This window comes from Punica granatum, chromosome 2, assembly GCF_007655135.1.
Source record: "Punica granatum isolate Tunisia-2019 chromosome 2, ASM765513v2, whole genome shotgun sequence".
Classification (NCBI taxonomy): domain Eukaryota; kingdom Viridiplantae; phylum Streptophyta; class Magnoliopsida; order Myrtales; family Lythraceae; genus Punica; species Punica granatum.
Window position 1 is genome coordinate 34,836,091 of NC_045128.1, and position 69,909 is coordinate 34,905,999.

The 69,909-nt window shown below is 39.8% G+C and overlaps 8 protein-coding genes and 1 non-coding gene across 12 annotated transcripts in view; 3 read left to right on the top strand and 6 right to left on the bottom strand.

Annotated features, from left to right (window-relative positions):
• The first annotated feature begins 1,219 nt into the window (after nt 1–1,219).
• On the top strand, nt 1,220–1,636 carry LOC116193904. Its single transcript, XM_031522647.1, has 2 exons — nt 1,220–1,362; nt 1,420–1,636. Exons 1-2 carry the CDS (start codon nt 1,220–1,222, stop codon nt 1,634–1,636), a joined length of 360 nt encoding a protein of 119 aa, XP_031378507.1.
• A 478-nt stretch (nt 1,637–2,114) lies between these two features.
• TRNAC-GCA lies at nt 2,115–2,186 on the top strand. Its single transcript has one exon. It is a non-coding gene; the product is annotated as a tRNA-Cys (tRNA).
• Nucleotides 2,187–2,816: 630 nt separating this feature from the next.
• Nucleotides 2,817–6,656, bottom strand: LOC116196340. 2 transcript variants are annotated; one of them, XM_031526012.1, is made up of 9 exons: nt 6,529–6,656; nt 6,271–6,360; nt 5,380–5,566; nt 4,804–4,853; nt 4,517–4,583; nt 3,937–4,412; nt 3,606–3,830; nt 3,464–3,520; nt 2,817–3,166 (listed from the first exon to the last, which is right to left on the bottom strand). In XM_031526012.1, the coding sequence occupies exons 2-9, from the start codon at nt 6,277–6,279 to the stop codon at nt 3,032–3,034; spliced, it is 1,206 nt and encodes a 401-aa protein (XP_031381872.1). In that variant the 5' UTR covers nt 6,280–6,360; nt 6,529–6,656; the 3' UTR covers nt 2,817–3,031. The 2 variants fall into 2 exon arrangements, with proteins under 2 accessions (XP_031381872.1, XP_031381873.1); XM_031526013.1 differs by having other exon boundaries at nt 5,380–5,578; nt 6,529–6,651.
• A 3,323-nt stretch (nt 6,657–9,979) lies between these two features.
• Nucleotides 9,980–17,967, bottom strand: LOC116196927 (putative white-brown complex homolog protein 30). 2 transcript variants are annotated; one of them, XM_031526884.1, is made up of 14 exons: nt 17,365–17,965; nt 17,050–17,126; nt 16,348–16,623; nt 15,910–15,973; nt 15,676–15,822; nt 15,483–15,517; nt 15,294–15,367; nt 14,161–15,086; nt 13,406–13,702; nt 12,420–12,902; nt 11,828–11,976; nt 11,457–11,746; nt 10,921–11,054; nt 9,980–10,663 (listed from the first exon to the last, which is right to left on the bottom strand). In XM_031526884.1, exons 1-14 carry the CDS (start codon nt 17,580–17,582, stop codon nt 10,507–10,509), a joined length of 3,327 nt encoding a protein of 1,108 aa, XP_031382744.1. In that variant the 5' UTR covers nt 17,583–17,965; the 3' UTR covers nt 9,980–10,506. The 2 variants fall into 2 exon arrangements, with proteins under 2 accessions (XP_031382744.1, XP_031382745.1); XM_031526885.1 differs by having other exon boundaries at nt 10,522–10,838; nt 17,365–17,967.
• A 2,511-nt stretch (nt 17,968–20,478) lies between these two features.
• LOC116196612 (serine/threonine-protein kinase PCRK1) lies at nt 20,479–24,074 on the top strand. Its single transcript, XM_031526424.1, has 5 exons — nt 20,479–20,813; nt 21,461–21,891; nt 22,408–22,668; nt 22,757–22,879; nt 23,258–24,074. Exons 2-5 carry the CDS (start codon nt 21,505–21,507, stop codon nt 23,759–23,761), a joined length of 1,275 nt encoding a protein of 424 aa, XP_031382284.1. The 5' UTR covers nt 20,479–20,813; nt 21,461–21,504; the 3' UTR covers nt 23,762–24,074.
• A 293-nt stretch (nt 24,075–24,367) lies between these two features.
• LOC116196613 (transcription factor PCF1-like) lies at nt 24,368–25,409 on the bottom strand. The gene has a single exon (XM_031526425.1). It carries the CDS (start codon nt 25,306–25,308, stop codon nt 24,628–24,630), a length of 681 nt encoding a protein of 226 aa, XP_031382285.1. The 5' UTR covers nt 25,309–25,409; the 3' UTR covers nt 24,368–24,627.
• An 11,660-nt stretch (nt 25,410–37,069) lies between these two features.
• Nucleotides 37,070–40,568, bottom strand: LOC116197936 (RNA polymerase sigma factor sigF, chloroplastic). Of its 2 annotated transcripts, none has more exons than XM_031528217.1 (9): nt 40,240–40,568; nt 39,706–39,857; nt 39,461–39,558; nt 39,148–39,321; nt 38,769–39,039; nt 38,454–38,684; nt 38,195–38,335; nt 37,917–38,117; nt 37,070–37,725 (listed from the first exon to the last, which is right to left on the bottom strand). In XM_031528217.1, the coding sequence occupies exons 1-9, from the start codon at nt 40,343–40,345 to the stop codon at nt 37,438–37,440; spliced, it is 1,662 nt and encodes a 553-aa protein (XP_031384077.1). In that variant the 5' UTR covers nt 40,346–40,568; the 3' UTR covers nt 37,070–37,437. The 2 variants fall into 2 exon arrangements, with proteins under 2 accessions (XP_031384077.1, XP_031384078.1); XM_031528218.1 differs by having other exon boundaries at nt 37,285–37,725; nt 39,467–39,558.
• An 18,084-nt stretch (nt 40,569–58,652) lies between these two features.
• LOC116196002 (cell division cycle protein 48 homolog) lies at nt 58,653–63,976 on the bottom strand. Its single transcript, XM_031525493.1, has 9 exons — nt 63,817–63,976; nt 63,544–63,709; nt 62,819–63,047; nt 61,641–62,407; nt 61,331–61,552; nt 61,159–61,230; nt 60,784–61,065; nt 59,836–60,195; nt 58,653–59,266 (listed from the first exon to the last, which is right to left on the bottom strand). Exons 1-9 carry the CDS (start codon nt 63,849–63,851, stop codon nt 58,976–58,978), a joined length of 2,424 nt encoding a protein of 807 aa, XP_031381353.1. The 5' UTR covers nt 63,852–63,976; the 3' UTR covers nt 58,653–58,975.
• Nucleotides 63,977–69,391: 5,415 nt separating this feature from the next.
• LOC116197268 overlaps nt 69,392–69,909 on the bottom strand; it is a 1,330-nt gene continuing 812 nt past the window's right edge. The window contains exon 2 of the mRNA XM_031527356.1: nt 69,392–69,901. Coding sequence (XP_031383216.1) covers nt 69,635–69,901 — 267 coding nt within the window. The 3' untranslated portion in view covers nt 69,392–69,634. The remainder of the gene's footprint in view (nt 69,902–69,909) is intronic.

Consider the following 69,909-nt stretch of genomic DNA (forward strand, 5'->3'; position numbering starts at 1 on the left):
ATGAGAGGAATGAGGTGAGTTACCCGGAGGGCACCACCACAGATAACCACCACAACATACCAAGAGAAAGCTTCCATGACTGGGGTGGTGATGGTGGTACTAACCCCAACGAAAATGGAAGAGGCTAGTTCCTATATATTTACATTTGTGTGCATCTTTATGATACTATAATACATATTCTACACATATATATGTGTATATATGTATATGTGTATGTGTGTGGAGAGACAAATAAATGTTTTATGTAGTGCAATATGTAATAACATAATAGATGTCTGCATAGAAGGCTACACCTTATATATATTGTAAATGTGATGCAAGTACCATCTGAAAACATCAGATGTTCATGAACGAGTAACCGCTGCATGATTATGAAATATATTATATGCTGAGCTTGGTTTTTGGGTCATGTCATGCTAATATGTTACGATGTTATATATATGTGTGTATGTGTATAAATTTTAGCGAAAGATGCATCCCGAAAACAATTAATAAGCTCGCATGCCTACCGACAAAGGGAGGTCGTAAAAATATATACCAAGGCCATATTACACAGCCAGCCAGCCAGGGATACGATGCGGGTTGGTAGTTGGATTCTGGACTGCAAGATATATAGATATAATTGACAATTTGCCAGCATATGATTTCGAAGTGCAACATAGATAGATGCATTCTTTCATTCATGAATCCGCTGGGTTGCACACACCGTGTGCTTTGCTAAATCCATATAAGATGGGATTTTTACTGGAGCGGGCGACAAGGTCGGACAAAATTCTAATCCAGTAGCGATGTGCGCCATGCATTCAATATGCTTAAGCCGGAGCTGCGAATGTAATGTAATCTTGTGAGCGTTATGCTTCACATTCTCGCAAAGCCATCGATATCGAACATTCTAATGAAAATGATGCGAGTAGTCTTGTTTGATCTTATATAAAAGCAAAAGAGCTGTATTTCGACACATGCGTATAAATGTATATGATGAACGTGCCTGCCTCTCCATCTATTTCGTTCAGAAGACTTGGCAGCCACTGCCCATGCATCCCACAAACAGAAGGGAAAAAGAAAAATAAAAACCTCAATTTTCCACAATTTCACTTACTAATTAGTAACTGCACCGAAGTCTTCCTCCTCTCCTGAATTTCTGCAAACTTCATCGAATCAACCACCCAGCACTGGCCGCTGCCATCATCCTCGTTACTTTTCCTTCGCCTTGATCGCCATGTCGTCGGACTCATTCTTCCGGCAGCTTGCGACCCGCCATCCGGTGCTCCTCCACGCGGCCACCTGGACCCTACTCCTGGTGCTGACAGTGTTGGCCTCGTCGCTCGCTCCCGAGGCCGCATTCACGGCTGCCATCTCTCGGTCGCTGCCCTCATCAAGGAACTCGTGTGGGTGCTCTGCGAGTTCCAACGGCTGGAGTCTGCACGGGGGCTTCATCAGGATCCCGCTCGAAGTCCCAGGAGAGATCCTGTGCGTGCCGGAGAGCATGGTGGGGACGTCCGACTTCGATTTCCTGCTCCCGACAGTTTTCGCCGCCATCGCCGTGTTCGGGTCAGCATGCTTGCTCAGGTCTCTGGGCTTGTGGGAAGAGATCGTGCCACAAGCCAGAGAGGCCACCGGAGGGGCATTTGTATAAGACATTTTACTGATGTTGGATGCAAACTTTAAACCTGCAATTTTACATTGTGATTTTGTTCCTGTTATGTTGCAATGTTGCCTCGTCGGAATCCTCTGAGACAAACCACAACATGTGTGTGTTTATTCACGTTAGATCATTCATGTCAGTTTTGTATCATCTTCTATGATCTTTAACCATCTCTAGGGTGTCGGTGATACTGTTTACAACACTCTAGACGAGGTTATTTTGAATCGTCGGAATGCCGGTTTATCAACGAAACATTTGCTTTGATGTAGTTACTTATATAGTGTATACCCTTACCTGATAATCAAGAGATTATAGATACCCAGCGTGATTATTCGCGTCTCTTTTTTAACTATTAGGATTCATATTTCATTCTATTAAGTTCATGGACCTTCTTAAGAAGAACTGAAAAAAAGTAATAAGCTAACTAGATGATTTATATATTTATCGAGGCAACTCAAACAACATCCAAGGGTCCATAGCTCAGTGGTAGAGCATTTGACTGCAGATCAAGAGGTCACCGGTTCGAACCCGGTTGGGCCCTTTCTTTTTCTATTTTTTTTCCTAATTTGTTGAAATTTATTGGAAAATTAATCTATATATCCTCCATGAGTGATTCATCCCATTGGTAATATTTAAATGTTTAATTCCCTCAAATTCGGTCTTGCACTCACCTAACCAAACCTTTCTCCCACAAAGAAAGGAACATAAATATAAAAGGTGGATTGGATTAATATGAAATAGAATTAGGTGTTGTGTAATTAAAAAAAAATTAGGTATGTTACATACATTTTATCATTTAATTGTATTATACATTTTATGTTGAAAATATTGCTTAATCTTGAGTTGAAAGCTCATCCCACTGAGAAAAAGTGATCAAACCCATATTGCTATTTTCATTGATGGCTGCAAATGAGTGCCTTAAGAATTAGGGTTCCCCATATCCACCATGAAACCTCCGTGGCTGTCCACTTGCACAGGCTTTTTCAAGTGCATTGCTCGGTGTAGAGACCACATCGAATTTTCTAAAATAACTCGACTATCAAGTTTTTTCGAGTCGATTCAATTCCAAATTTGCTTATGCAGCAAGAACTGAAAGTCATTCTCGGAGGCGATTCTTCAGCCAGACACGAATTTCAGACCACTGGCTATCGAAAGAGAGAGTCGAGAGAAGTTATGCATGAGCATGGCAGCATCACAGAAGGAAATTGCTCTGTACACTTAAAATCTGTCTGGGTGTTTCTTCGGGATCTTAGGTTACTTCCCACCTTTTGCCTCATTCGGCATAGTTTTCGGAGGATATCCAAAACTAATGGTTTTCTTACAGTTACAGTTCGAAGCAAAGTTTCTAGTTGCTACTGTAACTAATGAGCCTTGGATCTTTTCAGTTCAGCTATTCCTAGCAAAGAAGGAAGACCTGGTCTTGGTCTTCCTCGGGTACGGATGAAGCGCTGCCAGTTCACGGACTCGGCGCAGCAGAGACTTGGGCAATGGACGGCCTGCGCTTTTTTCCTTCTGCTCAGCCTACAGATCACGGATCAGTAATGTTAATTGAATAATGAATATGTAAAACAAAGAAGCTGTATAAATAACTAATCCTCCAATCAATGAGAACAATCTAGATGGTAATATTAGCTGTATAAGCAACTCATCGAGAGGCAAGATGCGGAAGAATTTACTGATGCCACCTTAGTAAGAAGAAAATTTCAATATCTCGGTTTTCGTTTCCCTTGTGATGGACCTACAGCTATTGAAATTGATATCTTACATTGTCGATTAACCCGTATTAGCATATCACGATAATAAAGATAAGATGCAGACCTCTCCCTTCTCGGGTTTCTGTGCATAACTAGCCCTGAGAAGATTTCTCCATTTATCCTGCAGAACAATTACCTTGTCATAGTAAGTTTTGAAGAGGTATAGAAGCTAATGCTTTCGCACTGTTCACAAAAAACATGAGTACCCTCAGATCTATTGGAGTTCTGTAAGCAGTTGCTGCAAAAGAAAGCCTTTTTATATCTGTCCAGTGTCCGACTCCGAATTCACAGATCCCATCAACCAATTTTGTCACTTCTCCAACAGTCCACATTCTTTGATGCTTCCTCCTATCCACACTCTTCGTCGATTTCTTCCCCAAGATTATATTTTCAGATTCAGATGCCGAAGAATCATCTTCTAATTCAGGTTCCTAACATACAGGAGGATTCTCAAAAAATCGTATAAACACTGTAAAAGTAGACTCTCGAACTGATAGACATACACAAGAGCCCAAAGAGGAAAAGAAGAATCCTTACCACAAGACCTGTACGTTTTTTCTTAGGTTGTCTCCACAGGGGAGGTTTATCCTTACCAACAGCACTAGCTTGTTTATGTCCATCTCTGGAGTTTGCTTTTGACGATTCTTCAATGTACCTCTGTGGAGGCTTCCGCTGTCTCTTTTCTCTGGCATTCACAGCAATTCTGCTCCCTTCAGCAGCACCCTTCTCATCCTCGTCTGAAGGTTCTGGAACTAAACAGCCAACATCTTTCTCCAACTCATCGACCTTGCCTAAATCAAACGAACATGCACATCTGCCTCTTCTCCTACATGTTTCATCTTTACATTTCATGTCTGGAGTAGTAGTTACTGTGGATGTTTCAGATGTTCCAACAGCGCCATTGCTACTTCCGCTATGATCCGGAGAATGGCTGTCTGAAATCGAATCACCAAAATGAAGTCCACCACATGGACCACGGCCCAAGGCAGAAACTTCTTCAGCCAAATCAATATCTGTATATCAGAAACACTCATTATGTAAGATTATTACCATGCAGTGTAAGACCTCAAAGCAATAAGAGGATTTGATTAACGTAAAAAATAATCTTCGCATGAACCTGAGAGGCCATTTGCAAAATCAAGGTCTTCCACTTCATCAATTTCATCAAGAATTCCATCAAGAGCCTGTTAGAAAATCTAACAGATCAATAATTCCAAAAAAAAGTAAAAGAAAAAAGAAGCAAGAACAAAGGATTGCCGAAAGCACAAAATCAATACGAGCAAAGTAGCTTATATCATGAAAGTATCAACTTCGTATTATAAACAAACAGAAAATCTGTAGGTGGAAAGTAGGACTACGAGGAAAAGAAAAGAATAAAAAGGAGAAGATGAAAGGAATACATACTCCAAGGTTTAGTTCATCTTCTCCTTGAGTAATGTACGGAGCCATCCCACCTTGCACACAGTTCCAGAAAAGTACAGTGGTTAGAATGATCGGCAAAGCAGCACGTAACAAGACAACTTAGAGTTATTAGCTTGGGATAAAAAAAACTAACCCTTCACTCCAAAATATGCAACACTATCTCCTGAATTCTCTACCTGTTGACTAGTAAGTTTTTCAAAAAACTACGCTTCTGATCCTGACTATATGAAAACGTTTCTATGCACATTAAAAATGTTTCAAATAAAATTTTAACTGCTACCACATGCGGCACCTAATAGCATAATGCCATTCTATAAAGCAAAATCCATCAGTGCATACTTCAATGCACAACAGTTCATCAGAGAAAGTTACGACAACAGTACAAACTTGGACTTGGATATTCCCTGACCATGAGAGATGTAAGAATTGTAAGTTAACATTGCCAGAAGAATTGCTTCCGAGGTACGAAGAAATCGGTAATAATGTAAGATTGACAACACTTGGAATCTGCAGTAGCGATAACAAGAATGGTGGTAGGAAAGAATCATCGTGACTTACCACCTTCGGTTCTCAAACCATACTTAGCTTCACAGGCGGAGTTTTCAATTCCTGAGCACTTGGTACTCTCCTTGTTGAAAGATAAAACATCGTCGACTGAAGGGCAGTCATTCTTCGGTTCTTTGAGCAAGTGATAAACCTCAGTTGCTGCTTCTAGAGCAGGAAGAAATGGTTCGTTTGCTTTTACCTACAACAAGCACTAAGCATGAATTTTTACTAAGAGAGACAGATCCCAGTCGCAAAGCGCAAATGAGTTTCACTGCCAAGACTATCACCAAAAACAGCAGCGCATGTTTGGGAAAACCATCAATGAATCACAGATTCTTTATCTCTATGTTCCCAATAACGCGCCAATGCCCTGATGAGGACACTTCACGATAAATGGAATTAAGAAAGCAAATTTCCATGAAAAATCATGAGGGTACATGAGCATTTAATTGATTAGAAAAGGACTGAAGTTTTAGTCTCAAGAAAATGTAAATTTTCCTAAGTAAAGACGTAAATACATCCAACCAGACGATACGGATAGTAAATGCAATACAGCACAGAAAATGCAAAATAATTAATCAAACCATCGAACAGGCTCTAAAGTTCAACCCACTTCCCCAACCAAATTCTCAACTAAAAGTTTAAAACAAAAAAAAAAAAACCAAATAATAGTAGAAATCAGAGCTTGGGCACCGTGTCGAAAAATGTACGGGGAACTCCATTTCCGGTCTTTTACACGACAATACCATGAAAAGGGGGAGAAGAAATGAAAACCCCAACAAGCAAAAGGAAGAATTATGCTCGATCGGGCAAAGGACACCTATGGAAAGGATATAAAACGTGGATTGAACACGAAAATGAGCACCGGAGGTAAAATTAAGAGATGGCAAGAGCGGGGACAACCTCGTTCATGGGTGGAGCAACCTCGATCAGCTCGATTCCGCCGATCTGCGGAGGGCTGAGCTTCAGCAGCAGCTAATCATGTGAACAAGGCTGTCCAGATCAACAGAACAGTAAAAATCTCCAGAAACAGAGTGCGCAGAGAGAGAGAGAGAGAGAGAGAGAGAGAGAGCCCACTAGTGGTGAGTAGAGTGAGGCGATGGAGAGGTGATAGAGAGAGAGAGAGAGGACGAAAAGCAAGAAAAGGCAGAGAAATTTGACCTCTGGGCAGAAGATTTGTCAGATAAATTCGGGCGAATGTCCGATGCTGGAAAGCCCAGACCCGCCAAAAAGCGCCACGAAATCAAGAATGCGATGTGAGAGAGAGACAGACAGAGAGAGAGAGAGATGGACGGATAGCTCTCTCCATCGTCTGTCCCATTTTATTCGAAGGAATCGATAACATATAATTTTCGAACGTGATTTAGTACAATGACACGAGTTGTCGATCACTTCTTTAGATTAGAAGTCGTCCACTGCATATCTGAACTAGAGGTTCCCAATTTTATGGTTTTCTCGTGAGATTTCCGTGCCACTTTTATCTTTTTTTTTTCTCGACCTTTGACTAAATACAATTTATGTGTCATTAACAATTTCTGTTTTTCTTTTTGTTAAGGGAAGATGTAATAAGCAAATAAATAAATAAATAAAGAGTTAAATCCAATTTGTCCTTTATGAAGTGCGTTTGAATCTACCTCTAATCTTCAAATTTTTGAAGCAGCCTTATTAGGAAATAAGCAAAGCGAGCACTCAATCAAATTCTGACCGAAAGAGGACACGTTTTTTATGTACCGCATGTTTATATCGGTCCTCATCACAACGACCCTTATAAGAGTCGTGTCATCCATAATCCGATCCTAGACCCTTCATTGCGTTGTGCAACATCTGCAAAATATTTTCGATAGAGAGATGTGATGATTTTCCTTAAGAAATCATGGAAACAGTGATGATCTAAAATGTAACGAGCTGACCCTCCCACAAGAAAGAAGAACGTGCCCTCTGACGTTTAACATTCAATTCCAATGGATCCAAATCCAGATTTTACCTTAGCCAAGTACTTAGGGGGATTTTCCGAGCTTCGGAAGTAGACCAGGTACGGGAAAAAAATTGAATATATCTTTCTTTACCGCCCTATGACAATCACAATATTCACTCATATTTATGTGTTATTAATAATTTCCTTCTTTAAAAAAAACTATAGATTTGATCCTTTAAATTTAAATATTTTTTATTTTAGTCTTTTTTTATTTTTTTATCGTTTAAATGATATACTTTTGAATATTTTTATATTTCGGTCATTTTCATTTCTCTTGATTCATCTTCATCTAATACCTTCAATTGCTTTTTAATTTCCATCATTTTATCAAATTTTTTATTAGAGAAGATTTTAACTTTGATCATTAAACTTTTAAAGTTATTCTTTTATCCTAATTCCTCTTTTGATTTAATTTTTTCTTAATATTAAATGTTTTGCTTTTTATACTTCTACCCTCAAATTTCTATAAAAATACACACACGAAATTTTCGAAATTTATAAAATATTTGTTATTTTAATTTCAAAAATAAAATTAAATCCATCAAAATAATAAAAGAAAAATCATGAAGAGAATGAGCACGGGCGAGTGTTTCTATTGCAAACTGTCAAGATTGTCTGTGGCCTAAAGGCTAACTCCTGCTCATTCTTTCGAGTAGGTTCACTATTTTTTGTTTATTATTTTGATATACTTTGTTTTGTTTCCAAAAATTAAAATAATAATATTTTTAATTTTCAAAAATGTCTTGTAGGTATTTTTATGGGAATTTGATGGGTAGAAATATAAGAAACAAAGTGTTTAATATTAAGAAAAGTTGAACACAAAAAAGAATTAGGTCTAAAAAATAACTTTAAAACATTGAGAACCAAAATTAAAATCTTTTCTAAAAAAATTTTGATAAAACAACAAAAATTAAAAAAGTAACTAAGGGTATTGGATGAAATAAATCAAGAAAATGAAAAATAACTGAAATAGAAAAGTATTCAAAATATATAATTTAAATGATAAATTTTTTTTTAAAAAAAAGACTAAAATAGAAAAGCATTCGGATTTAAAGTATCAAATATGTAGTTTATTCACTCTTTTTTAGCGGAAAATGTAATAGTAAATAAATAAATAATGAATCAAATGTGATGTAAATAGTTAATTAAATAATGATGATGATGAAAATAGGAAAAGGTGGGTCAGTAGAGTACTAAAAACATAAACAAAGGTGCCGTTGATGTCCAGATCGACGTCGGACACGTGGTCCACATTCATGCATGGGATGACTCCTCGATTCTCCAGCCAGCAGCCCCCCTCGTGACTGCTGGTTACGCCATGCACCCGGTTCATGTCAGATCCATCCGCCGCGGGACCATGTGGTCCCCTCGTTCCTGTGGGACCCGCCCGGCCGTGCTTTCCGACGTGCCTGCTCCGGGTTGACGGTGCTCTCTCCACCTCGTGATCCAGCTGACGCCACCCCTGGCCCTGCCTCCCCTTTATTGGCCGACGAAAATTTCTCTCACTTTTCGCTAATACTGAATTAGTCAAGCAAGATCGAGCTATTAGTCAGGCAAGATCGAAAATTTTTTAATTTTTTTTTGAAGTAGTTTATTGTTTATTTCTCTTTAGCAAGTCTTAAATCTTATGAATAAATGAAGAAATTTCATCATCGATAGAGTTTCTGCAGTTAGCGGTTCGAACTTGATTCATTGAGATTTACCATGCTTTCGTACATCAAGATGCAAGTTCGGATTAATGGGCAGTCCTTTGTCTTTGCAGTTTCCGATTGAGCCACCCTTTCAGAGGGCAATCAATCACCAAGCCGCTAGTAGTTGATACTTAAATGGGGGTTAGATGATTGGCGCTCTTCAAATTGAACGTGACAACTCTAACCTAAGGAGAATTGAAATGACATAACTATTAGAGCAAGCAACCCAGGTCGTTGTCACCGAATTATCACGTCTTGAAAGTTGCGGAAGAAGTCGATTTATGCTCGAGAATTTAGAAGGAATATACATAGAAACGGATCAAGAAATTTTGTCTATGGAGGCGAATCTAAAAAAATAACTTTGTATCGTAAAATCAAGGAATGACGAAATACGATAATATCTAATAGAAATTATGTAACTTTTTTTTAAGTCAAGAGGGCGACAGTCACCCAGGGCACCCCCAAATCCGTCCCTAAAATATACGTGAAATGTGAAATAGAGACGGTGATGGTAAGTTCATAAATTTCACTGACATACCCTCATGGTTCTTGATTAATCTTTCAGTTCAACATCCATGAACTAATATTGCAATGCGATTCATAATTCCACATAGAGGAATTAAGCAGCAGACCACAAATTATATAATAAATTAAGTCCCACAACTTATTAACTCAAACTTTAAAATTAAAGAAGAGCCCAATCACTAATGAAAATTTTACAGAAATATTGCACGCGTTGATTCTTTTTTTTTTTTTTTTTTTTTTAAGACTCTTCTTGTCCTGCTTCCTTTAGGCGATTTCGACAATTAATTGTCCCTAGAAATTTTAATTTAAATGCACCCATTCTGTATAAAGATTCCATTTCATGCTCATCTATAAAAAAATGGTGCGTGCATGCAGTTGTTTATTGACTTGAAGTGTTTGTATTGAGAATAAGTGTGGAATCTATGGAGAAGGGTATTGATTGCAAAATTTTCCTATAAAACGTACCAAACTTTGGTTTCTTAATCAACGAGGATTAAATAAAATCAGCAATTATTGAGCCATCGCTATCAAAACCTACTAAAACATATCTACCATAATACAGCAGCCCCCACTCGATCAAACTTTGAGAATCAGATAAAAAAAAAAAAACTGTTTGAAGAACATACTTAGCACAAGAGGAAAATCCCGAACATTTGACGTGCAAGCTTCCCTTTCCATCGACCACTTCCAATCGAATTCTGCTCTGAATCTGTGAGTGTTTTGTGTCTCAAAAAAAGGGCCACGCAGGGCAAGACGCTGTCAGGAGCCTGTACAAAACTGATAGCGCCCGAGGCAAGTTGGTCGATTCTTGTATCCGCCAACTAGCAATTATATACAGGAGGAACCGTACCGAGCAGAGCAGAGGAAGTGATGTTTTCCTTGGTTTTATGCTTTCCGTTCAGCGAGGAAAACATAGAAAAAAAAAATGAAAATCAGGCCCAGCTCGACTCACTTCTTCTGTTTGGTCATCAGGCACACGAAAGCTATGCAACGACTTAATACACCCATGAGGGTCAGAATTATCAGACACAGCGTCCAATCATTGAGATCATAGCCATTCTCCATTAGTGACTGACAGCGAGTGATAAGCCACACTCCTGAGTACCTGAAGACACGAAGAATGTAACTTCAGTATGGTTCCAGGAAGTAAATACTTGCTAACTGTTATGTCCTACAAATTCTGACATCACTCGTTTATACGAGTAATGACATAACTCCAGCAGCATGAGATGAGATATTCAGTTACATGGTTATACTGTACTCAAGAACCAATGCAGAATCTGCATATGATGGAAAATTTAAAACACGGTTAGAAGCCTTACGAAAATTTAAAACAACAAAGGGAAATTATAGAAAATGGACCTCTCGGTATTTGCAATGATGAAAGCTTCCAAAGCCCATTTAGGATAGCATAGATCTGCAAGATGAGCCACAAGATTGTTTTCTCTATCCTGCGTTGCAATGAGAGTCATCACTACTGGAAGAAGAACTGACCACTGCAAGGGAAGGAAAATTGACGCTTAGGTGTGATTCACAAAGTCATGGACTACATATGAGACCAAGAGCAGAAATAGCAAAAACAAAAAAAACCCATAAATCTGAGTCCATGACGACAGTTGTGCTGGACAAAAAGAACACTACTTAGCTTGCACTTTTAGGAGACAAGTTCGTAATGTTGCATTATCAGTCCACACTGGGCCCGTAAGAACCGCTTGATATGCTGGAATGGGAATGGAATGCTATTGCTTGACTTTATAATTTGTATGTTGTTCCATTATATTCTCATGCCATTCCTTCCTATCAAACGGGGCCACCAGTGTTTGGATAAACACAATAGCATGCATTCATCCTACAGTTTAAGCTTCTAGATCAGATGAAAATGACATTATTAGGCATACCAGTTGAGCGGGACCAGGTTCCAAGTAAATTGCAAGTACGTATGCGATGCCAGTCACGCAGTAAACAAGGCAGAGTAGAACAACATAGTTGTCGGTGAAGGAGGACCGAGGGTTGCTAAAGAAGTAGAACATGGAGAGATAGACCAGCGGCTTCACAATCGTATTGAAATGGTCAAGTGTGTCTTTGGAGAGGAAATAAGCAAGGCTGCTTATGCCTGCCGCGCTCTCTCTACAGTATTCTAGTCTGTCTAAAGTAAACGATCTCAAAGCTGCAATTTTGCAAAGCAGTGCTGCAAAACAGAAACAAGAAATGAAAAAGAAGAATGTAGAAGTATAAGGACTAATCTCAAAAGACGAGAAACTTGACTTACACACAGCGATTACAGTATAAGTGTACCCCAAGACCCCGAATGTTTCATCGTTCACTTTGGCAAGAGTACCTAAGCAGGCTCCAGCAAGTAAGAGAATAAGATAATCCACTGCTTGAATCTTAGCTTCTCGTAGTCGCTGCTTACCAACCCTGAAAATTGATGATCTCTCGGTTAAAGCACGGGAAAGTTAAACTAACTTTATCAAAGTGATTGATTCACAGTTTGTTGCCACCAAAGAAGCAGAATGACATAAATTTTGGCCGGGGGTATAAATGAGAGCCCACTTTATATACTATAAGACAAGCAATTATTAACTTCTCGTGAAGTGCAATTAAGCACATTCTTTTTCTCTATTTTCCCCATTCCTCGAGGAAAATGGAAAAATCTAAAGGTGGAACGTTTTACCAAAAACAGAGACCCTACATTGTCCAACATCATCAGATAAAAGCCATATATAAGAAGATTTGTTCAACTTTTTCAATAGCATGTTCAGTTTCCATCAACAAAACATGCAGCTTTTGACTACTTTTTCTCAATCGTGAATTTGGAGAATCAGGAAAGTGTGCTTCAATTTAATTTCTCGTGCACGTACCTTCCAAGGTAATATCTATACTGCCGAAGCACCCCTGGAGTTATCCTGTCCGACAAGTCCTTAGAAGACATGAAATTGTGTTGTATGTGGTCCTGCTTCACCTTCACATTGGACACCATGTCCTGCCATAGATCTCCTGCGAATGACTGATCTATGGCTGTGCCATCAGGCGCACCTGTCTTGTTCAAGCCTGAGGTTGAAGGGGCAGCAAGTCCATCAATAAGTTTCAGCATGTCAGGTGGGACAGGGTACCCATTGTGGAGCATCCATCTCACAGGAAGCTGTTCAATGGTGAGACCTTCTGGCGGTTTAACAATCCCCTCTAAGATGTCAATGAAGTGATCTGGAGGGTTCACACGCTCCGGAACATCGATACCAAGAGTGGAAAAGTATTCCTCCACTTTCTTAACAGATCCATGGTATGCTATCAGACCGCCTTTTGCAAGGAGAATTAAGTCGTCGAACATCTTGAATAGCGAATAGCTATTCAAATAAATTCAATCATCAGTTTCCATATGAATATAATATGTAAAAGAAAAGCGACAACTCTTTAGCTATGCGGAATGGAATTGTTAACTTCAGTCTGATATAATCTTAAAAAAAAAGAAACAAAGAAGAAGAAGAAGAAGAAGAAGAAGAAGAAGAAGAAGAGAGAGAGAGAGAGAGAACTGTGCTTTATTCAAAGTTCCAACATTAAGTAGCTAATACCAGAACGCCGAAGTCCTGTTCTAGACTGGACCAGCGAGACCAGCAGTCAGGTCTGCTTTCAAAGGTTAAGTATCTAAAACCAAATTTACAATTTCGAGAAGCTTGACCTATAAATGCTGCAGGTTGCGCAGAACCATAATTATTTCCAGTTACAAAAAAGTCTCTTCCACTTTCCCAACAATATTTCTAAGCACTTCACTCTTGAATATTAAATTGTGCACAAAAGCAATGGATAAATTAAAATCAGTTTAACTGAAATGGAGATGCCGAAAGCGCACCTTGGTTGGTGAACGACCATGCAAATGTTCACTCCTTCAAGAGCTTCGCGTCGTAGTGCTCTAAGAAGTAACAGGGATGAGGAGCTATCTAATCCCGATGTTGGCTCATCTAATATCAGCAATGAAGGTTCCATGACCATCTCTAGCCCAACGTTTACACGTTTCCTCTGACCTCCTGAAATTCCTCGCTTCTCCACTGTCCCTACCAGAGAATCTCTCACTGCCTGCAGTCCTAGGGACTCTATAACTCTTTCAATGATCAAGACTTTGTCGGCTTTCGGCAAGTCAGCGGCTAGCCTACACTAGTCACCACGACCATTGTAAATAAACAACTGTTAGAAAAGTTTAAAGTCACTTTTGCATTGCCCGATAATCATAAGAGAAAACATCTAGCTTAAGGTAGTTTTACAATTGTGCATCAACAAGAATCAAACAGCTCCAGATGAATGAAACCATTATTCATGTGAAGAAAAAGTTAGCAAGAGACTTTGTAGTAATACAAAGGACAATAAGCTAGATTCTGTGCTAGACCGATCTGAGATATTCTTTTCGAGCAGGCCAAGCACATGTTTGATTCTAGTGGGCTCCGTTGCAATTAATGTTGGACCAAGTAATTAAGGGTTACTATTGACCATGTTTATGACATGACAACTAGTTTACTATTAAAGAAAAAGGAGGGTCTCAAGAGAATAATGCAGTAATTACTTCATGACAGAGAAGCTTCGAGCATTTCAGAATAGAGGAACCACATGTACCTGCACCTTGCACTGAACCGTAAGTTCTCCTCAACGGTCAAGTTCCCATGAACTATATCATCCTGTGGAACAAATCCAATAATCTTCTTGTACGACAGGATGGACTCGTCCTTCCCATTGATGAGAATCATACCCGAGATACTACACCCAGTGGCTTTTCCTGCAAGTGCAGAGAGAAACGTAGTCTTCCCGGCACCAGATGGGCCCATGACTGCAGAAACCCGCCCTGGGCTGATTTTCCCTGTCACACTCCTAAGCAAATGCTTGTTCTTCCCTTTGAGGGTGAGCGTCAGGTCCTTGAAAGCTACCTCGATAACAGGCCTCTTCCGGGTCTCATCATCAGTGGCCATGGAAATCACTCCCGAGAAGGTCAGGTTCTTGTTTTGCTGCTGCATAGCCTTCTCCTTCTCGATTTGTCCATAGGCGTACTTGAAAATTTGACTCTTCGTGTGCAGCTGCTTTCCCTTCAGCATCTGCTGCTTCTTTATGTGCTTATCGCCAATATTCAAATGAAACCCCTCCTCGCTGTTCGGGTCATCATCGATTTCCTTAATCATCTTTGTGAGGTTGCTTGGTTCCTTGCCCTTGCCCTTTGGTGGTAGCTCAGAATTTTTGGTCAAATTCGAGAAAGCAGATCCCAGTGACGAGGTTTCTGATGCATTTTTCGATTGGCCGAAGATCTTCAACTGATGCTCGGGCTGCTTCATTGATTTTCTGCGGGAAAATGTTCGGGAAAATTGCTGTTGGAGTCCAAAAGCATGTTTTTTTGCAACATCCTTAGCAGATTTCCATCTTTCTCGAGCCTGAGCAGTTTCTCTAGCATGCCTTGCTGCAGCTTCCCTTGATTTGGCTTTCCTCTTTTCACGAGTAGTCAGGACTTGATCTGAACAGTTGTATATGATGATCAATAGTGTACTTACGCCCACCTGTCAGTATAATTTAAAAATAAATACACTCGGAGAAGCTAGAGAGGACTCATGCAGCGCGTGGATCTAAAAGAACAAATGCGGAACATAGTTTATCAATGTATTTATTCAAAAAGAGATCCTTACTAAAGCAAAATTATCTCATTTAAATTCTCAAAAAAAAAAAAATCTCATTTAGTGGATTAGTGGAATCAATGCTATACTTACAATAAGCATAATCCCATAGGCATGAATATTTTGAGTGGCAGTGCCCTTGGAACATGTTGACAACTTGAAGCAAGCTGTGCAAAGATCAATCAGATTAAGATCCTAATTTTATGCATAAACAAAGTGAAAGATATTTGTATTTTCAATTTTCATCAACTGAAAAGGAAAAAACTATAATGAACAACTTACGTCTTTCAGAAATGAACCCCTTCCTGCAGTAGTGTCTGAAATCACATTAAATAGACAATCATCAGAGACAAGAAAGCATTGCTTGCTACAGATAAACCAAAGCCAGCTCAAAGTTCATGGCATCGGACAATTTAGATTCTTAAAAACAAAACTGATAATGTAAATGACTTAGTTTTAGGATTAAAATTAATACCCACTACTGCAAGCAATTTTCTCTGTGGTAGTTGGACAGTATGATCCCGCAGAACAAAATAACTCGCTGCTATTTGTAGCATCTGCCCAGATATCAGCCCCACCACAGCCATGATTTTGCTGACCAGGTGGTATCTGATAGCCATATCTATATTTTTCACCTATTTCATCAGTTCATAATTTTGGTACAATTAGATAACTTGGAAAGAACATGTTTGAAATACAGCAAACTTACGGATCACACGTTCCAGTCGTCTTGTTTAGCTTTGCGAGAGGACAGTAAGAACCTAGAGGACATGCTTCGCAACAGTTAAAAAAAAAGGGTCAAGAAAAAAATACTTGTCAATGAAACCTGAAATCTTGTAAGTCAACTATAAGCCCAGATTTGGCATGAAGGAATTAATATAAATTCTTTGGAATGTATGACCACACAAAACATGAGCTTTAAACATGATGACTCTGATCCATCTCCTCATTATAACGCAGGCTTGCCGTGAAAGCACATGTCTGATGCATTTTAGGCCTTGGTTGATACAAAGCAAAAGAAATGAAACGGACTGGAATCACCACATAAGATCATCTAATCTTGTGACTCTTTCTTTCTGCTTTTTGTAATTAGAGTAGCACCCCTGTTGAACTGGCAAAAATCTTAGAAGAATCGGCATATACTTACGTATCATACAAGTGATACCCGGGGGGCAGAAGAAGCCCTCGCAACAGGGTTGGCAGTCCTCGATCCTCAATGGCATATTTTTCATTTCATTAATATCGACCTTATCCCCCTCTGCGACACTGCAACCCCACCCCGGTTCACACCCAGGAACCCAGGAAGTCAAATTGCAGTTCTTGTTGGGTTTCAAGTAGTTGGTAGTGGAAGAGTGCCGTTCAAAGAAGTTGGTGAAGTAGAACTTGATTTCCACTGCAGTACATATTCTGCCTGCAAGGGTTCCTGTTCATTTCATAACCTCGTTATGACCAGAAGGAAGAAGAGGTATATTCTTCTAATCAAACTCAACAAAGTTCAAGCAAAAACAAAGCTGTGTTCCATGCCGAGAAGGTACATCCGTGTAAACTTCTCATACACAGAGAGTCGTCCACAATGCGAAGAAAAATGTGAGGCCACACAGAGTTCGAATAAGTATTTTCTCAGTCTAGAACTGGTCGTACAAGGCTATGATAGAATCGAATCCTTGAATATCACCATTGCCTACATAAATAACTAGTTCAAAAGACGTTATCAAATACAATGTAATGTTCCAAGATGCATGAAAATCTGAGATTTTCATTCACGCTCTACATTATAGACCCAATACACAAATCTAGACCACGGGATCATGTGCAGGCATTGCAAAACTAAAACTGCTGAAGCTCACACCATTGCTATTCTTGACACAAGAAGTCAAAAAATCCAGCTTCCCCTCGAAGTCGAATGCGCCATTCCACTCCCTTTCCCTGAAATCAAAAGTTCAAGTTCAATAAACAACAGGAGGAAAATGAAAGCAATTCAATTGAATGCCATCGTAGGAAAAACAGAAAATGCCACTTCGATAAGTTTCAGAAATCAGGAATAAGTTTGCACTTTCCCAAGCCAAGAAGCTGACAGCTTTCTCAGCAGCAACAAGACAAGCTCAAAGGGTCCCAGAACTTTTCGACTGCGATAAACAAGTAAGAGAAAATCTAAATTACTCACACATCCTTAATGCAGAACCCCAGACTCCGCTTAATGTCTGGGGTGAACACGGTGCGGAGATTGGAGAGCCGGCTGTAGATGACATCCGTCGCTAGAGGCAGCGTCCCGCCGTCTTTGTTAGCACATCTTACCTGCCCCAGAAACAGGGCACCGACAAGGAGAAGCAAACATGGCAAGACCCAGCAAGCGTTTCTGCTCCCTCCCCCTCTCATTCCCATCTCTTCGGGCACATGTAACCGGAGGAGTTTCAGAGACTAACATCAAAAGGGTTGCCGGGCGACCGACCAATGTGGGTGATGGGATTGTTTCCGCGGAGCAGCAGTGGCGATTTTGGGTGCCAAAACGCGGCCAGGTTGTGGACAATGGCATTATTAGTCAAAAAGGGTTTTCTCCTTTCGGGTTGAAATTTTTGGGGAAGGAGAAGTTCAAGGGACGCCCTTGTTTTTCGATGAAGAGGTGGCGGGTAGCAATGCACGGCCTGCCTGATTTGAAGGAATAGAGAGGGATGAGCTGAGAGGGAAGGAGGAAGAGGAGAGACAGAGCTCACATAACCCAAAAAGAAAAGAATTTCGTTGAATTGAGCTGACGCCTTACAATCGTGTCCTGAGAAAACATGAAACGGCCCAAAAAATCTTGCATTCTAAAAAAACGTTCACTTTGGTATATTCATGTGTCGGAAAACTGTCTGAAAATGTAAAATTATATGCATTTCCTGGAAAAGTGAACAACTTTCTTCATAGTTCAAACCATGCATTCCTTACCAAAGATCAAAGAACCTTAAACCCGTAAAATCATCACTCGTGTTGATCCAGCACGACCGTCTTCTTCTTCTTTTCTTTTCTTTTTTTAGATTCACATGAACTTAGAGTGGCAATTCAAAAGTTGTCCAGTCTCGTCTTTTGGACCTATTTAATTATTATTCCCAAGAAAAAGGAAAAAAAAAACAGTTAATATGCGTTCTTGCCCTTGAAGCTAAGTAGAGGTCAAGCGTACAGCGGCGAACCCTCACTCCTTCGGCAGAGCGGCCTCTCCCCATCTGGCAGATCTGTGGCGGTCCTATCCCCGAACCCCTCGACCTTGGATGTCTGGAGACACGGTGTTGTAGGGCCGACAGTATTTGATACGACGCGATAACACGACATGAATACGACACGAAGTTAAACAGGTTTGTATTAAGACTAAACGTGTTTTTTTGTCTAAACTGGTCAAATCCGTTTAGACAAGATAAATAAACGTGTTTAAACGGATTCAACCCTTATAACCTGTTTAGACGCGGTTATACCAGCTTATTATTATGTGTTATCGTGTTAATAAATTAGTTTCACATATTGTATCAATTTATAAAAAAAAAGTACATTAAAATCATATAAATATGTTTATATAAATCACCCGTTTATAATGTTTTTACCATGTCAATTGCGTAGTAACGTGTAATTAAAGTTAATGGTATCATATCATGTAAATATAATACGTACCTAAAGGTAATACCGTAATAGTATCATATCGTGTAGGTAAGTATATATACACATTTAGACACGCTTAGTTAAGCGGGTTAAATGCGTCATATCCGTGTCAACTCGTAACTAAACGTGTCGTGTTTGTGTTTAAAAATTGTGGCATGTTTATTAAACGTGTTGGGTTCATGTCAAAAAGGTTTAGACCTTTTTTACACGAACCCGTTTAGACATAACATGTTTAAATGCAACACGACATATATTGCACTCCTACAGTGATGTCATCGATTCCCCGACCAGTGGCGACATCGGCGCCTCCGCCTTCTTTTCTATCACTGTCCTCTTACTTGGCGGTGGTCCCTTCTCCTCCCCGGCCTCTAGCTCCAAGTTAGGCTCCATAGGATCTGGATCGGCCCAATTCTCGGTTTGATCTGAGATGATTCTGACCTCTTCTTGGTTGGATTTAATCGATCATAGTGATTTTCTCTCTGGCGATGGCTCCACCGACGGCCAAAATGTCAATGGTGGTTTCTTAGTCTTCGACAGGCCACCCGACCACCAGCGCCACTCCGTCCCTTTGCATAAAGGTATTGTCTTTCTCATACAGAATTAGACCACTGTTGCATTACCCCTCCAGTAACAAGATTGCTTTTGTATTCCGGTGAGTAGGCTCGGGAAGCCTCGAGCTTCTCCCGGTTGATTTTGTCTATCTTGTTACAGAGTGGAGTGGCATAGGCTGGATTGGTCGATAGTCTGGTGTCTTCTCCGACTGTGTCAAATTGGTCGACAGTCTTCCCGACCTCGCCGAATTAGTCGATAGCCCCGCGCCTTCCTCGGCTTGTTGAATTGGTCGACAACCCTCCCCCGCTTTAAGCTCCGGTTCTATCTGTAGCTACGGTTCTCGGTGCTTGAGTTGGGCTCGAGACCCTCTACTTTGCTCCGATGTCGATGTCTCTTCAAAATATCAGCATTAGATGGTTGAGTTTTTTATGGAATTATGGCTTGAGAACCCTCCCCTGATTCTATCGAATCCATGTGTGACGACATAGGGTTTTGATAGAAATTTCAAAATGCTGCTACGTAGTACCTGTCATTATATTACTTGGTATTTCGCCTTAAAATTTTTCTATGTAGTATGCCTAGAAGGATCCGATTATTTTGATATTATAATTTTTGATTTTTTGAGCATTCTATTTTTGTACTTATATCATGTGCTCTTTTTACGTTATGAATGAATTTTCAAGCTTTTGATGGGGAAAGAAAAAGAAAGAAAAAAGTCGAAGTTAAGCAAAATGTTCGTGGAAGTTTCCATCCCACTTGGAAGAAGCTTCCTTGGTCCTGGAAGTCCTCATAAGGTAAAGAACCACGAAGGAAGCTTATCCGTAACCCGTCTTGACTCATTTCGGCACTCGAATTAACTATGTTTATATAGGATTCATATTAGAAAAAGCCAAATCTACAGTCACAAGACCCGAATATAAACTTATCTGCTTAATCAGAACAGGATGCAAGAAGTCTACCAAGGGTACGTATACAAATTCAGTCCTTTTACTGGTTAATGTTTCTAATGCGAAATAATTGTTTGACCGATCGGCTCAAAATTATATTTTCGTGGATGCTATGAGTTTATTTAGTATGCACAGTGGACCGGAATTCCGTGAATGAATGGGAAACTGACGAAGACTTTTTCTACTACTCTCAGCAGTCCGTCTCAACTGCTGCCTTTCAGCTGACCCACCGGATCTTCCTCCTCCCTTATACCTGCGAGGTGTGCTCTCTCAATGATCGGAGACCCTGATGAGCTCTTGCCTTCGTGAGCTTGACCTCATCAGCTTCCGTGTCGAGTGAAGACTTGTTATTGGCAAAGCCCTTGCCTCTTTTTTCTTTTCGTCAGGGGGGTTTCGCGGGGAAAAGGATTCATGGGCTTCTCTTCTGGAGCTGGAAGAATTTGAATTTTGCTTTGGTTTGGACTTCTCGAGCTTTGAACATTGAAGGGTAAGTTTCCGAGTTAATTATTAAGCTTCAGTCCTTGCTTTCTGGGTTTCTGATCTGACTGCCCCTTGCGCTTTTAGATCTGTATCAAATAGAGAGGTTGAGTTCTCGATGTTCTCGCTGTTTGAGCTGAGCATAGAGCAGGTAGCTGAAATGGATTGTCCCGAGATGAGTAGGATTAGCGCTGCGTCGTATTCGTGTTAACATGTCGTATCTGTGTCTTTAGTTCTATCAAATCAAATTTCAAGCGTGTGTCTCTAGGTCCGTGTACCTAATATGCACAGACTGTTACAGTTTACGACTGGTTTTTCTAAAACCGGACCAAGATTGTATGTTGGCTACATGTGGTCCGGTTTGTCTTTCTGATTATCCATCATTAATTTCTTCTTGCTTATTAAATAAGCCATCTTAGGTAATTGGTTTGTGTCAGCTATTGCACGTGCTATCATGTTTTGCACAGATGAGCTGTTTCCGAATTAGTCGAACACTGAAGTCTTAAAGTTTCGTGATTTCTTTTGATGCTTTCCTGAAAGTTAACCACACAATGCGCATATAAGTAGGCATTTTTTCCTTTTCTGCTAAAACAACAAATTCGAAGAAATTTGAGACTGTAAAAATGTTCAGTATCTGCCTGTCTCCATCTTTTGCAGCGAGATATTGCGGTTCTGGTGTCCACTGTTGTCATTGGTAAGCTATGAAGTGCTTCTCATTCCTAATTGGGGACAAAAAGGATGATACACTGCAGACTCCTAAGTGTATGTCAACCACGTCAACCATTCCAACATCTGCTAATGGTGAAGTGAAGAGAAGCGAGTCCGAATTAGAATCTCAGAATGTGTCAGAGACTAGCACAGAATCATCTATGGGGAGGGCTAACTTTCCAATTGTATCTCAGAGATCCAGCAATCTCAGGGATTTCTCAGTCTCGGAGCTCAAGTCTGCCACAAAGAATTTCAGCCGTTCTGTCTTGATTGGGGAGGGCGGGTTCGGGTGTGTTTTTAAGGGAACAATCAGGAGCACAGAAGATTTGTCCAAGAAACTTGAAGTAGCAGTAAAACAGTTAAGCCGAAGAGGGACACAGGTAAAACTTTCTGCTGGTTTTTGCCGCTTGATTAATATATGGGAAGTCTCACATAGTCACATGTGAGAGTTTGTGGAGGCTTAGAATTGACAATTATATGTATGGGAATCTAAATAAAGCATTTATTCAGCTCGTGAGCATATGTGGCAATCTACTTAACTAGTAGGAACGGAAATGCTTATGCTTTGGACATGTGGAATCATTTTCTGGTTCCTTTTTTGTTTTTGACAAAATTAAAATTAATCAATGAAATATTGCAAGTCAACCTTTAGCAGCAAGGGTTACTTGACATGCTATTAGAGCATGAGCTCTGGTTGCGAGTCTCGGTTTATGTTTGTAGGTAATGCAACTTTCTGCACATATATAATGGGAAGTGTTAACTATGATCTTAAATTTATCCCAGTGCATGCTTTCTACGTTTAGTCTTTTAGGAGAATCGATGACTAGATAATTGTGAAGGAAACTAGCAATTTTAATACTGCCATCACTATAAAACAATACCCATCCTTTCTGCAGGGGCATAGAGAATGGGTGACGGAAGTTAACGTTCTCGGTGTTGTTGAGCACCCAAACCTTGTCAAGCTGCTCGGCTACTGCGCCGATGATGATGAGAGGGGGATCCAACGGCTCTTAGTTTATGAATACATGCCGAATGGGAGTGTGGATGATCATTTATCTCCTCGGTCCGATAAAACGCTTTCGTGGGCAATGAGGTTGAGAATAGCCCGAGACACTGCTCAGGGTTTGGCATACTTGCACGAGGAGATGGATTTTCAGGTTCCTGGCCATTACTTTTATATTCTTGGACACTTTTGGGTTCCCTAGTCTATCCCCTTCTGACTAGTTCTTTCTGATTTCGTGGCAGATAATCTTCAGGGATTTCAAATCTTCAAACATTCTACTGGACGAGCAATGGAATGCGAAGCTATCCGATTTCGGACTTGCAAGGCTTGGGCCCACTGAGGGATTGACCCATGTATCAACAGCGGTAAGCCACAGTAAACGATTCCCCAGTGAATATTTTGTTGCTTGATTCCCCATTAAGACGAGTCAGATGGATGTACATGGCGCATTGTCGGGTCTTTCTGTTAAATTCCCATTAACTGTATAATTTATGAAAATATGCTTTCTTGTAGCATAAGGTTTTCCATCCATGGAAGTTCTCTGGTTTTCTTTTCTTGGATAACAGAAAAGACGTAAGGTGATAAGTGTTGAAATGCAGTTAGAATATGTGCTTTATGATGAAAGCATGAATGGTTGAAACTCATTGAAGAAAATGGAAAAACTATGGCTGCTCTCTGAAGCCAAAATGCAGATAAGTTTCCTTGTTTTCCGGTCAATATTTTACTTGGTTCTTGTTTATCAGGTCGTAGGGACCATGGGATATGCAGCCCCTGAATACGTGCAAACGGGCCGCTTGACATCCAAGAACGATGTGTGGAGCTATGGTGTGTTCCTCTACGAGCTTATCACGGGGAGACGACCGCTGGACCGTAACCGGCCAAAGAGTGAGCAGAAGCTTTTGGAATGGGTTAAACCGTATCTGTCAGACGCCAAGAGGTTTCAACTGATAGTTGACCCGAGGCTCGAGAGGAAGCAAATCCAAAAGTCCGCGTACAGGCTTTCCACGGTAGCGAACAGGTGCTTGGTCCGGAACCCAAAGTCTCGGCCTAAGATGAGCGAAGTGCTGGAAATGGTAAACAAGATCATGGAGGCGTCGGAAGAAATGGGAGGATGCGAGAGTTTTGCGAGCATCAGGACTTCCGTGGACGGTGGGATGAAGAACAAGAGGAGGATCCCTGATTTCAAGCCAGGGGAAGTCAGTTGGTTTGGGAAGTTGTGGACAAGCAAGGTTGTTAAGACATGTTGATCATGACAGTTCACATGAGATTAGGCATTTCAGGACTTCGTGTAAATAGTATCAGCGAGGAAGAGCAGAGATGGTGTATTATGGATCAGTTGGCTTCATGCTCAGTTTAATGAACTGAGCATGACAGTTCACATGCGCCTTTTCAACTCTTATCAAGCGGAGAACGGGCGAAGAACTTCATCTCTTGACAGAGCATGCGAAAGACGTGATATTATACATGTGATTTAAGCAGATTGTCGTATAATTTGTTCTGAAGAATGTATGAATAAATAATTCTTGAATGCCAGTTCTATATATTCTTTGAAATTGCTGATGGTGAACGCATTGTAGGACTGTTACCGGGTTACATTTGCATTGGGTTGTATTACCCACGGCGATGTCTGCCATATAACCTCCTCTATTACACAAACTCTATCACGCAAAGTTGATCTAACGGTCGAGAGGGGTCGAGAGAGGATAAGGTGGGCCCACTCCAAATGCTTGCATCATCATGAGTGTATATATGATCAAACTCCCAAACAAGCCACAACCATTTCATCAGCAAAATCAATCAAGCAATAAGCACAACTGAGTTAGATAACAATGTTGGGGGGGGGGGGGGGGGGGGGGGGTCCATTAATCAAGACAGTAGACAAGTCTACAAAAAAAAAAAAAAGTTACTACTTTCCTCATCAGAAGAAAATCCTAAGACCGCCCTTCCCTACCTTCCTGAAAATCTCATTCCTTTTTTCCCTTCTCAATCACTAATACAAGAAAAATTCTAAAAAAGGGAAAAAAAATAAAAAAAATTTGAGCAGAGAGTTCAGTTCTATACATTGGATTGCCCCACCAGAACCAAAAATCAGGCCTTTTGGGTTTTGGCCAGTTTAATTTTTGACATGATCATCAATGAGAGCCAGAGTGTCTCCGTGCTTCTTCTCCTCCGCCTTCTCTGGCGCCGGCGGCTGCAGCAGCAGCGCGGTGAAGGTCATGTGCTGGTACCCCTCGCCGTTGGCCGCCGCTGCTGCGGCTGCGTACCCAAAAGCCAAGGGGCTGCAGAGGTCAAGGCGCCCGTAGGGAGCCACAGAAGAGAAGACGGCAGGGGTGACATTGGCGGCGGAGAGGGCGTGATTTTCTCGGCAGGGGGTGGAGAAGGGGCCGGCGGGGATGATGCCGGAGCCGGTGGCGGCGAGGATGGAGGCCTCGGCCTTGCTGAGGAGCCACTCGATTGTCTCGCCGTCGGTGCAGTGTCCGAGCTCGCGGGTCAGCTGGAAGACGCGGGCGGCACAGAGGGGCGGCAGGCGGATGCGCCGCCCCCTGCCGTTGACCTTGGTGTGGCGGTCCTTGGAGGCGGAGGCGCTGCGCTTGCGGGACACGGGCAGCTTCTTGGTCGTGGGTGCCTGCAGGGAGACGATGGCGGCCTCAGGGGCGTCCCCGTCGCCGTCGGCGGGGGCTGCAGGGACCAGGGCGAGAGGATCGGGGGAGAGGGCAGGGGCGGAGTTGGGGGGTTGGGGCTCGGAGGAGGAGGTGGAAGGGGAGAGCTGTGGGACCACCCCGTCGGAAACCATGTCGGAGAAATGTCTATTGTTAGGGTTTGGTTCTATAGAGAGAAATAGATTGTGGTGACCCCACAATAGAGAGAGACACAGAGACAGAGACAGAGAGAGAAACACAGAGACGAGTTGGGCTTAATATACAATGGACTTTGACTTTGTGGTAAGTCATGGGCCAGTCAAAAAAATTTCGTCTGTCTCTTGGGCCCACTTCGTGTGGTCCCACCTCCCCCTGCCACCATTTTTCCATATAAAATCCAAATCCAAAACCAAACTTTTTCTTTTTGATAAATTCCAAGACCAAATTTGATTAAATGAAGAAAGTGGTAATCAACGTGGATTGTTTTTAAGTAATTTATTTATTTTATATAAAGTCTCAGATTTAAATCTTTTAAATGAAAAATATTCATGTTAAAAGAGTTTATGACTTGAACTAAATTAATCGGAGTCCATCAGAGTTTAAATACTATAATGTACATAAAAAAAAAAATTGATGAAGTTCTACTACCATATGGCCAGTATCTTCACTTTCATTAACGGACATAGTGTGTTTGTTAATGTATATCTAACCTGCAAACTATGTTCTTAACACACGGGGCATGGACTAGATTGTAACGTATCGCTTTTACTCTTCACACTGATCAATAGTAAGGCAACTCAAATCCGAGACATTAATGCAACTATTCTAATTCTTAACCATCAGGGCCGCTAGATCTTGGTGATGAATTGAAACAAATTTGAAGTAAGAGCATCCCGGAAGTATGCCGAGCCCCTGACAAGTCAAATGGAAACAAGTCCGCTAGACCTCATCAAGCCACGATAGCATAATCATCTTAAAAATACAAACCTAGTTATTTATCTCTAAAACGAATTAAAGAGATAAAAGCAATTTTAAATTCGTCTTTTAAATAATCAAACGGCAAAAACGTATGCTTTTTTAGATGTGAACTCTGGTATTCGAAATTTCAATTGGACCTCAATTAATTCAATTGAGGTGGGATGGCCCATGAAAAGGTAATACTTTTCCGGCGTGAATTTTCTGCATTGACAAAGATTCAAATTTGAGACATTTCTTAAGTGAAACAAGTGTCGAACCGCTTAAATCAATACACGTTGGTTAAGCAAAGATGTATATGCTTTAACTGGTTAGATTTAGAACAGAATGAACAAAAAATGGAGAAAAAATATATAAAACGGTATTCCATGACACAGTTAAGGCAAAGTCTGATTATTATAGTCGATCCCACAATTGGGATTAAGAAACTTATCCTTAGAAAAGGTACAAAGACTAGGAATTTTTACCCTTACACAACCCGTCTGGATGCCATTGTCCTGTCGTTTGCGATTTAGTTGAACTTCTTGCCCGTTAACATCCACTCGAACTCGCATATTGCCTCAAGGTTGTCCACAAGACCTGATGTGTTCTCCATATTCTCGATATTCCTTCGAGCCGCTTCCCTTTGATGCTCGATGGCCGTCTTTCTCAGTGACTTTGTAATGTCGTGAAGTGATCCCCCTTCACGGGAAGCATGACTGGTTGTTGAATGGTTGGGGGCACGACGAGAACCACTGTCACCGATAACTCGCTTTCCAGGATCGCTAATTGTTATAGGCCGTCTTGTAACGGCTTCCTCCTTGACGATTTTCTCAGATTGTGATTGACGAGCCTTTGGTATCTTCTTCTCCAATTGGATCTCCTTCATCGGAATCTTTGGAGGTTTCGAAGAACAATTATTGGAATAATGTCTATATCTATCACAGAATAGTTTCCACTGAATTCTGAACACTTCCTGGACTTTTCACACCGACGGATGAATCATTGCACAATTGAGTGTCAACTCAATATCTTCGGCAAATTCATCCGCTGTGGCATACGCCCCTCTGTCTAAGTTCGATTTCACCGTGAGGAAATCCATCTACTCAAAATCCCTATTGTTGACCGTACCTTTCAAACTGTTGAAAATCATGCCGTTATGATGCTTCATCAACTTCGCCAAAATATCGGAGCAGCGTAGATATTCAAGAGAGCTCATCTTCTTAGGCTTCTTCATCTCCGGAGCCTTTACTTCGTGATCATATGGTTGTGTCCGCTCCCGTTTCTTCCAACCCGTCATTTCCTCAAGATACTGTCCCGTAGTGAATGTCACTGGTGCCTCCGGAATATCGGGGACTTGCAATTTCTTGTTTAATTTCATCGTCTCCCGCATATTCGCCGTCACGAAAAAAGGTGAGTGGTTTGCAACACTCGATAATGCTTGTGTAAGGTGAAGGATTTTTAACGAAGAGTCTTGAGATGAACAAGCTCCAAATGATTCGAGTAAAGGGAAGGGCAATAGTACGTAGGTAGATTTTACAATCACCTATACAATTCTAAAAGATAATAAGGTAATTAAAATAATCAAATCTTGGTTGGGATCTAAAATTATAGTTTGAGATTTTATCTTACTTGTCATATATAAATGTATGTATATATCACTGATCAGATTTTAAACGGCGGATAATAGTTGAACCTGAGGAATTTCAGATACTATATATAAATAAATTATGAAATAATTAATACAAATATAATTTGAACTTTTCTATCTCTACCAATTCTTAGATTTTATAATTAATACAAATATGATTTGAACTTTTCTATCTCTACCACTTCTTAGATTTTTTAAGTTAGATTTTGTTATAGAATTTAGTTTGGTCTGGACCACATGCCTTATATTTCCATATATTATGCATTGAGATGATCCTGACTCGCTTAAATCAATACATTCCGTACTAGTTTCGATATAATAATAGAATCAAACCAAGGCATTCGTCAAACTCAAAAGATTTTAGCTCTAATTAATGTCAAAATCGAAAGCTCGATATATTCACGGCAAAGCTCAAATATTAATTTGCAAGGTCTTTGCTTGGTCCGGTATAAATGGTTTATTGAGTATTCATAGTACTTAAATCAAGCAAAGTTATTGAAAAATGGAACTCGACATTCCACGCTTATTTAACTATAATAATTGTCTCGATTTATACATTCTGTATTAATTTGACCACTATAATACAATACTCGTTCGATAATAACTTGCCACCTTAGTTTTCCCTCCTGTCAGCACCCAATTTTGGTCCACCGGCTTCAGAGGGGCAGAATCGTCGTTTTTTTGCCGCCCGTGAGGGAAGTATTTCCGATTAATTACCCGAGTATTCACGACTTTTCGGAGATAGCACATTTTCCTAATCTAGCACCAATTTTATGATTTTTCAAAAATAATACTATTTTGGGACGTTTTCAAATTTCGCGTGCATCGACGTTAATTTTCAAAATTCGGGACAAAATTCGAGATTGAAAATAATTTTATCGCGTAATATCGATCATCACATTTTTCGAAGCGTGATGGCGGTCTCGAATTATTTTTCCGACGTCCGATCAAGAAGACGAGATTTTTAAATTTATACGCGCGTCGATTTTGAAATTCGAAAAAAAAAAAAAAGGTCAGCAACGGTCAGAAGTCACTGACTTCTGACCGCTGCTCCTCTTTCATCATTTATTTTCCTGTTCTTCTTCTTCCTCTTTTCTTCTTTTCTTTCTCTTTTCTTTCCTTCTTCTTCTCCCTCCTGGCAGGGACGGACCCGAGCCTCCCGCGCCGCTGCACCCGAGCCTGCCACACGCCAACTCCTCTGCACACGCCAACGTCTTCCTCTTCACACCCGAATGGATTTCGTGCACGCGATTTCTCTCTCTCTCTCTCTCTCTCTCTCTCTCGATTCCGGAACAAAACCGGAAGCTCACACGAAAAATGGGGGGGGGGGGGGGGAACAGACGAAGAAAATTTCCGGGCGCTCATCGATTCTCCCGGAAAAATTCCCACAGCCCACAGCTCGATCGATTTTCATTTTCCTTCAGCTCACCCGAAACTCCCTCAGCTCCGGCTCTCTCTTCCTCCTCTCAGCTCACGAATTCCCTCAAAAAAATTCGGAGCTCGTACCTCGCGGCGGCCGAAATCCCACAGCTCGTCCACAGACACACACGGCCGCAGGTCGATTTTTATTTTCGGACAACTCCGAGCCCATTCCGCTCACTCACCTCACGGGGGCCCTCGAGCTTGAACGCTTCCCCGGACGACCTCCATCAACCCGGACGAAATCCCCAGCTCGCCCCTTCTTCTTCTTCCATTTTTTTTTTCATTTTCACTCTCACGGTTTTTTTTTCTTTTTTTCTATTTGTGTTCATTTCGAGTCGACGTATATTCTCGGCGCCCCCGAGCCATTTACCGTCGTGTCTAGGAACCTTCGGAGAGCTCGAGCCTCCCTAGCCAACGTGGAGAAGCGGCTCGAGCCGCTCGGACCGGCCTTCCTGCCGACCAGGTGTTCTTCCTCCAATCGAGTCTGCCAAACCCAACCGGGTACCCGAATCAGCTCAGTCCACCAGCAACTCTCGGCCCGTTCCAGGCCAGCACAGGTCCAGCAACTCTCGGCCCGTTCCGGCCCAGCACTGGTCCAACAGCATCTCGGCCCATTCCAGCCCAGCTCGGCCCAGTCTGGCCCAGCAGCCTAGCGCAGCCCAGTCCAAATCCCAGCAGGCCCACTCGGCCCAATCCAGTTCAGACCGGCCCAGCCCAACTCGGCCGCCAGTTTTATTTTTTTATTTTTTTATTTACAGAATCATCCCTCAACTTCCCGAACTAGGTCAATCCTCTACTTAGTGGCATGTTTAGGGCTCATTTGCCAAATATCTACGTTTGCTTGGATGAATATGATGTGAAATGAGTGTTATTGGATCGTGTGGGTGATCGGATTCGTCGCGAACTCGATTTTACGAACTTTTCATTTTGTCTCATTTCAGTCCAGAGGACGCATTTTTATTTTTTCAGATCTGCCCCGAATTTTAAAATTGTTTCCAGTCAAGTCCCGGTCATTCTAATATCTCCATATCAGTCCTGAACTTTTCGTAATTTTTAAACCAGTCCCTGAACTTTTCGAAATCTCCAGATCAGTCCTGAACTTTTCGGAATTTTTAGATCAGTCCCTAAACTGTTTGCAATTTTCAAATTAGTCCCTGAATTTTTCGGAATTTTCACATTAGTCCCTGAACCTTTCGAATTTTCACATCAGTCCCTGAGCTTTTCTGAATTTGCAAATCAGTCCCTTAACTTTTCGGAATTTTCAAATCAGTCCTGAACATTTTCCAAAGACATCCGGCCCTTTCCTACTTGGATCACCGACCGACAGCGCGTGTGCCATGTTTAAATATTTTATTCTTGTAATTATATGTATACGGCATGACAACGTGTGTGCTTTGCATGATTTTCCGCTTTCCATGAATCGGTGCCGTTTTATCGATTTCGTTGATATCGTGTTTGCGTGTATGTTTGTATGTGTTTATCATGATCATGGCGGCACCGGTTATGTAAATTTGTATGTTCGCCGTGCTTGATGTGGTGATATACTCTTGATCTGTGCTTAAAATGCTTTATCGTTTAAATCGAAACCTCTCATGAATCGGGTTAATCATGCAAACTCGACTTAAAATTAATTTTTAAATCCTAAGGCGATCGAGAATTAGGATTCGCATCGGACGGTCCATCAATGATCGGCTCGACGGTCCGAAACCCGAATATTTAGAGCATTTGGCAAAACATTAATTAATTTAATCAATAATTTCACTAACGGGGTAATTGGACGTTCACACGATTAATTAATTCACTTGGCCCTAATAATTTTGTACGAATTGGTAATAAACCGGTAACACGCGTCGATAGGTTGCAAACATGCGTTGGTGCCCTTCTCAAAACTTGCAAATTTTATAAAACTCGAGACACGTAGTTCGATGTGACATGGATGTCTAGGAAGGACTTGCGCGTCTTGACTCGAGGCCTCACCTTATTTCAGGAAACTCAGGTCTGGACGTGGAAGTTCTTCTTAGATCACTTCCGGATAGATTAACCGATCTTTTGGCTTTTTTAGGGTTCTTGACAACCCTGGAAGGTCCAGGGGATCGGTTAGCGCCGGTCACAGGCCGAGGTGGCCCGCACCGCGTAATCTCTCTTTCCCGAAAACAATTTTTATCTCAAGGGCAAAATCGTCTATTTGCAACCTAGCGACACCCCCCTAGGGTTAGAATAAGAGAAACATGCGGTATCAGGGTAGGGATGGGCTACCTATCTAGGCGCGGGTTCATCTGCATAGCCCGCCCTATCCGACCGATGAGTTTTTGTTATTTTAGCATAGTCTCGGGTAGTTAGTTCGGGTGGATTAGCTCAAAATACAAATACCGAATTAATTGTATACTCGGCTAAGACAAAATGGGCAATAGTGGGATAGGCACTAGGTTTTAGGATGTACAGGCGGAATCAATGTTTGGTAATAACCTGTAACAACCGAAGTGTCACAACATAGAACAACCCTAAAAATAACCCACAAACACAAAGCTTGACAACAGACGTCACGTACGTCAGGTCCTCATAAAATAATGCCAAATGCGAAATACCTTCCCGAGGCGATCCTTGATCGATTCACACCTTGTACCTACTTTGTTTGTTTTAGGGTAGGATTTGTATGCCAAGATACCCCGGTTAATAATCGGTTAATTCACGTAAATTCGGCAATAACAAAATCCCGTTATTTGCTTATTTATGCCCGTTTTGTTACATTCTTGCACTTGTTTTGTCATGCGGATCGAGCTCGATCCCTTAGGATGCGACCCATAGGGGATCCAACGCCCCACCGTAGATCACGGGGTCTACCCCCCCTAACACTGAGCGCATCTTAATTTCAATTCCGGTCTTTTCAAACCACACGGTGAGCACGAGTGGAATAATAACCGAACGCGATTCGACCGGGATTCAGTTGCTGTAATTTGTATTTTATTTATTTGAGAGGACAATGTAAGGATTTATGTTGTACATTTATTCATGTAAGAATCCCGGTCGGAGAGTGGACGGTCGGAGTGTTCCTTCGAATTTACGGTGTCAAAACGCGTAAGATGAGCGGAACCTAATTAAGCGGTAATTAAATTAAAATGGCAAGCCTAGACAAGCTAGAGTACCGATAGGGCATGCGAGATATAGGCTCGCATGTAACAGAACCCCCGAATTCGGAACTTCGGGTTTCGCAGACCATATGCCTTAGCAATTAGGTGTACCCCGTACCCCTAGACCCGGGTAACTTGCCGGCCCTCGACCTTCGGGTCGTAAAATGGCAAGTGGCGACTCCTTCTCACGTGCGTCCGTCGCGCGTCCCCGGGAAGGTGGACACTCCCAAGCCGCGTTGCATAGGCGCGCGCACGCGTGCCCCGACGAGATGAAATTCGGGTGCACACACCTCCTTTCTTGGCTCCTCATCGAACGCCCATTTCGGATGCATTCATATGGAAATAAACCTAATGCAATAAAGAGCAATTCATTTCCCTCTTTCCATATAAAAATAAATTTTTCTACATTATTTCTTTTTTAAGCTAATTATGATTTTCCTTATGGAAATAAAAGCATTGCAATAAAGAGTAATTTATTTCCCCCTTTCCATATGGAATTTAATTAGTCTACATTACTCCTTTTTAAGCTAATTATTATTTCCCTAATGAATTAGTCTATATTTTTCCTTCTTATTTGTGTCATTACATTTTCATTTGATCTCGAAGGTCGAGAGGATGATCAGAATTATGGGCGACCAGAGTTGATTTACCAAGGTTGTGGCGTGCATTCTGTGCTAGACTCTTAATTATCGAAGCCCGACAAGCTGTTGCTGTGGCGGACCCACCTATTCCATTACATGCTCCGAGGAGTGCCTGCTCTGCGTCGTGGTCTACATTGTCATCACCATCGGGTTTTGCTTTGTCATCCCGTCCAAGCCGACCATGACGACTACCAGACGATTTGGATCCATTCTCCCGTCAAGCTGATCATCATATCGTTTTGTAAATTGATTGGATTTGATCCGTTCGGTTTTCATCCTTTCTTATTGACTTAAATTAATTGATTTGCTTTGAAATAGGGACTGTGGGGTTGTTCCTCAATTTGTTTGATGTTACTAGACTAATGTGGTTGCATCTCTCAACATACTAGGGCTGGCGAAGTGGTTGAGGCCATTATCCTGCTCACGTGCACTACCGAGGTCTCCGGTGATTACTTGCACCCCGTTAAGCTGGCTATCATATGCTTTTTAAAGACGATTGGATTTGATAAAATTTGTCCGGTTTTCATTTTTTATTGAATTAAATTAATTGGTTTGTATTAAAATAGGGACTGTGAGGTTAATCCTCAATTTCAGGAAAAAAAAAATTGGTATGCGATTAATTTAGAGACAGTCTTGAGGAGATGATGGTTGCGACGTTGTACTACAAGTTAGTATTGTAAGTGAAGCTCTAATATTAATGACCATGTGAGGAGTTGGTTGTATTTGAATTAAGTATATGACTGAATATGAAATATTTGGATAATGTGGATTTTGTGAATTGTCTCAATTTGTTTGCAATCTAAAGAGATTCAATACACAAAGTCACGGGGCTAAAAGAATTTTCAGAATTTTTTTTCGATGTTTTGGGTTTTAATCTTAATGGTTCAATTAACAAAATTGCATGTGCATTCTTACTAATTATTAGAGAGTACATCTCACGGACATTATCTTACTTTTATTCCCTTCCTATCTTTTCTATAGTTTGTAATTCCTGACGTTCTTGACATAAAATAATGTTTTAGAAAAATCAAATATATAGATAAATTTTGAATTACTAGTGCAAATACATTTGACAGATAGACAACACGATATAGTTGTAGGACCAAATCACAATGCATGTCTTCTCTAATTATTTTAAAACCTATCATAGTAAAAGCATATGTAGTTTCTTAGTCTATATTTGTATCTACTATAATTCTAAATGCCTGCGCAATGACAGGCTAAATAACTAGTTCATAGTATTTGTATCGTGAAGAAAGTTGCTGAAAACTCAACGTTCCATGTTATTAACTAGAACAAATAATAGTCCCAAATCAAGACACATTCCATGTTAATTTGACTATAATAATATTCGCGCTACAACCATTAAACTCGAAAATTTGGAAAATATTAGCTGGAATTATATCACAAGTGGAACCTACCGGTGAAAAATAAAAATCACAAGTAGAAGCTCGCAAATCTATATATAATATATAATTGCAAAATGAAGAGTGAGGATTAACGAGGTCGCTCAAGTGAAGAGAGAGAATTAACAAGGTTGTTTCAAATGTCCACCCTTCAGCGTACCATCGTGTCATCTTTCATTTACTTATGGAGTTAACTTGACCAACAATGAAATGAAAAAAGATAAATTCAACAATAATTGTCCAAACTCCCATGTTCTATCTTTGATTGAAAAAAAAAAAAGAAGAGAAGAAGAGTCGCCTCTAAATTCTCTTATAAATCGAAACTAAAAGAACAAATTCAACAATAATTGCCCAAATTCCTATTTCCATCTTTGACCATCATAAAGAAAACTGGATCTCCTCTTAAAAGAAATAAGGCTTCTCTTACAAATCGAAACTAAAAGAAAACAATTATAATTGTCAAAACTCCAATTCATCTTTGACCCGGACAAAGAAAAATGGCCGCCTCTTGGAAGAAATAAGGCTTCTCTTACAAATGGAACTCATAGAAGATATTTTAATTTTTAAAATTTTACATTTTTTACTTAATAATATATCGTTCGAAGAATTTATATGTTTCTTGGGTCATAAATTACATTAAAGTCATATTTGAAAAAAATATATAATAATAATAATTTTAAAATGATTAAGAGTGCGTTTGGATTGAGAGTTGAGTTGAGTTGAGTTTTGGTTTTAATTGGTTTGTAATAATTGTATTGTTGAATTATGAGAAAAAGTATGAAAAGTAATAAATAATTGAGATAAAATAATGATTAAGTAATGATTGTATTGTTGAATTGTGAAAAAGTAATGAATAGTTGAGAGAATTTAATATTAAAAATTGAATTGAATTGTTAAAAATATTTAAAAAATAAAAAAAAATAATGATTTTGATATTGAATTGAAGATAAGTGGAGTTGAGTTGAGTTGAGTTAAACTTTATTCATAGGTTCTTTAATAAATAATTACCATTAATTTGATAAAAAAAATAAAAATGTTGTAAATTAACGAACACATAAAAATATAAATGCAGTATCAAATTCATAATGGATTCAGTGATGGAAACGTTCTAATGTAATTAATTTTTCATAAGAATATTGAATAGTTACAGGTAAGCGGTTTGCGTGGGATATGGTAATTATGAACCCTTGACCAATGTACCTTATCTTGCAGTGTGTACTGTTTATTGACCGTAATTCATGAATCCAGTTACCACAAGAACATATGGTAAAGATCTATAAAATTTTTATGTTTGTTTGTTTCTTTCTTTCGGTTTGAGAAATAAAAATAAGAGGATCGAGCCATTTCTTCTTCTTCCGACTCTTTTTCAACTCGATAAATGTTGGTTGATAATATATTTCATTATAGTTCTATGATTCATAGTCTCATTTCCTATTTGATCCCTTTGAATTCCTTATTTGAGGTTGTGACTACATTTATTCATAAAAAAGAACCGATTCAATATTTTTGTTATGTACCTACAGGTGCTATGTGTTTGAAAAAAATCAATGGGCCTACTTAGAACTCGAGCTCATTCAGCATTCGCATCTGAAAAACTCAAATGAATAGACTGTTAGGCCCATATCTCTTATAAATTCATGTATTTCCTTCTTTACCTCCAACACCCACCCCATTCTCTACATGGGAGAAAAACCGACCTAACAATTCTCCTCATAATCCCGTGCTACAACGACAAGCAAACACTTTTTTCATCCCGCGCCACGAGCCTGGCAATCTCTTTCGTGCTCGAGCGAGGTGGGGCACGACTAACTTCGAGTTGGGTTTTCACATCTAGACTTGGACTTCACTAGTCACGAGTTCCATATTCGACTTGGCGCGGTATGGGTTCCAGCGCATAAGCGCGTATGGCCCTAGGATTGTTACCTTGCACTCTGATACCACATGTTAGGAAAAATCCATGGGCCTCTTTAGGACTCGAGTCCATCCGCAATCCAAAAATTTAAGCCAATAGGTTGCTATGTCCTTATTTCTTATAAACTCATGAATTTCCTCTCAACTTTTTTGTATGGGAGAAACCTTTGTCCATTGTCCTCCAATATCCGCCATATTCTCCACATATAAGAGAAACCGACCTAAGACTATAGTTGTATTTGCTAGCAACAACATAGTGAAGACAATCAATCAATATAGATAGATCCGAAGTATGATTAAAATCCAATATAACACCAAGGGGTACCTAAGAAATGTATTGAATCGATTCTTTTTAATGAATAGACCTGATCACAACTTCAACTATGGAATTCAATGGGATCAAATAGGAAATGAAACTCTGAATCAAAGAACTATAATGAAATATCTGATCAATCAACATTTATCGAAATTGAAAAAAGAGTAAGAAGAAGAATAAATTGTGCGATCCTCTTATTGTTATTTCTTCTTAGTCATGTAATAAAAATATTAAGTGAATCACATAATGTATGGATAAATTTATATTGTAATTTTAATTAATTACCTTAATAATTTCTATTAAAATAACTTTAATTATTTTATTTAATAGTCAACTTGTAAATTATCGAAAGCTAAATTTTAGAATCATAAACTAATTAATATTTTTAAAGATATTATTTTTTCATGAGTAACAATCCCGCGTGCAATACATGAGTGGGATGGCTAGTTCACGGCTAATTACTAAAACATTAATTTGCAAGTCGGTAAAAGACAGTGCCGCCATTCAAACTTAGGGGCATTATCATCAGGAGGCATACAATAGTTTGACTAATGTACAAATGTTATTTAAGACACAAACTTGAGGTTACGATGAATGAGTTGAGAAAGGAAATTTTCGAACTCTACAAATGAACCGAGGCTAATTATATTTATTGGATACATATACCAAAAACAGCAAGGTGGTATTACAACATAGATATTGCCGATATTAATGAATTTGCTAGACTCCGAACTCAGGATGGCTTCGAGAACTGCTCTTGAGATAGGTTTCTCATTAGGATCTCAAACTGTTTCTTGAACTTCTCTGAGAAAATTTGGGAGAGCATCCTTTTAATCTGGGGAGGTAATGAAACAGCTAAACAAGCAGATCACCATAAGCATCCAGTCCATGACTACTGAGGCACTGCTTGAGCTTGTAAAGAGCTCGGTTCTCGAGCTGCCGAACTCTCTCCTTAGATAACCCGAATATATCTCCGATTTCAGAAAGTGATTTCTGTTCCCCATCTTCGATCCCAAAGCGAAGCCTTATGATCCTCCTCTCTTTAGGGCTGAGAATGCCTAGCAGGTTCCGCACATGCTGTCTCATTAGCTGTTTCGTAACACTTACATCGGGGATCTCAATTCCCGTATCTGCAGTTATCTCCTGTATGTATATAACCAGAAGGGCATGGTTTACTTTTGCTCAAGTAACGCTTGATTCCTCAACATGAGTGTATTCAACACAACATTGGATAAGTCGGTACGTGGAGGGAGGCGGGAAAAGAAGATCCTTGCTTGCACTGTTTCAAATCGAATGCCATTAATCTACATCTAATGCATGAGAGAACAAGTTACCTGGAATGTGGTCTCCTGGTCCATCCATACGGGTTGCTGCATTGAAAGAGGCGTTCGAGTTGTAACCATTAATTTTTCCAACTTGTCAACTGTGATACCGACTCGTTTCGCAATCTGTTCTTTGCTTGGACGATAATTTCCCTCTTGAACATAAGATCTCTTCGCTTCCATTACCTTGTTCAGAAGCCCATACACATTCTCCTGCAAATAAAAAGGTCTTTGCACAATCAGTTGATTATTGAAGATAAAACCTGTATTCATAACGACCAAAGAATTACCGGTAAACGAATAGTCCGTGAATGTTGGAATATGGCCTTCCTCACTGTTTGCCTGATCCACCAGTAAGCATAGGTAGCAAAACGACAGCCTGCCTGAGGTTTGAACTTCTCAATGCTCTTGATAAGCCCCATACTTCCTTCCTGGCGGAAAAGAATCGATAAAAAATCTTATCATTAATCAGTGGACTTAGGGCAATACAGCTTCAATATTCATAATATCAAGGAGGAAAGGGCAAGTTGGAAATAGACCCAAGTTTACCTGCAATAAGTCCTGGAGGCTGAGACCTCGTCCCTGATACTGTTTTGCAACATGGACCACCATTCGTAAATTTGCATTTATCAGCTTCTCACGGCAACTGTGACCAGTTTGAAGTTGCAACTGCAGGACCCGACAACTGACGCCCACAGCTTCAGCCCATTCAACCAAGGTAGGCTCACACCTAAATTGAAAGTGAAGGCTATCTTTAACATGCTCCAGTTTAAGTAGATCCTGCATAAAGATCAGCATGAAAAACATATCAGAAACCGAAACTAAATGTTGCAAGCAATGGAAAACAACTCATCAGGCATTCACCTGTATCTGAATAATCAGCTCTGATTCTTCTTCTATTGTCAACAGTTGTCTTGTCTCAGGGCCCCACAAAAACAACCGAAGGGGATCATTAGGGTCATAACCTTGGCTTAGTTTTTTCTTTGCATCTACCCTCTTGGATTTGTTTACCTCGAGAACCAAATCCTTTGATTTTGGCGTTCTCCTCCGTCTCGACTGCCTCTCCAGGAGCCGGGTTGACCTGACTGTTTTAACTTCCTCTTTCCGATGATCTGACAATTCTGTTGCCTCCAAGCTGAGGAAAGTACATAAATTGGTTAAAGATAGTCAACCGACCAAAGAAAGGCTGGGCAAGTAGTAAATTAAAGAAGAAACAAATGTAGCACAAACTAAGCCGTCATACCTGGTTGCAAGATGCTTTGAATCAGATAAGGAGGCTGCTTGTTTTGAAGCTGACAGTGCTTTCTTGGCGAGGTCAACTGCATCACACAACTCATCTTCCAAAACTGTTGCTGGTTCAGTCGCAATGGACTGCAAAGATGAGCATCGACTGTCCTTAGACTGTATGGATGGAAACCTAGCGACATGGGAGAAAACAAAAAAACAAGAGAGTAAATGCAGAATCAACACGTCATAACAAATTTTCCTGAAGCGACAATTGAACAAGCTGAAGGAACATTTGGAGGACAAAAAGGGAGGCTACATGAAAAACATACAGGTACCATAAACCAGGCCAGCGGCTGTGCTGGTACTCGATGTCCTGGAGTAACCTTTCAGAATCACCGACAATTTTCTCTCTCCGATTCAAGGTTGCCTTGCAAAGAAAATAACAGCGCAATGTCTCAGTTGCATAAGGAAACAATCAAGACCCAAAAGACTTGAAGATGCAGCTACACTTACACACCGAACAACAAACAATCCCATCTAATTGTAAATGCTCAGAGTACACAGTGGTCCGAACCTGTGATGCTGTGTCTTCCTTCATGACATGGAAGAGCGCGTTATACTCATTCCTCTGGTCCCGAGAGGGACCCGAGAAAGGAATTGTCCGAGCCGCTGAATTACCGGGAGCAGAGGAAACTCCGAGGGTGGCCGGTTCTTGGAGGTATGAAACTGAGGGACAAAGAAGAAACCCAGTATGAGCAGAAAAAATATCCTGTCGACCTAAAAACAGAGAGCACGTACGAAGCAAAGCATATCACTAGCAACAAAAGTTGTTCTAAACTGATGAAACAGCACTATGCCCCAGCACGAAGACTGAAGCTTCCCCATTGCATCATATGAAGTCACTATAAGTGAGCTAATGACACCTTATCTCCATAAGAAAAACTAACAATAACGCAAAAGACCGAGTAAATGAGCCTTCTTCCAACCCAATAGCACTCCATTGGGACGACAAAACTGGATAAAAGACACCCACTTGGAAAATCTATCCCCAACAGAGAATTCAGACAAATTCTTCAAAAGACAGGGGGAAAATTATAAAGAAACGCACCTGAAGGGGAAGAAGAAGAAGAAGAAGGGAGGCCGCTTCTCATGACGGCCATTGGGTGGAACGGCGAAGAAGTAGAAGAAGCAAGAAAATTCGACGCAGCCTCCATTGATGAACTCTTACTACCTCTAGCATTCACCTCCAATCACCCGAAACTCCTTTCCGGGTCTCCGCCAAACTGCTCATCCGACCGCAGCACGTTCACGTTCAGCTGCGTATGCGGATATGTACAGATAACGAAGCAGGGGAAATGAAAGCTTCTACGTCTACGGCTAATAATCGATCATCAGCAGCTCAACTGAAGACCGTTTGCAGAAGAGAAGGCAAAAGCCCCTCAGAAGAATTTGGCACCCTCCGTTTTATTTTCATCCTCCCCGAGAGGATTAGGTTGGGCCGGGTCCGACCTTGCCTGGGCCACCGACCAGGCCCAATGGTCTCTCTCCATTTATTGAATTGGGCCTCGTTTATCTCATCAGGCCCAATGCGAGATGGGACCCTTTTTCCGCGTCCGATACTACGCAAATAGGAAATATTCAGTTGATGATAAACAAATTAGGAAATTACTATTTTACTTTGGATTTTCGAAATCAAGATTAATTCCTTTCGGGTCAAAGAAAATAAAAATTGCTTAAATCCCGTTGGATACACGACCAAATCTAACGATCTGCCCAGTTTCCTTTTCTACGCATTTGAGTCGTTAGATAAGTGTGTTTGAACTATAAATAAAACAGGGAATTTCCACAATAATCACCTATTAATTTGCCCCGCCTTGCCCTGATCAGCGTTCCACAGAGGCTGCTTAATTTCACTTCCATCTTCATCACGGCATATTTGATCCATCCCTCTCTCACCAGAGCAGCAATTCTTTTCTCCCCGGTTCCGACTTGGTTTCGCGATCGCTGCCTTCACCAAATATACTTGATCAGTGTGACACTATCCGGCCATGACGGTAATGCAGACGTCCAGGTCGTCCCACAAATGTTTTCGGCTCTCCAGTGCTACCACTAGCGTCCTGGGTAAGAGGTGCCGTCACGATGGAGCTAAGGAGGAATTGGAGGCTGTGGAGGGTCCAGAAAGGAAGAAGCAGAAGTGGCTGGTTGTCAGGGGATTGAGATCGTTGTCAGGTCTCGAGAAGCGGAAACAAGACGTGGTGGTCCGTACTCTGAAGAAGAGAAACAAGCCGAGTGGGATGGGCGCAGGCCAGAGCATACTGACTCGCCCGCTTTGTGAGTCCTCGGAAGAAGCTGTTGCAAGCAAATCTGAAGATGCAGCACGAGACGTCGTGGTCATCAGTCCAAGCAACAACGAGGTCACGTCATCCACTCGTGTCGGGGGCTGCATATCTGAGGAGGAGTTTAAATCGACTTGTGCAAACTGGAGAAGGCTAAAGCTGCAGAGGCAAAGAGACAAGGCCCGAAGGAAGATCGAGAGCATGACTTGCACCGCAGGCTTTCAAGACAACCTAGACACAATGCGTGAGTTCGAGAAGTTGACGGGGATAAAGTCGCAATGGATGACAACGTTGTATGCACACTGAGGGAACGAATCGCGTAAGTCATGATCCAGTGCACTGCATCGATCCCGTAAAGTAGTACTAAAGCAATTTAAGGTGTATCAGCCTTTTCGAGTTAATTCGTGCCCAAATCGTGGCTTTCGGGGAATCGATGTGGCTAACGCTGAATGTATATATATATGATACTCGGATTCTGGAGTATAGTCGAAGTAAATTTTTGTGTTGTTTCCTGTTCTGCTTCCCTGAGTACTATCGTGTAGTCTGATATTGCTTATCTGCCGATTGTATACTTGGAATTCACATCTAATTCTATTGATCAGTTCCAATAATCTATTTTACATCGTTATATTTTTATATATATACACGCGCGCGCGATACGCAATCATTGGATGAGAAAAAAAATTTGGCCACAAATTTGTCAATTTATATATCTTTAACCCACTCTCCACCTTCTGTTCCTTCCCTCTCTTCTCTCTCTGTCTCTTCCTCGCCTAAATCAACCACCCGTGGTATCAAGATATTTTAAAAAAATAAAAATACTTAATTATCAAAATATTTCCATGATTTATTGACATTTAAAAAATTATATGAAGGAACGCCGTTGAATTGATTGAAGCTAGAAGGAGATGAAATAAAAGAAAATGATAAACCGTAGAAAAGGGAGTGTAGTGCAATAAAATAAGCATTCGCTTGATAATCAAAAAATTTCAAGTTTAACTCACTTGGTAGGACTACTCATATCACTTTATTAGCTATTATAATTTATATTTAATTGTACTAGATTTATGAAACTTTCTTGTAATTGAAAAAAATAAATATAAACCTTAGTGGAGAGATTTTTCTTTTGCAAAGTATCTTGATTTCAAGTAAAGGACGTCCATCCTATTAATTCAATAATTCCTCACATGACGCTGATCATTCACGTCTAGTATCATCTATAATTTTTCTCGAATGTTTGGATTTGCTTTCAAAATTTTGTCGCCAAAATGTTTGAAGGATTTGTATGGCCTTTGGGCGCTCTCTTAATCCAATGATGAGGTTGTGATCCCATGTCTCCATTTGTCCTTTTTTAAGTGTTGTACACCAATAAAATGTTGATTGAGTTATAAGAAATTCCAATCCGTAAGGACCAGAAAATAAATTTGAATTTCAGGAAAAACATATATTGAGAGGGGGAATAGACTCGATGTCTCGTAGTTTCTTGTTACTTTTTTTTTAGTGTGCAGTGCTACTTGACATTTGGAAACTCAGCATAATTTAAATAATCCAAGTGCGAGGGGGTTCATCCACCGAAGGTTAAATTTTTTTTAATTGTGAATTTTCTTTATTCATAAGACTCAAATATAAGAAAAAGAGATATTAGAACACATAAATTAACCCATGTTGGTCCATATTACCTAATTTTATTAACCGAAGAAATACCCTCCAATAAAATTTCAAGTCAAACAATCCCATTTTGTTTTACTATTATAAATGGACATTATATATATATATATACACGCCCATAATCACATCTTCCTTCTCCTTCCTATATATATACACCCATGCAATCAACTTGCTGAAGTAGAAGAAGAGGATGAGAAGGACCACATGCTGCCGATAGCATTGATACTTTCATGGTGGATCGTAAAAGCAAGCTCTCCTAGCAACCAACTCCCGAACACTAATATCCGGGGCAACAAATTTTTCGGCAAGAAATGCAGCCACTTAGTGAAGAAGCAACAAGCGAAGATGGACATATTCCGGCCGTGCATAGCGATGCTTATGCGCTGGCACGACCAGAACAATAATGAGCTAAAATCTTATTCATTATTAGGTCCGCTCGAGACAAGTATATCTAGCTTCAAATGTGAGTTATCCTCCTCCTAGTGAGAGAATATATAGGAGCAGCTCCAGCGAAGATTTAGTGTGTTTGTTTGGACTTAAAATCAAATGTTTAATTTTAAGTACTGAAATTGTAAGTCATTAATGGAAAAGTGCTTAATAGAATAAGCCAATCTTGTTTGATTAATGGTGAATTTTTGACTTATTTCAAATTTTGACTTATTTCGCTCAGCTAGGGGCCTTTTCTCATTCATTTCATTGGTACCCTCAAAGTTTTATTGAGTTTGCAAATCAGTCTAACCCTTTTCCCCCAAACCCGAAGAGAGAGAGAGAGAAGGGGGAGGCACCACCTCGCCTGTCATCTCTGACTCCAGGCAGTGGTGGCCCCATCATCAGCCACCACCGCCAGGAATTTCTCGAGATCTCCTCCCCCCTCTATCTCTTCAAAGAGAAAGAGAGAGAGAGAGAGGGGTACAAGATCGCGACTGCGGTGGCTTGTCGTGGGCCACTACAGCCCAGGCAACATTGCAGTGGTCGCCAACGACGTAGCTTGGGTTACGGTGGCCCCCGGGGAGCCGCCACGGCCGTGATCTCGTCTCCTCTCTCTCTCTTCGAAAAGATAGAGGGGAGACGAGATCACGGAAAAGTCCGGGAGGTGGTGGCCTTATTGCAGGCTACCACCCCTCCGGTGAGATGGCGTGACCCAGACAACCTCTTCAGAGGTGTGATGGCTGATGATAGGGTCATCATTGTCCGGAATCAACAACAGTAGGCGGGGTGGCACCTCCCCCCACTCTCTCTCTTTGGGTTTGGGGGGAAGAGGGTGATTTGCAAGTGTGAAAAAACTTTGAGGGCGTCGATACAATAAATGAAAAAGGCCCCCTCAACTGAGTGAATATGAGTTAATTAAGTAGAAATTTTTTACTGAATAGATTAAGTCATGATCCATGGAATTTTTTACTTAACTTAATCAATTAAGTCAATTTGAATTGCATTTACTAAACAAGCTGAATTGAATTAAGTCCTGAAAATTAATTTCATCACTTAATTTTGATTATCAAACATACCCTTAGTCCCGTCCTTTTCTAATTGATTTATGAATTTAAATTAATTAAACTATTATATATATACACACACGAACGTAATTTATTAGTCCTCTGGGATTTGTTTTCTCTCTTTTACTGGTCTCAAGCTTAAACTAATTATAATAGTTAAATTAATTAAACTATTATATATATACACACACACGAACGTAATTTATTAGTCCTCTGGGATTTGTTTTCTCTCTTTTACTGGTCTCAAGCTTATAGACGTGCGTGAATGTAACTTCCTGTTAATATATAGATTATGTAATACATAATATGCGCGTATATTTATAGCTCATGAGAATTAAAAATCATTATCGAAAATTTTAATATGATATTGAGTCACATGATCATATTTGGTATTTTTATTTCAAGTGTATAGTAGTTCAATTCAAATATTTAATATTTCTATTATTTGTGATGAACATTATAAAGTATTAAAACACTTGAACTAAAAATGAATTACCGTTAGGAGAGTATCAATAAATGGTAAAATGAATTCACACAGAATATCCCAATTAATAATCTAATGTTGATTGTTATATTCCATTTCATTCCATTCAATTTTCGCATACAAGTAGCAGCAATAGTAATTAACAATAGTATATATGGCTACCTAACTAATGACGAGCATCGATCAATGAGCCACACAACCCTCAGTAATTGGGATCCCTCCTAAAATAACTATTTGATTTCCTTGAAGATACGTGGCAACTCTACATTTTTTTCGATGTGAACCATAGTATTTGGAAGTTCAATTGTGCCCCGACTAATTCAATCGAGCCGGGTTCTCCCCATTAAGGGGTAAAGCTCTTCCAACGTGAATTTTCTGCATTCACAATGACTCGAACCCAGGATCTTGTTTAAGCGGAACAAACACCAAATAACTTGAACCAATCCACGTTGGTGGCAACTCTACATTTTTAGATTATATAGCCTTAGTGGCATCGCCGCATTGAACGTGCTATATCGAGCCTCCCAATTGTGCATGTTAATTGACATGTATATGGTTATAGTTTTATGTAGAAATGTCCAATTATGACCTCCAAATGAAATCCCACATAGTTGTAGGCCAAGGACGACTTCTATAATGAATAAGCCATGCTCTTGCATAGTTGTAGACCAATGGTTAGTGGAGTGTTTAGGTCAACTTCGGACGGTGCTATTCGTGAAGCTATATTGAACTGATGCACTGGACTTTACCTGTACGGATATATATCCAAGCATCATCACCTTACTATTTGCGTATCGATGTCGGGTTCAAGATGGCGGGGTAATCAGACTGATGGCCAAGGATGCTTCGCTTTGTCACGTAAGAGGAACTGTTTCTTCGTGGCAGAAACAGAAGATCGGCCACTCATGAGAAAAAGAGCCACATGCCAAGGGCACACCAAAGAAGTCATGCCCGTCGGCCGGCCATATAATGGCTGATTGAAAATATCCCCCAGTTTCCTCATCAATGGTTTCGAACGAATCAACAGATATACCATAACAGACCTATTCAATTATCGGGTCTGCTTTCTCACTCACGAAGACAAGACGAATTCTGTCGATTAGAATCTACCATGTTGCGCTTGCGGAGGTTTTCTCGACCAAGGATCAAAGCTAGGAAAAAAAAAATCAAAGTCCTCTAGCCAACTACATATAAAATGTGAGATCCTTCTGAATTCAATTCGATCAGCATCAGTACGTATGGAATCAATAGCTTGTGAGAAGTCGGACTCACTCACGTAACGGAGCAAATATGCTCGATTGCTTGATCAGAGGAGTTCGGCTTCCTCCGTTTTCATCGTCCTCGTGGTGGGCCACCGACCAGGCTTCTTCTGTTTTTTTACCTTGGGCTTGCTGAAGATCCTCTGTCCGGTCTACCCCCCCCCCCCCCCCCCCCCCCCCCCCCCAAAAAAAAAAAAAGGATTCTATGTCCGACACATGCAAACGAATCAAAGATTTAGTTGATAAAATCTTTGTTACTTTGGATTTTTAAGGAAAATAAAATTACATGTAATCCGATTATCGTAAAATTACGTATAATCCGTCCGTCATACAATAAAATCCAATGATCTGGCTAGTTTCTTTTTTTTTTTTTTGGCCTTCGAATAATCATGAGATAGGTAACATTTGAAGCATAAATACAACTGAAAAATTCCACAATAATAGTCTTAATTAAACGTGTCTAATCGTGTCTATACGGGTTGCGATGATTCAACTCGTTAAGACACAATTGTTTGAACGGGTTAAGTGGGTTCGATCTGTTTAGACCGAAAATCTATTTAAGCAAACCCAAACGTGTTTAATTCCGTATTGTATCATGTCATATTAGAAATTGTCAGGTATAGTGAGAAGTATAGCGATGCGAAGTGTGTGCAGAAGATTCTCTGTCCCTGCATGCAAATGAATCAAAGATTTAGTTGATAAAATCCATTTTTTTTCCTTTGGATTTTCAAAATCTTTAAATAGTAATTGGTTTTGGGTCAAGGAAAAAAAATTACAAATAATTTGTTCGATACACAATAAAATCTAATGATCAGCCTTTTTTTTTTTGGTTACAAATGAGACACAATATCTAATAAGATAATTGTGTTTGAAGTATAAATACAATTACCAATAAAAAAAGAAATATAAATACAACTGAAAATTTCCACAATAATATCCTCCTTATCTATCTGTAATTTGCACCGCCTTGCCTTGATCATCACTTCCTTAGGCTGCTTAATTTCTGTTCTTCATCACAGTACGTTTGATCCATCCCTCTCGCAGCAGAGTAGCAAACTTTTTTTTTTCCCGTTTCCGATTTCATTTCGTGATCATCACTGCCTTCACCCGATAGTCTTGTACTTGATCAGCATCTGACCATGGCGGTGATGCAGACAACAAAGTCTTACCGCAAACGATTTCCACTTTCCGCTGCTGCGTCAGGCATCCCCCTAAAGAGGTGCGATCTCAAGGGAGCTAATAAGGAACCAGAGGCGGTGGAGAGTCCAGAGGGAAAGAAGCAGAAGCGGGTGGCCATCGTGGGTTTGAGATCGTCATTGGGTCTTGATAAGCAGAAACAAGAGGCTGTGGCGGATACTCCGAAGAAGAGAAACAAGCCGAGTGGGACTATGTTCACTGGTCGAAGCATCCAAACCCACCAGCTTTGCAAGTGCACGGAGGAGGCCATCTCAAGGGAACCTGAAAGCGTAGCAGGGGACGTCGTCGGCAATCCAAGCAAAAACAAGGTCACGTCATTCACTTGTGTTGGAGGCTGCATCTCTGACCAGGAGTTCAAATCGACTTGCACGAACTGTCGAACGTTAAAGCTCCAGAGGCAAAGAGAGGAGGCCCGAAGGAAGATCGAGAGCATGACCTGCACGGCTGGCTTTCAGGACAACCTAGACTCAATGCGTGAGTTCGAGAAGTTGATGGGAATAAAGTCGCAGTGGATGACAACGTTGCATGCAGACTGAGGAATCACATTACCTTCTCTTCATGCATCCGTCGCGCCCGTACTGATCCCATAGCTAGTGGGAAGCATTATCGGACGTATCAGCCTTTCCGTGTTACTTCTCTGCCAAAATCATGGCTTTCGGGGAATCAAAATAGGGGGCGAATTGGTTGGCAAAATCGGGTATTAGCTGCCGGAAACTGATTGTTCGATATATAGCAACCACTGAATTTTACTACCCCAGAATCGGTGTTTAGCCTAGTCAGAATAAAGTTGAAATAGATTTTCCTATCATTGACCCTAGTTTAATCTGATCTTTGTTAAATCGTTTGGTAATATTGTATTCTAATTAGCATTCACATCTAATTCTGTTCAGTCCCAACAATCTATTTTACGTGCTCTTCTATAATTCATGCACATAGATGTTTTTTTTTTTGATAAATGGTAGAGACTTTCATTAATCAAAAGGGATTTACATCAAAGACCATTTACTCTAAATATCAACAAAACTAAGAAGATCCCTAATTACACCCCCAAAGTATGTTAACTATGAGCTGAATGAGGGGGGTTAAACATATAATCGACTAAAAAAAATAGATGTTATTTCACGCGTACCTTCGGTCATACGAGAAAGGTTAATTGGTTATGGTTGTTTTTCATTGAGTCTCAAAACCTTAGTTGCAGAAAAAAAAATCTTTAATTTGTTAAGCTGCTGACTCACAATCGTCGACTTTATCAAACTGTCAATAGTCGCTTCTATGCCTCGTTCTCTTTCGACGTTATTGATTGTGAATGATGTCTTGTATCATAATAATAATCTACTATATAATGAAAGACTCGGCACAACCACCATCAGCGGAAAGAATAATCCTTCAGAGATGGCCAAAAGCATCGAACGCTAAAATTGTTATATAAGGACCAATCCTAGGTACATAAAATATCCAAATAGAAGAGACCGGTGTATGCCAAACGCTTCCCGGGAATATGAACACGAAATGTGCAGAGAGCATCCCTAAATAATCTCAAATGTTTTAGTTCTTGATCGTACGTTTAGTATTTCATATGCACAGACATTATTTCAGTTATGTCCACGCCAATTTACGATTTATCACTTAGGGACGTGCATGGCATTGAGCTGGTACATACACTCTAATTAATTACCTTCACATTATTGAGATAAATTTCTGTCCACTCGAATTACTTAACATACCTAATGTACATATAACGTATATAACCATATTCATTAGAAAATATTTATTTAAAATAAATAAATAAAAGTGAAATTTATTTAGTGATTGGAGAAGTATTGGTGCATTTCATTAACTAATGTACATATAAATATATGATCAATATTGAGGTGTAGTTAAATTGATAACATGCAAGTGTTCCAAGCACTAGGTCAGATATTTAAGTATGGATTAATAGCATAAAAAGTCAGAAGTTCGATTAAAATTAAAAATCTATCTCAACGTATGATTCATCGCAAGAAAAAGCTTATGGTTTCGAATCGTTGCAAGATAAGAACTCCGTTGCTTCTCTGTTCTTTTGTTGCCCTTTAAGCTAGCTTCAGCTAGCTTATGTGGCAAATTGAAGGTCAAAAAAACAATTGACCATACACCCCAAGCTTTTTTGGTTTTATGCAATTGCCTGATAAATCAGTAAAAACGAACTAAATGATCTTATTTTGAGCAATAACTGTATGCTAGAACTTTGAGTAATTCTTGTCTTAGGTCAGGTTTTTATTAGTTTTAGAGTTAGTTTGATTTTATTAGATTTATGTTCTTTTTGTTTGTTTCTACTAAGTTTACGAGCTTTTCCTTTGAGTTATTTGCTATTGATGTGGTGATTTAGAGACAAAATATGGAATTTTAAAGAGTTCGAGGATCAAGATTGAGGCTTGGATTGATAGCGACGGCAAGGAGAGCGACTCAGTAAAGTTTGCCACGGCGAACATTGCAGTGTGCCACGGCAATTCTGGATCTGTATTTCTTGCCATGGCACGAAGCTGACTTTACCATGGCATAGTTTACTGAGTGCGATTTTCGGGGATCTTTATGTTGATTCGACATTTTGGGCAACTTCCATTGCTTGAAAATATCTTTTTGATGAAGTTTATGTTGGAAAATTTTCGGGAGCTAATTTTAGAAGGCGATATGATGTAGGGGTAGTTTTGCTCTATTTTAGGAAATTAACTTTTAAATTTTAGGAAGTAAAATTTTTGTTATCGGTAGAATATCTCGGGATTTCTTTTAGTGTCTTATGAAGATAGAGCTGAACGTGTAACAAAAAGAGAGATTAGAGGCGTTACCTAATGTGGAGACAGAGAAAATTAGAGACTACTCGAGCCGAAGACCAGACGAGTTTCTTTCAACTTTCTTCGTTTTTTTTATGTTCGTGATCATGATTTCCTTATACTCTTGGATGATGAACAGGATCATCATGAGCTAATTTTACTTTGCCTAGGGCTTCAATGGAACCTAGGGTTTATTCATAATTTGTGATCTTGCTTCCTTGTCTATTGATTGATTGATATGTTCATTATATTTCGTTCTTAATGCTTTTTGATTGCATGATCAACGATTGGATCGTCATAGCAACCTTGATGAACTTGGGAGACGGATTTTCGGTTTAGGCTCGGTATAGAATAGCCTAAGATTAATTCATGTTGAAAACAAGATTAATTTGTGAGAGGATTAGGAATAATCGATCACCTCAGGTAGCCGATTAGGATTCGATTTTAATGGGTCCTCACTAGTCGATTGCCTAGGAATAGTCTAGTTGATCGATACATGAAGATACGTTCTTGTAGATATCGGAAGAAGTACGAGACGATACAAAATCCTAGGTCAACAATAAAATCAATCAGTCAATAGTAAGGGAAGTAGGCGATCAGATTAGGAATAGCGCTAGGGGAAGTTGAATGCTCTAGGTGTTTTATCATCATTGAATTTTCATAAACTGTAATTTTTCTACTTAAGTGTAGTTTCAAGCAACTTTCATGAAAATTGATCGTTTGGATAAAAGTTGGCTGTTTTAATTTTAGTAATTAATGATAATTTAGATCTTTCCTCGTGTGAACGATACTCGTACTCGTTACATACTACTTGTTCGATATGTATACTTGCTTGCTTACTATTAAGATTTATCGCAATATTATCCATTCATGAAATGAATAGAAAAGCCATTCTAGAGCCAAGACATTGCTTGCTCCATTATTGTCTTCTGCCTTCCACCCATTTTCAGTTTCACGTCAATCTTCAACTTCTGATCAGATTCCGACACGAGGCAAATCCGCGGTCAATCTCATAGGTAACTCGATCTCCGACACTCACTTTCTTTGGTTCTTTTCATCTTTCATATGCCGTCATTATCGTCAAATACCACTTGCTCCCATCAAGTTCAATTTTTCAACTCCAATTTATTGCAACCCTACCCCAGCACCCACGCACCCATTCAGCTCATCTCCACCCACCAAGCCAATCCCCTCCAGCCGACTGATCAGCTCCTAGGCAATGATGACGGCGATGATCGGCTTAGGATTTCGATTGATTGATTGCTAGAGAGAGGATTTTTGGTTTGACACCACATGAAAGTTGAGAAAAAGAACAGACAGGAGCGTCGGCGATCGAATTACCTGTGAAATCGACCAGCCTGAGAGCTCGCCGACGAAGGTGTGTCGTCAATAAGGAAAAAGAAGCTGGTGGAAGGCTGCAGATTTGCCTATGGTGTCGGAGTTGCACAAGTTGACGGTTGCTATGAAATTGAAGATCGTGGAGGCAAAATGTGGAATGGAGCAAGGAACACTTGCGTTTTAGCATTTTTGTGAATGTACGAGGGAGGGATATGAGTGGGGCAATTATATGAAACTGAAAAGGCTTGGGGTATATAAATAAATTTTATTATTAACCTTAATTTGCCATATCAGCCTAAACGGCAAAAAAATTAGATGGAAAACATTACGAAGGCCTTTTCTTGCAACAATTCGAAACTATAGGCTTTTCTTTGCAATGAATGAAATATTGGGATAGATTCTTAATCTTTGTCAAACTTCGGGCTTTTCCTCGCAATTAACCCGTTTAAGTATCCTTGAAAACTTGAACTAGCATTGCTTGAGAGTCTCCACTCCTTGGCCAATGCCACACGTAGTTGAAACCTAATTGGCAATGATAGGAATAGAAGGAATCAGCGAGGACCGAGGAGTATCGTGACCCGAAGTGTGTGCGGTGCATGCAAATGAATCAAAGATTTAGTTGATAAAATCCTTTTTTTTTCTTTGGATTTTCAAAATATTTAAAGAGTAATTTGTTTTGGGTCAAGGAAAATAAAATTACATATAATCCGTTCGATACACAATAAACTCTAATGATCTGCCCAGTTTTCATTTTTTTTTCGATTACAAATGAGACACAATGCCTAATAAGATAATTGCGTTTGAAGTATAAATACAGTTACCTATCAAAAAAAGAAGTATAAATACAACTGAAAATTTCCACAATAATATCCTCCTTATCTTTCTGTAATTTGCACCGCCTTGCCTTGATCATCACTTCCTTAGGCTGCTTAATTTCTGTTCTTCATCACAGAACGTTTGATCCATCCCTCTCGCAGCAGAGTAGCAAATTTTTTTTTCCCCGTTTCCGATTTCATTTCATGATCATCACTGCCTTCACCCGATAGTCTTGTACTTGATCAGCATCTGACCATGGCGGTGATGCAGACAACAAAGTCTTACCACAAACGATTTCCACTTTCCGCTGCTGCGTCAGGCATCCCCCCAATGGCGTGCGATCTCAAGGGAGCTAATAAGGAACCAGAGGCGGTGGAGTGTCCAGAGGGAAAGAAGCAGAAGCGGGTGGTCATCGTGGGTTTGAGATCGTCGTTGGGTCTTGATAAGCAGAAACAAGAGGCTGTGGCGGATACTCCGAAGAAGAGAAACAAGCCGAGTGGGACGATGTTCACTGGTCGAAGCATCCAAACCCACCAGCTTCGCAAGGGCACGGAAGAGGCCATCTCAAGTGAACCTGAAAGTGTAGCACGGGACGTCGTCAGCAGTCCAAGCAAAAACAAGGTCACGTCATTCACTTGTGCTGGAGGCTGCATCTCTGACCAGGAGTTCAAATCAACTTGCGCGAACTGGCGAACGTTAAAGCTCCAGAGGCAAAGAGAGGAGGCCCGAAGGAAGATCGAGAGCATGACCTGCACGGCTGGCTTTCAGGACAACCTAGACTCAATGCGTGAGTTCGAGAAGTTGATGGGAATAAAGTCGCAGTGGATGACAACATAGCGTGCAGACTAAGGAATCACATACCTTCTCTTCATGCATCCGTCGCGCCCGTACTGATCCCATAGCTAGTGTGAAGCATTACCGGACGTATCAGCCTTTCCATGTTACTTCTCTGCCAAAATCATGGCTTTCGGTGAATCGAAATAGGGAGCGAATTGGTTGGCAAAATCGGGTATTAGCTGCCGGAAACTGATTGTATTACACCAGTATCGATGTTTAGCCTAGTCAGAATAAAGTTGTAATAGATTTTCCTATCATCGACCCCAGTTTAATCTGATCTTGTTAAATTGTTTGGTAATATTGTGTTCTAATTAGCATTCACATCTAATTTTGTTCAGTCCCAACAATTTATTTTACATGCTCTTCTATAATTCATGCACGTAGATGTTATTGCACGCGTACCTTCGGTCATATGATGAAGATTAATTGGTTATGGTTGTTCTTCCGTAAGTCTCAAAACCTTAACTGCAGAAAAAATCTTTTGTTGTGCTGCTGAGTCACAATCATCGACTTCTATGCCTCATTCTCTTTGGACGTCATTGATTGTGAATGATGTCTTGAATCGTAATAATAATCTACTATATAATGAAAGACTCGGCACCACCACGACCAAAGATTTTAATGGTACTTCTGAGTATCAGAATAAAACGTCTTAACAATGCTTTGTCAACAACACACTTTGGCGTATTGGTATAACCATCGGCGCCCAAAAAAAAAATGTCCTTCAAGGATGGCCAAAAGCATCGCACGCTGAAATATAGGAATGGTCATACACCATAGGACGTGTCGAGCCGAAATAGTTATGTAAGGACCAATGCCATGTAGGTACGTAACATATCCATATAGAAGAGACCGGCATATGCCAAACGCTTCCCGGGAATATGAACACGAAATGTGCAGAGAGCATCCCTAAATAATCTCATATGTTTTAGATCTTCATCGTAATTTTCGTATTTCAGGAGTATATGCACATACTTTATTTCAGTTGTGTTCGCCCGTATTTCCGATTTATCACTTAGGGACATGCATGGCATTGAGCTGGTACGTACACTCTAATTAATTTCCTTCACAGTATTGAGATAAATTTCTGTCCACACGAATTAATTAACATACCTGAAACTTGCGAGAAAATAATATTTGCAAAATTAGATTAGTTTTTTTTTTTGGGGGGTGAATTGCAAATTGGATTTTTAATATTTGCAAATTAGATTTTTTTGGGTGGATTGCTAATTAGACTTTTAATATAGTATGTATACGTATACACATAAATAAATGTATAGAAATTTAGACATAGGGCACGCACGTTCCGTTAACACAAAATATATTTATTTAAAAAACTCAAAAAATTATATTATTTAAAAATTTGATAAACACAAGATATACTATGCATATAAGTAAATTCAAAACATATAACGTATATAACCATATTCATTAGAAAATATTTATTTAAAATAAAAAATAAAAGTGAAATTTATTAAGTAATTGGAGAAGTTTTGGTGCATTACAATTAACTAATTTATATATATATAACCAATGAGGTGTAACTCATTTGGTCACGCGCTTGTATTGCAAGCACTAAGTTAGGAGTTTAAGTATCCTTGGAGACTTTGAAGCAAATAAGTGGAAAAGTTCCCTCTATTTGTTGTCAAACCCGCTTGTAACAGTACTATATTCTAATTATAGATTTGCAGATTCGGCGGTGTTCATCTTTAGTGGCAAATTTGTCCTGCCACACAAAACAGTTCAGCGCAAGCCTTGAAGCACAACCTTGAAATTACCATGCACACTTTTATTCCACCTTACTTTCGTTCACCTTGGTTTTAAACCCTAAAAAACAGTTGAAACCTTGGCAGTGGATGGAATAGAAGGAGGAAAGCAAAGTAATACACGATCATAATAGCTTATCAATGGCTGCAGAGGGAGCCAAGCAACTTGATTCAATAATTATGACAAAATATTTAAATCAATAAGTTTGAGATTTTGTAATAATTTATAAATATTTATTTGCATAATTAAAATTTTAAATAAAACTTTGGAAGTTCATAAAGTATTTCGGATAACCATATCTTATCATATTATATCAGTGTAAAGACTTTAATTTTCATAAATTATTCAAAAAATATCACATCTTATTGAATTCGTGAGACCTTTGGCCCTCTGATATTTATGGGGTTTGTAAGGCTTTTTCGCCCTCTTATCTCATCTAATGATCATAAGATTGTGATCTTATGTCTTCAAATTAAAGAAAAGGTTGTCATACGTCCACATATATACGCGCGCATACACACACACAGTATAGACACACAAACATATTGCTTATATATATATATATATATATATATATATATGTGGCTATGTCCTCCAAGAAAGGTGGTGGGGCTCGATGTCTCATAGTCCCATATTGCCTGTACATTTTTTCGATGTCCACAAGTTTAAAATTCTTAACTAATTCAGGTTCGAGTTAGGCCGATCCATTAAGATGTAAAAATTTTTAAATTGTAGATTTTATTTATTCACAATATTTGAATTGGAGACCTTTCTTAAGACGAAGAGGTATCCGACTATTTGAATGGACCCACATGCTTCATATTTACCTAATTTTAGTAACAGAAGGATGCCCTCCGAATAAAATTCAACGCCCCACAATCCCATTTTGTTTCATTACATGCAGCCTGCAGACATATATACAAATCAATATATATATATATATACAAATTATTTCTCTCACACAGTTATCTCAAACACAAAATGTGGAGACATCACGTCATCACTTACAGGCTCTCTTGTGAAGTTACATGTTACTTTAGTTATGTATATATTATATGATGAAATATATGTGAAATATTTGATGTACAACGAAATCTATATATGAGTTGGTGAAGATAACATACAATTTTACAATATATGAATATATATATATATATATATGCCTTAACATAAAAGAATATATTGTAATTATTATATTGGCATATATATATATATGTACGTCAAGTTGTTTGATACGTTATGCCAATATAAAAACATAGTTTTCCTATATAAAATAAAGATATTTATGAATATATATAGTTAAGATATGTTAATATATTCTTTATTATATTAATGTAATATTCAATGACTTCATTTCTACATAAAAGTGTATATATGTTCCCTTTTTTCTTGCATATATATATCACCTACCTGTTTCAGAAAAATATGATACACTTAGTATTATGAAAAAAGAAATAAATGGATGTAAATAAAATAATAACTCCTACTTTGAATATTTGATTATTTTTTCTTTATTTTACTTTTATATCTTCACATATTTATTTCAAAAACCTTATATTTATTGGAAATTGATAGATATTGTGCAATATTTAAATAAAATCACTAATATATTAATTATCACATAATATTCTAATATATGTACTTGTTGTCAAATTTTTACTATCACCGACTTTTCTTCATTCATATTCGGACACGGTAAATTCTTTTCTTCCTTTTTGCTCATGTATCTATGTATAATTTTCCTCTTTTTTTCTTGATTTTAGTTCAATCTATCATTCATAACCATTAGAGACTATTCTATTTTAATTTTAAATGTTTATTCTATATGTAGTCAGATGCAATTAATTATTTTGCCAGAATAATATATGTATTTGATATGAATGATTTGTTGCAATATAACATGTATAAATATTTGAGCAAATTAGTTGCAACTAAAAATTATCTATTTTCTGGCCGTACAACTCGTGGTTTATATTAATCATATCTTCTTCTTGTTCTTCTTCCTCTATATATACACTCCATGAAATCATTTAGTTATGACTTGCTGAAGCAGGAGAATAAGAAGAAGAGGGGGAGCGCACGTTGCATATAGCTAAGCATCCATCCTTTAATGGAGGATCGAAAGAACGTGAGCTCTTCTAGCAAACAATTCCCCAGAGCTAATGTCAGCGGCAACAGATCGTTCGGCGAGAAATGCAGCCGCACAGTGAAGCAGCAGCGAGCAAAGCTATACATAGTCCGACGGTGCATAGCGATGCTCATTTGCTGGCACAACCAGAACGATAACTAGTCGAAACCTGCAATTCGTTAATTGGTCTCCGATGAGAGAAGGTACAGCTATCTTAGCTTCAAGTGTACTACGTAGTGCTCCACCAAACGAGACTATGCAATTGGGCTCTGGAAAAGATGTATCCGCAGTTTGCGCGTAGACTTTTCTTCTTCTTCTTTTTTTTTTTTTCCTCTTATAGCTAAACAGTTCGGCACCTATAATAGCTAAATGATGATGAACCAGTTACTGGATCTAACCTCTCCCGGGAAATAACTTTCAATTTCATCAGAGATAATGCGACAACTCCACGTCAAGAGTCGCCGCTTGGTCGCTCAGAGCGACATATTGCTGATGTTGCATATACTCAGGGCCTCAACTGTGCATGCGGGTCGTCCTATATTGCAAGAACAAATATTCATCCTATAATACACCCATTTAAACTCTCTGTGTGACATTTTTTGGTGAGTACATAAAGTAAATTAGGCTCCATCTCGCAAATGGATCCTGCATGGTCGTAGACCAAGGACGATTCCTATACGATTTTTGATGTCTACGTCAACTTCATCCTCTGATAGTGCTACCGGGAGCTGTTTTTCTTGATGTGCTATGCTTCCGACATCACCGAGCTCTTTGCGCACCAATGTCCGGTACAGATGGCATATGCTTATCACACTAATTGGCTGCTTCATCACATAAGACAAACTGTTTCAATCGACTGTTTCTCCGTACCAGAAGTATAAGATCGGCCACACATGATGAGGAAGAAGACTACTTTGGGGGGCACAATAGAGAAATGCCTGGCTCTTGGCCATAAATGAACTAATCTACCTACACCATATGTACCAAAAGAAGCCTGTCTCAATTATCAGGTCCACTTTATTGCTCATAGAGGACAAAGATCGATTCGTCGTTCAGAATTTACCACGTCGCGCAATGGCGGAGGTCCTCTTGCCGAGTAAACATCAGATCGGGGCTAGGAAACCGAATCATCGAAGTCCTAACCAATGAAATGAGATCCCCTCGTGAGTTTGCCATGGCACATACTCGAGCAAAATACGTCCACCTGCTCAGTGCCCGTTAACAGATAACTCTCCTTGATAACCATCCTTGAGGAAGTGATCTAGGCTAAGGGTACGATGCGCAAGTACACCTTGAGGAGGTGATCTAGGCTAAGAGGACGATGCATAGGTATACATGAGTCGTAGGAGACAAGTGAGAACCGTCGTACATCAAATAATGCGCACATTAAATAATGGAAGATATGTGGTCTTGTGCCTTCCACTATTCGTTGGAAACCATTTTCCTTTCAAAATGGCTAAAACGCAGACAAAGAAATCGAAAATCCCCAATGACAAGACACATGAACGAGTAAATCTCAACATCTTGAATCAGAAGCTTTGGATAAACCCAAACACGAAACCAACCCGCCCAACCTAAGGCAGTCTCCTTCAGCTCACAATTCGGGCCCATCCCCACCTGAATGAATTCATCCAAAAGTACATCGTGTTCCTATAAAGAAAACCGTCTTTTATAAATTGATTGATTAATTAGCAATAATGAAAGGCGAGACCCTTCAACTGTATAGGTCATCATCATCTGCAGCCCCCGCAGAGGAAGCAAAAGGATCAGATGCCGCGGGTGCCGAGCCTGTCTCGGCAAACCTGAACTCGCTACCAAACCCTCTCGACTGCTGCAGTGTTTGGGCAAACGCTTGGTATTTCCTGATATCAGCGTCACTCACACTCCTCCTGGCATACTTCATCGACTCCTCAAAGTGAGCAGCCTTGATCTCTGCAACTTCGTCATCCATGTCCTCCTCCATTGCCTCGGGGTTCTCGTTTCTCCTCCTTTCCCTCTCAATGTCCTGAGCATTAGGAAAAATAAAACCAGGCCAAACACAATATCTCAGTTAAAGTTTCCTCCCAGATTATCAAGAAACAAGTTTCCAGATGAATCGGTAAATCATAGCAAAAGTTTCAGAGCAGTGAAAGCCACAAATTCTTTCCGAGACCCCATTTTATAGAAAAGCTATGCACAAACTGTGTTTTTCCAGCATATCTAAGAGTCATAGGAACAATAACATGTGAACAAGGCATGACCAACAAGTCATAAATATATTTTCCACCCAAAAAAAAAAGAAAAATGAAATTTAAAACCTATCGTGTACTAACAATAACGGTGAATAAGACTATGGCAAAGAGTAGAGATTTTATTTTATCAAAAACTAGTCCAATTTCTCCTCTTTTCAACTGCTTGAGGATATAAAAAGAGTTTCTGTGCTTTCTTTGGAAAAATACATCTCGCAGAGTGCAATCCGATTTTAGCGTCTTTTTCTGGTCCATTTCCAGAAGACCAGGAAACTGTAAAATTCATGTTGTAAAAGAAGGGAAAGAAAAGATGTAAGAACATATGAGTTCTCATGTGGCGCCATACCTTCTCAATGTTCTCCCTTATGGCATACTTGCAGGCTCGCTGGCATATCTCAGTGATATCAGCCCCACTGAAGCCCTGAGTATACTTGGCTAGGGCCCTAAGATCGACATCTTTTGAGACTGGGGATTTCCTCAGGTTAGCCTTAAAAATCTGGTACCGAGATTCCTCATCAGGAAGGGGAATGTAGATCAACTGATCAAGACGACCCGGACGTAAAAGGGCAGGGTCAATGATGTCGGGCCTGTTGGTGGCACCGATGATAAACACTGTCTTCTTCGCAGACATTCCATCCATCTCAGTTAGAAGTTGGTTAAGAACCCGATCAGCAGCTCCCCCAGCATCTCCCACACTGCTTCCTCTCTGCAAATTGTCACACAATGAAGATGATTAGATGCTGAATGTACACTCTTGGGCAAACATATTAACCATTTGGCTTTGGAGAATCAGCATGTTGTTTCCGTATAAGAATACAAAAATGCTGTAGGTTCTATTATTTTCTTCTTCTTTTTTTAAAGCATTGACACGCCATCAGAGACAGATTACCTAATCCTTCAAATTCTGCAAGAAAGTGAAAACAGCAAACTGGGAGTGGGTTCCACAACCAAACATACCAAACAGGCACATGACTAGTAATTTTGTTGCATTGATATCTGGATGTTTTCCATAATCAACTCACTCAAAGCAAATTGATATAATTAAGATTATAACAACACAAAGGTTTCAAACCACACTGTAGACAAGTATATATAAATGTTATATTCCATTAGTCAATTCAGCCAAAAATACACAGAAATTTTGGATAAACCTCCACTCATTCCACTCTTTCGCCTATAACTTAAATCTTCCTGAGATACTTGTATCAACTAGCAAAGTACTAAACTGCGCAATTTGACTGAAAACAGTTTCTGTTTTTTATAATGACCAAAAACACCAGAGAGCAATACGAACCTGTGTAGCAATTGAGTCTAGCTCATCAAAGAATAGAACGCAGGGAGCCGATCCTCTAGCCTTGTCAAATATTTCACGCACATTGGCCTCACTCTCTCCAAACCACATAGTCAGCAGCTCAGGGCCCTTAACACTGATGAAGTTTGCTTGACACTCGTTGGCAATGGCTTTGGCAAGAAGGGTCTTCCCACACCCAGGAGGACCATAGAAGAGAACTCCCTTCGAAGGTGACATCCCAAACTTCTCAAATTTCTCAGGATGCTCCACTGGATACTGAACGGTCTGCAACATAAACAAAGACAGTCTCAGTATCTAACAGGAAGTGATGCAAGGAAGTCTACATATATACATACAAAATAATGGAACTTGACTCACCTCTTGAAGCTCTCTCTTGACATTCTCAAGGCCACCAATATCATTCCAGCTGACATTAGGAACTTCAACAACCTGGACCATCAAAAATTTTATCAGACACTCGATGAACAAAGGGGATACTCAACAAACAGAATCTGACGCTTTAAGTACAACAGACTGCAGAGATACTTACAGTTTCACGAAGGGCAGATGGATTGCTTGTTCCAAGAGCAGTCTGAAAGTGCTCATTTGTTACGGCCATTGAGTTTAGTATCTCCGCATCAATAGTTTCATCCTCCAAATCGATCACATCCATCTTCTCCCTGATGCACTGGAGTGCCGCTTCAGTACAGAGAGCAGCAAGGTCAGCACCAACATAACCATGTGTGTCCTTTGCAATCCTTTCCAAATCAACCTGTAAGATAATATCCAGATGGAGAATTAGAACCGTAGAACACGATTAAATCCTTTACCGAAATTATAGAAAGAAACTATTATCTCACATCTTCAGAAAGCTTCATGTTCTTCGTATGGATTCGAAGGACTTCTAGGCGTCCAACTTCATCAGGAACTCCAATATCAATCTCCCGATCAAATCTTCCGAATCTTCTGAGAGCTGCGTCAATGCTGTTGGGACGATTTGTGGCCCCAATGACAATAACATGGGCTCGGGACTTCAGACCATCCATGAGTGTCAGCAGTTGTGAAACAATCCTCCTCTCGACTTCACCATGTGTCTTCTCTCTTTTAGGAGCAATTGAATCAATCTCATCAATAAATATAATGGATGGAGCATTTTTCTCTGCTTCCTCAAATGCTTTTCTGAGGTTGCTTTCACTCTCACCAGCCAATTTCGACATGATCTCAGGACCATTGATGCAGAAGAAGAATGCACCAGTTTCATTAGCCACGGCCCTAGCAATAAGGGTCTTACCAGAACCAGGAGGTCCATAGAGAAGGATTCCTTTGGGTGGCTTGACTCCAATGGATTTGAATAACTGCGGATGCCTTAGCGGAAGCTCAACTAATTCCCGAATCTGAGCCATCTGCTTCCTAACACCACCAACATCATCATAACCAACCTCATCCAATCTGTTCTCATCCTCCCTCCTCACAGGTTCACCCTCACAGAAGATCTCTGTGTCCGGGGCAACAACACAGTACTCTGCAGGGTCACTTTCAATAACCTTGAACTCCACACTCCTCATTCCCCCTCTCACAAGGAAGAAATCGCCCTTTCTCACAGGACGGTATGCCTCCAGGAAGTAAGCTGCAGTAATAAAACATCCTATCAATATATATTCGACCCAAACAAATACATGGATCGTCATTATTGATCTCCACCAATAACTAAAATCATATTACAGCTATATATATTCCCAGAACAAAGAAAATCATTATTGGCAACCTTTACCAATAACCGCTTAATGAGACAGTAGATAATTTGCAGTTTCAAGTTCTCAATTTGCTTTTAGTTCACTTCAGAAAACAAAAGAGAAGTCCATGAAAAAAGCCTCCAGTAGAACCTAATTGCACAGGGTGCTTCATAAGATATTAGAACACAAGCAAACAAATGAATATCAACTCAACATTCACACTACCAAAAAAAGGAAAAAGAAAAAAAAAAGTGCAGGTCAAGTATAATAAACTCTCAGAAACAGTAGGTTGAGATTAAACTCACGTTTCAAGTAGGCATCAAAAAGATTTCCAGTAACCCCTTCAATTGTGTCATCAACAGGAAGAATGTGCACACGCTTTCCATACTTGACATCAGCACACTGATGCACAGAAACAACATCTCCAAGTCGAACCCTCAGGTTAGACCTCACCACCTTGTTCATTCTGATCTTTGGTTCCTCACAAGTTTCATCAGCGAGTGCGATACAAACGGTATCCTTTCTTTTCTTTCCCTGAAAGAGAGCAGAAGAATATGTAATCACAACACTAAAACAACCACATTACATGATATACGCCATAACCGAACAACCAGGAAGCAGACAACGCGGGAAGCATTATCAAAATTTTGAAGGTGAACGAGCAAACAGAACACCTTCCAACCAAGTACCGAACCTTTAGAAATTATACGAAACTCGTTAGTTAATAGCATTGCAATTTTCCTTTGTGGCCCATAGCATTGCTACTAAACTGAAAATCAACGCCAAGACTGAATATTTAAGCTCAATGAATGTCTATCATACGATGCCCAGCTCACTAAAGTGCAACGAGTAATTCTATATAAACCCTAAACAAGCATCACAAACCCTTTTCCCTCCATTACCAAAACCAATCCCCCCAAAAGCTCCAACCTTTTTCATTAAAACAACAATTCTAAGAAACCCTAGAAAAATCACAGCTGCCAAAAGGATAATCCGATCATGAAAGCACCGAAATCGAGTGAAACCGGACCTTAATCAGGATAGTATCACCGCGGAAGAGCTGGAGCTTCTCCATGGTGTCAGGGTGCAGGGCGACCGCGGAGTTGTCATCGTGGACGGCCTCATCAACAACGAGGCGATTGGGGGCCTTCTTCCGCTCCAGAATGGCGGTGCTGAAGTCCTTCTTCGCCGCCTTGCTGCACTCACAGAGAACAACAACAAACCCATCAACGGGATCGGATATGAAAGCCAGCGATATGTGAACGGAGACAGAAGGACAGGAGCAGGAGATCTATCAACTTACGAGTCGGAGGATTCAGCTTGATTGGACATTGTCATTCGAAGAGCTGATCGATTGAAGTTCCAAAGAGAGATTTGGAGTTCCTCTTGAGGAACGAAAATCTGAAGCAGAAGCAAAGGTAAGATCCTCACCTGAGGAGATGATTTGTATTTATAGAGGGCCAGATTTTCTTTCTTGTTTAAAAAGAAAAGTCTTTTATTTATTTTTTCATTATTTTTTTGATAAATCTTTATATTCTATTTACAAGGAAAGTGCATATGTCTAGTATAATGACATAACTCTTAAATTTTAGATTGGATAGAAAATATATCTACTAGAAATTACACAAAATTATATATATATATATATATAATTGTATATTTATCTCTTACTTCCTATTTTGTTTTTCCTTTGCTTCTTTAAAAATATTTCAATTTTGAATTGGATTCAGAGTAAATCCAACGATTAGGATGAATATCGACTTGAGGATAACTTGTTATTAGGATGAAATATAAATCGTTACAGATATGATCGCATTTACTTTGTAATTTTGGATAGATTTCTTTTGATTGTAGATATTTGGATTATGGATATAATGAATAGTATAAAAGATTTTGGTGTTATATTTTTAGAATTTCCATCAAGGAGTGATTAATTATTCTTCCTCCTTTTGAAGTTAAGTGATGATAAAAAAAAAACTTATCAAAAAGAGATGACGCACAAAATAAAAGATTTCGATATATATTTCTAAATCTTGTATATATATATATATATATATATATTTCAAAGTTATTTCAAAGTTGGTACTATGGGAATTACTATGGGAATTATATGATAGGAATTGCGCGAATTAGAATAAGGAGGGAATTGAATTACACTTCGTTTAAAATCAAATTTCATGCCATAATTCAATTCATTTTAGAAGAATTCAATTGAATTTTATTGTTTGGATTACAAAAAAAATACAAGAATTAGATTAAAAACGAAATTTGCATTGGACTTTGAAATCAAATCATGCTCAAATCAACAAGATCTAGTCAGAATTCAATTTAATTTGTTATTGTGAGCTTAATTTTATATCTCAAATTCCTTTGTAAATAAACTACTTCATTCTAAAATGCATTTCAAATAATATTATTCAATTCATTTCAATTAAGTCCATGAATATCCTAAATTAACACAATTCATTTATAATTAAGTTGAACCAAACTGAAGTGCAACGAAATGAATTAGAAAAGTTTCTTATATAAGAATTTATTCCAAATAGGTGTTAGAAGGGACTAGAATTGAAATTGTGATTTAATTTTTTTTATTTGATTGGACTTCAAAACACTTATTGCCCCTTATTATAAAAAAAATTAATTTTTTTGCTGAATAAAATTAAATTAATTAATTAAAATATGGTCTTCTTCTTTTAAAAAAAAGAAAAAGAAAAAGGACCTTGACAAAAAAAAAATCATCGAGTCAAGCGAGTGCAGGGTGGGGTTCTCGAGCTTTGGACGCGTCAGAGAGAGATCTCTCGCGGCTCGTATGCCTTGGGTTCAACCACGACTCATGATTCAGGGCTCGTGCTGATCTAAAGCACGACCCTAGGCTTGCAACCTAGGGCTCATGATCAAGGAAACTTCTTTTTCCTTCTTTTTATTCTTTTGAAATGTTGAAAAGAGGCCAATTTTGGCCCCGGCGACAACGATGTTGCAGTGACGATGGCGAAGGAGGCGCAGAGCAGGCGTTGATGACAATGACATTCATTTGAAATGTTGAAGAGAAGACTAGAGCAATTTTTGGTAATCAGTGACTAGATAGGTTACATTTGGAAGATATTACAATTATGTCTCTGATGGCTGTTATAAATTGAAATATGTTGTATAAGTAAGTATTCCGGAAAGCTAATGTTACGCCAAAGAATTCCTCTCCCAGTGTAGATATAGATATAGATATATAAACTCTGGTCAGAATCGCAATACTGGGCTTAAAGCCCAGATTTGCAAAGTAGCACATTGGGGGACTCGGCCAGGAATCAAAATTGCAATTCCAAGTCCACAAAAAAACCTAATGAAGCAATTGCAAATCCGACCAAATTGGGCTGCATCCACAATTACTATCCCCCCAACCATACGGGCTGCAAGATGAGATTACATTCTGGAATTCAACCATCCTTCACGTTACATGTTAACCTTTGTCGTACCTCACAAGAACAGAGCCTATCCGCTTGGACAAGGGCGACTAGAACGATTATTTTTTGCTTTTTACTCGAATTCGGAATATTTCCTACCTCCACTTCATCGTGATGAGAATTGAGGTGGAATCACTTGTCCGATCCGTCTTATTTCAATGGTATCGTGTTCTACTCCCGTTCTTGTACATGACAGACACTAGGAATAATTTGGTATCTGAACGGGACTCGGGATGAATGAAACTACGAAAGCTCATCGCTTTTCACACACTAGGTGAACCAAAGAGGGTCGGTGAAATCATATCATAGAGCAAATCTCAGCAGCTCATCGGGTCGACACCGAATGGCGAGAGCTCCCTCCTGCGAGAAACCAAACTCCTCCTCTGCCTGCTTAAGCAGCTTCAGGAACTCCGGGTCGCTGAGGCAGTCGAGCCCAACCACAAATCTCCTCGGTTGCCACCCACCAGTGGCAACCACAACGAAATGGCCAACCTGAGGCAGCAGCAGCCGGCTGTGGAGCTTCTCGAGCACGGACCTTACCACTCCAAGGCTTCCTTTCCTCAACCCTCGTGGCTTCTCACCATCTTGGCGATGCTCACAACTCTAGACATGAACGAGATAACTTCTCTTGATTCAGAAGATAAACGATACAGATCATGCGGAGCAATAGATATGGGAGGAACTGGTGATCGTATAAGAGATGGCTAAGGGCTACAAACTGTGTGGGGACATCTCGTGTGGGGATTGCAAGTTGTCCTTTCAAACGACATCGTCTTAACTTTCTCAAGAGAGAAAAGTCCCCACACGTAGAGCGTGTACCGTCACGAACCCATTACTAGAAATGGTATGAAATATCCGCAACATTCAATCACTGATACTGACCCCAAGCATTAAACTTTTCAGTAGAATGGGTCCGGAGACTGCACTTTATACAAGGAAGAAGGGACAGAGGCACCTGTTATAGGGACAGCATTTTATCTACTCCAGCCATTTTGTACATCCACAGCATTGATGTTCTGAAATAGATCAGATAGCAACACAATATATACAGATTTCACAAGACAACCGATCCAATCATCGAATACAAAGTGGTAAGATGTTTGGAGATCTTGCTGTCAGGGCATATCAAGTTTCTTGGCATTAGCAGATCAGAGCTAAAATGCCGAACTTACAACAAAGCAGGTTTGAGCTCAGAAAGATTGAGATATGCTGAAGATAGAGCAGGAGTAAGGTAAGGAGAACGAAAATTACCAGATTGTCACCGGTTGAAACTTCTCGACCAAATCCTAGTCGCCATAGAGAGGGACAAGATAGAACGCAGAAATCCTTCCACGGTCACTTCTGAAAAGGCTTGTGCCATACTTGCACGCCCTATAAGAAGTTAGTGACAAAAGAATGCTCAGAGGCTTTGAAGGAGTTATTTGTTAGGTATCCTCGAGAGCTTCTTTCGAAGTGTACTTTTTGCTTGAAACAACGCAGCAAAATTTTTACCAACATGTATTTTTAGAACAGCAGCCCCGGCATATAACTCATAGCAGAGGACTAACACCAGTCATTTCCTTGTCAACATTGACAGTTCTGCCTTGTGCTACTTCTAATCTCCATGATGGAGACATATTTTGGAGTAGAAAACAGCGGAATCAATGGTTGATTAGTAATTTCAAAACAAGCAAGGATACCCTTCCATAGTTTCTTTTCTACAGGGCAAATCGAGATGGCTGGGTGGATGGATCATCTGGAACCACATATAAGACTGAACACTCGAATCTTAACATCAAACTTACTAGTCTTATAGCTTCAATCAACAGGATTAACACCTTCAAAAGTGAAACTGGTCGGTTTAGTTAACATAAAGACATCCCTTTTATTAATCTCCAACCACCATAAAAGTTCATCTTATTACTGTAACCCGATAGGATCAAATATTTTTGGGTTCATTTTTCCTAAACGTTGACTGACACACTACCAGAGAAGTATAAGTATTAGATATGAGCTCATTAGGAGCTTCACAGAGCAGCAACAAGACAAGTCAATGGGATGAGGAATTCAAAGCATGTTGAGCTCAAACCTTCTGATTGGATTGTCTTAAAAGGCCAGTGCTCTTTTAATCTTCGTTCCGATATTGCTGCTAGCAGAACATAAAGTCTATTATATAGCACAGCATAGTCCCCTAATTAACAGAATTCCGCTTATTGATCAACAAATCAGAATTCAAAACAGACGGCCAAACTTAGAAATGAAGTATTCTGATAAACACGAGTCCAGGACAATAAAATGCAGGGACCTTACCACTGACCGGCAACTACCACTGAATCAAATGACCAACCAAACACTATAAATATCTTGCCACTGGGAATATTAACGAGCTCAGCTACTTTAATGACTCGACTGAATGATGAGGCAAGATTCTATACAGTGAAATATTTTGGGAAAACTAGTTCAATACCATGTCACCAGCCTAGGTCTTTCGGGCGGTGTTATATTAGAATACGTGCAACCATAAGAGGCTTCAGAACATAGAGTTCATGCACTTCCAGTGTTTTTTCCATTCAATTGAGACACAAGCGTATTTGATTGTATCATACAATTTTTTTGGCATCATCATGGCAAAAATCAAACATCCATATCCATTTGATATATACGATGGATCTAAAGTCCATATAAGTTGACACTACATTGTACGGTATATATAAGCATCTGATGCATGGATATTCATGACAGAAGATCACATGAACAAGGTAGCTTCTATAATCACGTACAAAAAGGTTATCCATGCAGTACCCAATTAAAGTGAACCCACAATAACAAAGAAAAAGAATGGTACAGTATGGTGGAGGAAGACACTCATTGCAAGTTACACAAGTGCATGTAGAGGTACAGTCTCTTAGATAGCCATTTATTAATGTGCATTGACTATGATGCTGAACTTTAACTGACACATACTTCAATAGCTTTGGTTTGGTTAAAGCGCAGCAGGTAAGACCTTGAGTTAAGTTAGAAAGACAACTGAATTGAGGGGGGAAAAAGGTGGCTCTTTTGAGAGGTGAATGATTTATGAAAACAGTTACCTGTAAGTCACTTATAAAGAATCCATGACTAAACAAATCATAAGTTCTTGTACATGAAATGAACTTGTAATTCCAAGCACTGACTAAAAGGCAGCACGACATGACCAGAGAATCCCAATGAACAAAACCTTATCTGCTTGTGAAGGATAAGGCAGATGAGAACCATCACCTAGCTGAAATGTGTCTATCAATATGAATTTCTACACCATACAAGGACATAAAATGTTGCAAACAGCCAACTCTCTTTGATGATTGTACGGATATACAACAGCAAAAAACTTATCAGTCAGAACCTTACAAATTTACAATAGTTAATTCGGGATCAGCCAACAACACTTCACGGGCCCATCTTCAGTTCTCATCAAAATTTTATGCCATAGAGGCAAAATATCATTGTAAAATGATTGAAAAATAAAATGACTGCACATATCATGTATTAAGAAAGTGATCATCACATTACAAAACCGTCCACATGAGTCTCCAGATCTCATCTGTCTATAGCCTCGAGCAGGAGTAAGTATTATTAGCAGGAGATATATAGATGCAATTGAATCTAACTACCATAGGAAAGCACTCTGTCTAGCCATTCTAATCTCAATCAAACCGTGGGCTTGCGCTGGAATCCAGTGCCAGGATCATCATTGCAAGGGAAGACCTGCAGGGACGTAACCATTGCATCTGGTGGGCCCCGTCGACACCTTTGCTCCATTTCATCGACTAGCTCGGGCTTCCCCGAGAACAGGGCCTCGACTGATCCGTCCCTCCTGTTCCTCACCCAACCATATAACCCCAGTTGAGAAGCGTTCTCCACGGTCCAATTCCTGTAGAACACACCCTGCACCCGACCGTTTATCACAGCCCTCACCTGCACAT

Bases quoted from the DNA above. Each gene is read 5' to 3' on its own strand.
- LOC116197936 (XM_031528217.1), bottom strand. From the start codon at position 40,345: ATGGAGGCTGCGTCGAATTTTCTTGCTTCTTCTACTTCTTCGCCGTTC. The intron at 39,559-39,705 runs GTTCGGACCACT...TTTCTTTGCAAG, and splicing joins AGGAAGACACAGCATCACAG to GCAACCTTGAATCGGAGAGA. The intron at 38,685-38,768 runs GTGAATGCCTGA...ATCTTTATGCAG, and splicing joins AGCTGATTATTCAGATACAG to GATCTACTTAAACTGGAGCA.
- LOC116196613 (XM_031526425.1), bottom strand. From the start codon at position 25,308: ATGGTTTCCGACGGGGTGGTCCCACAGCTCTCCCCTTCCACCTCCTCC.
- LOC116193904 (XM_031522647.1), top strand. From the start codon at position 1,220: ATGTCGTCGGACTCATTCTTCCGGCAGCTTGCGACCCGCCATCCGGTG. The intron at 1,363-1,419 runs GTCGCTGCCCTC...CAACGGCTGGAG, and splicing joins TTCACGGCTGCCATCTCTCG to TCTGCACGGGGGCTTCATCA.
- LOC116196927 (XM_031526884.1), bottom strand. From the start codon at position 17,582: ATGGGAATGAGAGGGGGAGGGAGCAGAAACGCTTGCTGGGTCTTGCCA. The intron at 15,974-16,347 runs GTAAGTATATGC...ACTGTTGCGAAG, and splicing joins GGGTATCACTTGTATGATAC to CATGTCCTCTAGGTTCTTAC. The intron at 11,055-11,456 runs GTATGCCTAATA...CTTCCCTTGCAG, and splicing joins AACCTGGTCCCGCTCAACTG to TGGTCAGTTCTTCTTCCAGT.
- LOC116196002 (XM_031525493.1), bottom strand. From the start codon at position 63,851: ATGACAATGTCCAATCAAGCTGAATCCTCCGACTC. The intron at 63,048-63,543 runs GTCCGGTTTCAC...GCTCTCTTTCAG, and splicing joins GTGATACTATCCTGATTAAG to GGAAAGAAAAGAAAGGATAC. The intron at 61,553-61,640 runs GTGAGATAATAG...ATTATCTTACAG, and splicing joins ACATGAAGCTTTCTGAAGAT to GTTGATTTGGAAAGGATTGC.
- LOC116196340 (XM_031526012.1), bottom strand. The intron at 4,584-4,803 runs GTATGTATTCCT...ATTTTCTAACAG, and splicing joins AAGATGAACTAAACCTTGGA to GCTCTTGATGGAATTCTTGA. The intron at 3,167-3,463 runs GTCTGCATCTTA...CGTGATCTGTAG, and splicing joins AGAAACCCGAGAAGGGAGAG to GCTGAGCAGAAGGAAAAAAG.
- LOC116196612 (XM_031526424.1), top strand. From the start codon at position 21,505: ATGAAGTGCTTCTCATTCCTAATTGGGGACAAAAAGGATGATACACTG. The intron at 21,892-22,407 runs GTAAAACTTTCT...TCCTTTCTGCAG, and splicing joins TAAGCCGAAGAGGGACACAG to GGGCATAGAGAATGGGTGAC. The intron at 22,669-22,756 runs GTTCCTGGCCAT...ATTTCGTGGCAG, and splicing joins ACGAGGAGATGGATTTTCAG to ATAATCTTCAGGGATTTCAA.